The sequence below is a fragment of the Panthera onca genome, chromosome A1 (assembly GCF_046562875.1).
Source record: "Panthera onca isolate mPanOnc1 chromosome A1, mPanOnc1 haplotype 2, whole genome shotgun sequence".
In the NCBI taxonomy this organism is placed as follows: Eukaryota; Metazoa; Chordata; class Mammalia; order Carnivora; family Felidae; genus Panthera; species Panthera onca.
The window spans coordinates 49,468,637-49,540,725 of NC_138339.1; the positions used below are offsets into that span (position 1 = coordinate 49,468,637).

At 39.3% G+C, this 72,089-nt stretch overlaps 1 pseudogene; it reads right to left on the reverse strand.

The window, feature by feature from the left end:
- Positions 1 to 268: 268 nt before the first annotated feature.
- Positions 269 to 30,151, reverse strand: LOC132680359 (serine/threonine-protein kinase MARK2-like; annotated as a pseudogene).
- Between the last annotated feature and the right edge of the window lie 41,938 nt (positions 30,152 to 72,089).

Below are 72,089 nucleotides of genomic sequence, written 5' to 3' on the forward strand. Positions count from 1 at the left end.
TTTAGGTTCACAGAAAAATTGAGAGGAAGGTACAGAGATTTCCCATATATTACTCCTACTCTTGCACAGCCTCCTCCACTTATTAACATCTTCCACCAGAGTGGTACATTTGTTACAACTGGTAAACCTACATTGACATATCATTTCACCTAAGGTCCTTAGTTTACATTAGGATTCCCTCTTGGTGTTGGACATTCTGTGAGTCTGGACAAATGTGTAGTGACATGTATCCATCATTATAGTATCATATAGAGTAGTTTAAACTGCCCTAAAAATCTGGCAGCCTGTAAAGCTTAACTGCTTTGGTTATTTTGCTTTTGTGGGGCATGGAGATGCTGGGTATGCATTTAAATGAACCCTGTTGGGAGACCACCGTGGGAGTCTGCACACCTCCACCTACCACCGCAGGAAGTCTTCTTGGCCCTGGGGTGCCGCACATGCACAGCACCGTTTCTTGTTCAGTTTGTACGGGCAGCTATTTGTGTCAGGCACCTTGCTGAATTCTCGCATCATCTTGTTGGGCTCTATGGAGCTTGTGATAGTCATATTCCCCATAAAGTGCAATGAGTGTGGCTTGACCTCTCCAGGTTTGAGCATCTCCACTTGATTTTTGCTTTTAGGTTCATTCCAGCAAATCAGAAACAAAGAGGCCTCCATATACCCTTGAAGGAGCACCTGCTGAAGAAGCCTCCAGTGGCCCACTGCTGGGTGTGGCTGTTACAAGAGGGAGAGGCTGGGGGCACACTGGGGCAAAATCTGCTAGTTCCATGCCTGCTGGAGCCACCCAGTGTGTATGGAGTTTAGTTTGGATTCAACCTGGGGGAAATAGGTATTATCTGAGGTTCTAGCACTGCTGTTGATGCAGTGGGATGAAGGGGAGGCCACAGGGACACACTGGAGGGCTGTGCTGGGCTGTAGCGCTTTACAGTAACCCAACATGGGGTGAGGCCCAGAGGCCTGGTTGAGTTACACCCAGGCTGTCTTGGATGCTTGGCATTGGCAAGAAAAGGCCAGGGAGACTGTAGGGGAAACAGAAGCCCCAGAGGTGCTGGGGCCTTGGCATCATTAGGTTATCTTTACCTTTCTGCATGGAGGTCTGGCCAAGGCTGGCTGTTCCCCGAAGTGGGGAATTCCTGCTCTTGTTTGTGCTGGTAGACAGATTGCTGTTTGCTGAGGGGTGAGGGGTGGTCTCCTTCCTCTCTAGGCAGGATAGGGGGCTGGTAGGCATGATAGTTTTGCTGCTTGTGTTCTGCCTTGTCTCCTGATCCTCTCAAAATCTGCCTTGCTCCTCTGAGTATTCCTAGAGGAGCAATTGTTGTGATTTGAATTGTGTGGCCTCCCTTCCCCCACAAGGCATGTAACGAAGCTCAACCCCCAATGTTATTTAGACATAAGGCCTTTAAAGAGGTGATAAAAGTTACATTAGGTCATAAGGCTGGGGCCCTAATTTAATATGACTGGTGTCCTCATATGAAGAAGAGACCCTAGAGTTACACAGGTGCAGAGGAAAGGCCATGTGTGGACATAGAGAGGAGGCCAGGAAGATACCTCTCACTTAGCATCTTGATACCCTCACAGCATCTTGATCTTGAACTTGGAGCCTTCAGAACTGTGAGAAAATAAATTTCTGTTGTTTAAGGCACCCGGTCTGTGGCATTTTGTTATGGTCATCCTAGTTGACTAATACAGCAATTAAAGATAGGAATGACAGGTTCACTGAAACTCAGTGCTTGGGATTGGTAGAGACCTAGTGCTGTACGTCATAGGATGGGGAGGGAGTGCTGCTGTTGGTCAGATCTGCTGAAGGCTGGGACTTCAGGGTGAGGGTGTAGACCTGCAGCTTGGATCTCTGGTATCCCAGAAGCAGATAGCTGGTTATCACTTCTTTGTACCTCTGGCCTGTCAATGAGTCCTGGATATTCTCACGGAGTAATCCATGGACACAATCAGCTCAGTCTGTGAGGTCTTTGTACTCAAGAGACTGATTCTCCATAAGGCTTTAGTTCCTCACCTTTATGACCCATATTCATCCATGGATCCTTCGTCATTTACTTTAAAGTGCTTCTCTTGCTAGGACATTGAGAATGAGAAATTTCTTGAGCAGGTTTTCACATTCCATGAACAAGTCAAAAGGAAGATGGTATATTCTGCTCACTTCTTCCTGCAGCTCCTTAAAGTTCTGTCCATCAAAGGCAGGGATCCACTGACCAATGTATAGAGAATGATTGCCAGGCTCCACATAGCCATGGCAGGTCCCTCATACTTTGGACCCTGCAAGAGTTCCAGGGAAGCATAAAGAGGGACTGTTCCAAAAGTTATCTAACTTGTTGACAAGGTGAATTAGTTGCTGAAACCAAAGTCTACAATCTTGATGTTCATGTCAGCATCCAAGAGCTAGTTTTCTTTCTTTAAGTCTCTATGGACAATAAACTTGTGGTGCTAGTTCTGTATAGCAAACACTGTTTGGCAGAATTTGACTTTGATCTCTTTTTCTTGCATACTTTCATGAGCCACTAGGTACTCATCTCCACTAGTATACTCTATGACAAGGCTGCTTGTCCCTAGTCTCCATCACTTCACATAATCTCACTATGTTGGGATGATTGAAAGCCTTCATGATTTTTACTTTTCGGGATAGTCTCTGGAGGGTGGAGGAATTCTGATGATCTTATCAGTGATCTTTATGGCTACCTTTTCCTAGTCAGGATGTGTCAGGCCAAGTTCACCACGACAAAGGTACACTTGCTGATGGTCTTGAAGAGTTGGTTGTTGTCAACATGGTTCTCCTAAGCAGAGATGTTGGATTAACAGCTGGGCTTGAAAGCAAGCTTGGGAATTTAAGCTCGGGATAAGCTGGTGAGAAGCTTGGCTAGGTCACCTCAAAAAAAAAATCACTTCCAAAGACCACCTGATGAACCGATCTTTATGATGGAATCAAAACACAATGGCAGACTAAAAATGAACTAAAAACAAATACTAAAAAAATGCGAAAAAAAAGATGTGAGAAAAAAGAATAACTTTTAAAAATGAAAGAAAAAAGAAGAAAAAAGTAAAAGTAAAAAAGAAAAGTCAGAAAAATAGAAAGTGAGAAAAGATAAAGAAAATGGGAAAGTGAGGGAAAAAAAGTAACAAACAAAATATACAAAAACCCACAATGCCAAGGAGAAAACAAGCTAACTTTAGTCAAATGTCCTTCAGGTCATTGAAAACCAGCTTCCTGAACTAGAAGCACAGCAAATCTCAGCCCAACCAGGGGCTTATATAGGTGCTTGGAATTCTATAATAATGGTTGCTGTGAGGTCACAGCAAGAAACGGACCAATCTTGGCTGGTGATCATCCACAGTGTTTTTTCTCATTTTTTTTGGTCTTACAAATCTATTTGTCTTAAAAAAGAATTGCTGAGAACTCCCAATAGCTTTTTGTTCATGTACATTATATTTATTGATATTATTAGAATTGGAAAACTGTATGATGCTTCAGTGGCTTTTTCATTTCTAGTTTGAAAAACTGTAATAATTTTTTTAGGCTAAGAGTATTTTTAAATGCCCAAATGGGTGGGGATTTTTAATTTCTCTTTTTGTTAACTTTCTTCATTCTATTCATATTTCAGTTTGTAAAATATAGCTAAAATACCATTATAAGAATGATGATTCCTCAATATCATCTATTCAGTGTTAACATTTTTCCCATATATTTTGAAATCTTTTGTTTTTCAGATTGTACACTTGAATCGGGATCCAAAACAGGTCCACATATTGTGATTGGTTGGTATGTCTCTTAAGCGTCTTTTAATCAGTTTTTGCTACATCTCCTTCTTTCTCTCATAATTTATTTTGGAGGAATTCAGTTTTCTAGTGTCCTTCTGTTTGGATTTGCTGATTGTATTCCTGTGGTGTAGATTAACATGTTCCTCTGTATTTCCTGTATATTGATAGCTCAGTCTTGAGGTTTAATCAGATTTTACGTGATCTTTTTGGTGAGACTCCTTCATGGGTGCTGTGTTCTTTTACCAGGAGGTACATGGCATCTGATGGTCTCTTTGTCATGTTAACTGGCTTCTATTCTTATTGCCTAGATCCATTATATCATGACAGGTAGCAAAATACTCTATTATCTGTTCAATTATTAGCTGGAATACTTCTACAAAGAGAAATGTCTCATCTATTGTAAATTTCTAACCCAATTACCTGTGGTCCGAGATGACAGTCTTTGATTCCTGTTCTTGAAATTTGTTGGAGGTGTTTTTAATGGTGTAATACACATACTTTCCCCCCACCCCCTCCCAGGTTTTTCTATAGGACTTCTAGGTAAAATTTCACTTCAACAAATGTTTCTGTAACAAAAAAGTATTTTGAAAGGTTCTGAACAAAACCAAAGGAATAAATGGCTAAGTGAGGAATTTGGGCATCAAAAACATCTTAGATATTTGAGGTCCTAAGAATATTTGATATCTTGTCAGGGCTGAAAAAATACAAAGGCAGTTATCTACAGTGCTACCCACAGCCCTTAGCATTGTTCCCAACACGCAGTACATGTTCAATGTATTTTACCATTGTTAGTATTATATAATCTATCCATCTCATTTTATGTGTGGGAAACTGGGACTCATTCACTTGTTTGTTCATTATATTTCCGAGCCCATGTGGTCTGAGGAGGCACTATTCTAGGTGCTGTGGTAAACTGCAAAATAAAGTCCCTGAGTCTGTTGTGCTTTTTTTTGTGGGGTGGGAGAAACAAAAGAACAAATTAACAGGTAAGTTGAGAGATGATAATGATATGAAAGGAATAAACAGGGTGATGTGTTAGTGCTATTAGGTGGGGCACTATTTTAGGTGCGGTACTAACATTTCCTAAGAGACTACTGGACCAAGAAGGAGTTCAATAAGGAAGATCTAGGAAAAGGATTTTCCAAAGGCTCTGTGGTGGGAATCAGCTTGGCATGATTAAGTTGCAGAAAGGCCATCAGTGTGGCTGACTGTGAACAGGCAGGCAGAAGGGTGATTGAAGGTGAGTCTAGAGAGGCAGGTAGGGGCAGAGAAGAGAATCCAGTTTTTGTGGCCAATTCCATGTCGGTACATTTGGTATCTCACTCTGCATGATTCTGAGGCCCTGACATTTCTGTTTCTTCAGCAGAACATGCGCAGTTCCAAAATACAGTGTTTTAAAAATTACTTCCCTGATTCTGTCTGCCCTGCTTTGAAGTCTAGACCTGTATCTTAGGAAGGCAGTTCTTAAGGAAACGTGGCCGCTTTGCTCCAGCCTGAGTTTTCTTTCTGGCTGCTGCAGTCTGCTCGTGCCCCGGGATCTCTGGCGTGAGTTGCTGATTTGAGCAGCGTTGAAGAGCCAGCCTCAGGATGATTCCTGCTTTGCGCTCTGCCCTGACCTCTGGTGGACTCGGCCTGTTAAGACACAGATCAGGCTAGAAACTGGAAGCCTTTGCTTCCTATCCCCACCTGCTGGTATTGGGCTTGGAGTGTGCACTGCACAGTATTTTGAAGACCTCCAGGACCTGCGGAGAGGCACAATGTCAGACACTGCCATGGGGTGGCTGGGTGACTTTGACCATCCAATACCTCTTATTTTGGTACAAGAACCTTTCTTTAGAGTATGGATGGCATCAATCCTGCATGTAGCCCAAGTACAAGGAGTGGGTGCAGGACATGGCCTGACCAATGGGAGCTCACCATTCCTTTGGCCTCAGGGATTGGTCCGGAAAGAGCACATGACCGAAACTGGGCAAATCAGGTCTTCTCTAGGAGTTGGTACAGGGACCCTGGGAGAGAAGGCTCACACTCCTGGATCTAGAATTTTATAGGTCCTGTATATCCGGATTGCCAGTAGCCATTCCTTTGGCCACATGGAAGAGAGGCTGCCTGAGGATTAAATCAACACTGAGGAAGAAGGTGGGGGTCTGGAAATTCAAAGGGAGTTATCATTTCATCTCCTGCTTCTGGGTGTGCTTACAGTGAGCCAATAAATTTCCTTTTTACCCTTAAGCTAGTTTCAGTAGGGTTTTTGTCACTTGCAGCTGGAAATCTCCTAATTATTGCAATCAGTACTGGCCATTGTTATCATCAAAACAGTAGTAGGTAATCAAGGGTGAGTTTGAAGTAAATACACTGGGGCACTTTATGACCCTCACCACATTTGTTATTATATACTGTATAGTGATCAGTGTGATTTTTTAAAATGTCAGTCTCTCTATGAGCAGGATCGTATTTATTTGCTCATCACTCTAGCTCACTGGATGATAGTAAGTTCTCAATAAATATTTGTGGAATGAATAAATAGCTACATGGCAATCTTTACTGACATGAGAACCTAATTGCCATTAGCCAAAACTATTGTGGTTATCTAGGGGAATGCCCTATTCATCAGCAAGTTATACTCAAGTGAAGTGTTTAGGGGCAGAGTGGGATGATGTCAGCACTTAAGTGGTTCAGCAATAAATAAATACACACACAAATAAGTAAATAAATAAAAGAAAAAGAAAAGTATATCTGTGTGTGTTAGAGAAAGAAAAGAAAGCAAACACAGCAAAATGCTAATCAGTACTGAAATTAAGTGGTGGCTACAGAGGTGTTCATACTATTCTTTCAACTTTTGAATGCTTGAAAATGATCAAAATTTAGGTTCAGAAAAGAAGAAAGATTACCATTATCTGGATGGGCACTCATGTTTGCCCTGCCTTTAAGAAACTTCCAATCTCCAAATTGTAGGACAGATATACCAGAGAAAGACCATTTGCACTACAAAAGAATTTTTCACTTTTCAGGGGGAAAAATCCTCAAGTCTTCAAATAATACCAGTTATAATGGTCCAGGGAAGGCACTGAGTTCAGCTGTAGGGGAAACTGGAATTAGCCCTATAGAGCAAATCTTCACCTCCTTCTCTTCCTTCCTTCCTCCTTCCCTCCTCCACCTTCTCTTTCCTTTCTTCCTTTTTTATTTTGCTAAAATAGAAAATATTTTGTTTTTATTAGATTCTAAAGTCACTGTAAAAGAAAACTGCAGACACTAAAGAAAGATATAAAGGAGACAATAACCCACCACTGGATTAAGGTATTATGATTTCTCTATTGCATGCCCTAATGTAAAAACTTAGCCACACATATTAATTTATTTATGAAGCAGGAAAAAATAGACCTACAACATTATTTGTCATGGTGATGGCATCATCACCACCATCATCACCATCATTGTCATCATCATCATCACTGGAGGCTTGCGTCAGGCACTGTGCTAAATGCTTTACTTACTTTAATTCTCACAACTACTGTATGAATCAGAGGAAAGCATGGGGCGGGGGCGGGGGGTGGGGGAGGAGGTTAACTTGCCAAAGGCTGAGTGGAGCTTTAAACCTGCCTGGCTGACTCCAGAGCCTGTGCTCTTAATCATGCACCATTGTTTGTATCCAGTTCTCTAACTTTGTGTGCTTTAGTTATTTCTCAGTCTTAACATTTTATAAACAATGCTTCCAGGAATATCTCAGGGTAAACATTTTTATGAGTCCTCAAAAATCTCAGCCCTTAGGACCCCTGGACTGTATTTCTTTCTGAAATATTAACGAGGCAGATATTCTTATTGAGTAAACAGGAAAATACACTCAACAATGAGTCTTCCTATAAAGTGTGCTACCAAGAGTTGGAAGGGAGTCTTCTGGTTGATCTACTCTGGGCTAGAATCTTCTCTAATAATGACTTGGTGACAGAGGTAATTACAATAGTAATAACCCTTCCCCCTCCCCCCCCCCCCCCCCCCACCAACACCTCGCTGTGTCACACTGGGCCATGCCTTTTTCCTTTGTGATTTTCTTATTCTTTAAAATAATCCTGTGAGGTAGGTGTTAACTGCCTATGTTCAGATGATAGCAAATATCCTGTGGCATCCCTGACAGATGAACACAGCTTTTACTTAACACATGCCTATGAAATGGGAACTCTGTTTTGCAAAGCACTTTGGACCACTTGTGGACTGCTCTAATTGCTGACGTATTATTTTATGTAAGAATTCACTTAAAATCCCTTACAGAATTCACCACAGGATTCACTAGATCTCTTTTCACACAATATAGCTTGCACTTGAAAAAGAAAAAAATAACAGTGAACGTAGCTGCCATTATTGAACATGTGCAAGGGGCCAGCATGTGTTCTTAGTGCAGTTCTCACCCGCATTACCTCATTTTTGCATTACAACCTCAGGAGTGGTTGTGGGGGGGAGGGAAGGAGGGGGGGCCTGTTATTTTCTCCATTTTATATATGAGGTGGTTGAGGCCTGTAGGTATTAAGTACCAAGGCCAAGACAGTCCCTTCCCACCTGCATGCATTTGTCTGTGGCTTTAGAACCTGACCTCCCTAGAAAGTTTCCTGAGGGTGGGAGAGTGAAGCTGGTCAGTGGGGTCACCATAGAAAATGTCAATTTAGAAAGACAGAAAGCAGCTGACCAAGCTCCTTCCCCAAACTCTTCAGTTTTCAGAGTCTTATACAGTATGTATGTGGGTTGTAACAAGGAAAATTTAGATGAAAGTCTAGCAAACATTAATTATATCAATAAACATCTATTAATGATGTCATAGTGATTTTATATTTTGTTGAGGGGCTAAAAATAACTTATTGGTAAGATAATAAAACTTACTAATAATTATTGGGTTTCTTTTTTTGTACTATGCCTGCTCGTTTAAGAAAAATATTTTATTGAGGTGAAAGTCACATATCAGAAAATTAACCATTTTAAAATGAACAGTTCAAAACTGAGGGTTGCTGGAGGGGAGGTGGGTGGGGGGATGGGATAAATGGGGAAGGGGCATTAAGGAAGACACTTATTGGGATGAGCACTGGGTGTTATACATAGGGGATGAATCACTGGAATCTACCTCTGAAGTCATTAATGCACTATATGCTAACTAACTTGGATATAAATTAAAAAATTAAAAATTAAAAAAAGATAAAACGAACAGTTCAGTGGTATTAAGTATATTCAAAATGTTGTTCAACCACCATTTGATTTCCAAAACATTTTTATCACCCCAAAGTAAAACCTTTTACCCATTAAACATATTCTCTCTCTCTCTCCCCACCTCTTAGTCCCGAGCAACCACCATTCTGTGTTCTCTTTCTATGGTTTTCTTTATTTTGGCTATTTCATAGCAAGGAAAATTTGTATGTGACTTTTGTGTCTGGCTTTTTTGGTTAGGATGGTTTGGAGGTTCATCCATGTTATAGCATGTATCAGTACTTTATTCCTTTTTTATGGATGAATAATATTCTATTGTGTTTGTCTATTCATCTGTTGATGAATTTTTCCATCTTTTGGGCAAGTAAATCCCCATGGTCATCCCCCTCCTGATATTGGTGATAGTAGCTGTCATTTAAGAGTACATTATATGATTAATACTGTTATTTCTCCATTTTACAGATGGAGAGACTAAAGTTTATAAAATTTAAGCACTTTTTCTAAGTTATATACTAGTGATAGAGCTGGGATTAAAACCCAGGTCTTGGTGACTCTAAAACTGTCAGTATGTGATGATTATGTGCCTGACTTTCCTGTCTTTCATAAAGATGATTTTAAAAAAATTGCAGTGGATACCTGCTGACCATCAGCGATAAAAACCACTCATCAGTGAGTTCTGAAATCAATTTAGTGGGTCATCAGAAACTGAAATAGAATGGAATAGAATGGAAAATGTTATGTAGTAAGAGTATTACTTTGTGAAACTCTCATTTCAGTTACATGTGTGTGGCATGTATGGGTGTGTCTGCCCTGCCATGATGTAAAATATATTTCTTTTTTTTTTAAACAATATTTTTTAACGTTTATTTATTTTCGAGAGACAGAGAGAGGCAGAGCATGGGGGCGGGTAGAGAGAGAGAGAGAGATACAGAATCTGAAGCAGGCTCTAGGCTCTGAGCTGTTTGTTAGCACAGAGCCCGATGCGGGGCTCAAACTCACGAACTGCAAGACCATGACCTGAGCCGAAGTTGGACGCTCAACCGACTGAGCCACCCAGCCGCCCCAAATATATTTCTTATTGTGGGTCTCAGTCAAAAGTTTTTGAAAAGTGTTGCACTAAGCTACTCGCAGGTTCATTTTTTCCCCCTTATGTATGAACTTCTTTGTGCCTAAATGGTCCTTGTTAGTTTCTGCATTCTTAAATATGGAGATGTTCCTCTCATCCTCCAAATTCACAAATCACAAATTCCCTGAAGTACATTTTTTGCTCCCTCACAGTCATCCCTGACTTACCTTACATGCCCTTTTAAGATTTGGTTGGTGAGTGCCAAATTTGGTGCTGCATGCCTTTGAAGTTCTGTTCACAATCCGCAAATACATTGTTTGCTTGGTTATTAAATGACAAGAAATGTGCACATTTAATAAACACTTTAATAGATGATAGCCCACATCGATCCCATTCAACACAAGCAATAATTGTGCTCATTTGTCACTTATTGGCACCCCCATCAGATGGGTGAGATGTGGAAGAAGACATCTTCCCTGCTGTTTGTCACACAGTGCGAGTGCAATGTGGAGCTCTAGTCCCCAGACAGCCTCCGGGAAGGGGCCCTGTGGATATGCAGATGATAATTTCACATGGTGAATGTTGGGTTTTCTTCACGTCAGTAGCTATCCACAGCAGTTCTCTAGGGACCCTTTCAAAAGCCAGTTTGAAAACGTGTTCCTTAAAACACAGAATTTTATTAATAATGAGAACATATTAAAAATGCCAAGTTGTTGCTGGGAAAGTCCAAAAGCGGTCTTTTAATAAACTAGAGTGAATTATAGCTTAAATCTACAAAACAGAATTAGGGTTTAAATTTTTTATTTCTGTACTATAAATGCAAGAATTCAGTTTCTTATTGAAATGTTAAAAAAAAAAGTCATGTCGAAAGTTCAAGGGGTTCTTGATTGGGTGGGGATGATGCGGAGACTGGTCATTCAGTAAATGTTGTTGAAATACCCATTGTGTGTAAAATACTGTGCCTAGTGTTGAGGATACAAAGGAAAAAAGTATGTTATAGTAAGCTACTTCAGGAAGCTATCCAAGAGAAAAACTCCTGTCTGTGTTCAGACATTTAAAGAAAGTTCATCAAGATCTTGTATGTCATCAATGGTAGGAAATTAGAACCATAATGTCTGTTAAAAAGGGAATAGTTATATATGTTTTGGTAGAAGCATAGAATGTGATACAGAAAACCATTACAAAGAAAGTAGACCTTTAAGATGATCATGAGAAAAAAGCAGATTTTAATGTGAACAGAAGCATGCTCTTGTGAAGAATGTGTCTCATTCACTGTTTTATTTCAAGCATCTAGAATAGACCTTGACATATAGTAAGTGTTTGGTAAGACTATGATAACAGTTTAATGAAAATATCATTAAGTTTTATTAAATAAAATTTTATTTTTATTTTATTAAATAAAAAACATTATTTAATAAAAATATTTGTACACAGATATACATCAAACTGTGAAGAGTGGTTAACTCTGAGGCATATGCTTGGGGATGGAGAAAGGGGGGACTTTGGGAGGGCAGAGATCAAAACTTGCATGGGTCCCAGTGCTTGTTAAGTGCACTCAGTGTCTATGAAGTATAAACAACCAATGTTTTGAGTTAGGCCTATAGTTGCCTGATTCATTTTTGTATTCTATTATTTTATTTATTTTTTTAAGTAGGATCCATGCTCAATGTGGTGCTTGAACTCATGACCCTGAGATCAAGGGTCACATGCTCTACCAACTGAGCTAGCCAGGCATCCTCATTTTTGTATTCTAAACAGTGACTAGAAGGATGCCTTGAACGTAGTGGTTGCATCAGACACTATTGGCTGCTTACATAGCAGCTGTTCCTCATTTCTTCCTAAGTTTATACACCCCCCAATTTTCAGGCTACAATATGATCTGGGAATGTAGACCATTCCCCTGAGTACAGGGTCTAAACCTAGTTTAGTAATTGCATTCCCCATTTGCTCCAGAGATTTAGGGGTGGCCATGTGACCAACTTGTGGCCAGTGAGATGTAAGAAGAAGTCTTCTGGGAGGGATTTTGCTTCTGAGTAAAATGAGATAGGCGAGGAGATTAGCTTTTTTCTTGTCTTAAATGTGGTTGTGTGAAGCTATGATGTTTGGAGTTGAGGCAGTCATATTGCTAAAGCAAGAAGCCCAAATGTAAAAAGTAAAGATTGAAGAGCAGAAAGGTAGAGAGTGTCTGGGTGCTAGGTGACATTGTGAAACCTCTGTATCAGTCCTGAAACTTCCAGAAAGAGACTTGAATTGTGAAATTTTGCAAGCAACTATTAGGTATGCATTGCTACTTGTGGTGAAAGCAATTCTAAGCCTATACAGTGGTCTAAAAACAGGGTTGCATTAGTGGATTCAAGTATTAATGAATTCAAGGAGGTAACAGTCTAATTGGGGACATAAGCTGTATAAATTTAAAAAAACCCTTGACAATGCAAGATGATGTGTACTGAATGAATAATGCAGCCTGGTGGGCCTATCGGGAAGGTCTTCATGGAAGATACCAAAATGTGAACTGTTTTACAAAGAACCTAACTAAATAACCGACCTATTTAAAAAAAAAAGTGAACTGATGCTTCAAAGCTGGTAATAGTAAAGGTGTGGATTTAACAATTAGCTGTGCAAAAAAAGTCAGTTTAGTTTTTGATAGCTTAAATTGGTCTCATTTTTGAGACTTCATTCTGCTTGATGTTTGGAAACATAATACTAGTTTATTCTAGGTATAGTCAGTCAAGTCAGTATTTTCTACCCTCCTTCCTTATCTCTAGAAGATATCTAAGTACTGATGGGCTCATGTGGTGTCATGGAGTTGGAGTGGGGACATTTGATCCTATGTTGGTGACTGTTGACAATGGCAGTACTTCTCAAACATGCATATCACCTGCATGTTTATGAAAATGCAGACTCTGATTCAGAAGGTCTAAGTAGGGCCTGAGATTCTGCATTTCAAGCCCTCAGGTGATGCCATTGCTGCTATCCTGTGGACCACACTTTGAGCACTAAGGAGATGACTCTGCTTAAAATCACTGCTTTGGAGCTTTTTCTTTTCAGTTTTATAGAAGCCAGGCTTGAATGGGGCAGGTCCCCACCACTACTCATAGTCATTGCATCAAACTATGGTTTAATTCTCTGTTGTCTTTTTCCTCCTATTTTATATATGATTTATGTTTTTGGTTTTTCCTTCTCTCCTGTAGCTCTGCTGGCTGTCATGAGCTGGGAATGTGCCACTGGAAAAAGGTGGCACATGTAATTCATTGTGATAATGGAATCTTTCATTGTAATGCAATTAGCAGTGGACATGTCTGGTTTTACTCTGGGAAAGCAATATGGAAAGAGTTATTTAAATTAGTGAAAGAGTATTAACATATAATTAATACAGGATTGCTCTGTTGGATAAAATTCCATTGTGTGTGGCACATGTATGTTATGTCAGACAATCACAACTATAACAATTGTTTTTAGTGTTGATTTCCTGGCTGTCACCCATGCTGATTTCTGTCTGCTAGTGAGATGGGTGTTAGAGGAGGAGTAATCAGAATCATTATACTTCTCAAAGATCCATTTTTCTATAATTCAGAAACAGGTCTTGCAAGTTCAAGCAGGAATAGTAGCTAAACATAGTAGCTAGGGACCTTGAGTTGATCATCAAAGCTCCCATTAGTGCAAGAGGTGGAACTTTTCTTAATAGAAATTACTGTAAATGGATATAGGAGTCATGGGGGTAATTGACTAACCAAGGCTTAAGCATGTTTGCGGAAAGCAAAAGCCACAAAACAGTATGCCTTCCCCCATTAGCCCCTAAACAGAAGTGAGTGGCAATTGCTGGTAATCCATCTCGAACCAAGAGTAGAGCTCTTTAGGATGTCAAATTACATGGGAATTGTAATGAGATTGCTAATGCTCATTGAATCTGTAGATCGTGTCTTTTATATGAGTTGGGTTATTTTCTAAGACATTATATTTTACTTACCTTGAACCTTCTGTAGTTGAACTGTCTTGGTAATACACCTTGGTGGGATGATGTGTTCTAGGCTCTTTGGAGAATGTTCTGCTATTCTTTCTGTTGCTGGGTTTGAAACGTGACTTGCCTTGACTGTCTGGAATTTTAAAATGTAAGCAATGGTGCCATCCAATGGTGTCTAAGCAGCCTTCTGATAGAGAAGAAAATAGAATTTACTTTGAGGAGATAAGCTTCATGAAGCTCTATGCTCAAATGTGGCTCCCAGGCTCCATGGATTATGTCTGTCTCTCAGTGGAGAGCCAGGTTCTTTGATTCTTGTCATTGTTGGGAAAAGTGACCTTGGTGGAATTCTCTAGTCTTGTCCAGTGAAAGTCACATCTCTCCTGAAAATGGGAAATTTTCTATGTTCTCCTGGCTTTGAGAATTAGGATCTTCATTTTTAAAAAGTAGGGAACTGGTTTTGAATGCAAAACAATGTCTGGTGTAGTACCAGTAAAAGCACTGTATTTTGAAAACCCAGACCTTTTCACCGCTATTTAAAAATCCTATCCTCAAATCTATAACCCTGTTTAAGCAGAAGGCTCCATGCATTGGATCCTGTGCAACTCGAGGTGTTTAAATAATTGTAGCTGAAGGAACACCTGGGTGGCTCAGTCAGTTTGGCGTCTAACTTCAGCTCAGGTCAGGACTTGCCATCAGGATTGACCCCGCGTTGGGCTCAGTGCTGACAGCTCAGAACTTGGAATTTGCTTTGGATTCTCTCTCTCTCTCTCTCTCTCTCTCTCTCTCCCTCCCTCCCCTGCTTGTGCTCTGTCTCTGTCTCTCAAAAATAAATAAACTTAAAATTTTTTTTCTAGATAATTTAATTGGAATCCGGATGTGGCAGACTTCCTGAGGAAAGCTGGTGTTCCTGCTATTCTCTATTCTCTAGGGTCTTTGGTGAACCCCCAGTTCTAGGACACATAAACAAAAATGCATTTTTTACTGAGGATTTCAGGAAGAAACAGGGAAGATGATTTCTACCATAGACCATGCAATAGATAGCTAATGAAGAAGATCTCATCCCTGTTCTGTCCTCTGCCAGCAGACTTGTCATTCCCCATCTCTTACTCCAGATAGTATTTGAAGACTCCTTTATTATGCAAGTTACTCAGTGTGTGTCCTCAATTTATAGACCCCCCTTCAGCAAAACAAAACCCTGGAATTAGCTTCAGAGTGGTCTTCTAGTGCCTCCTGAAGGCTTCCTCCCTCATCAAAGCTTTCAATTTAGTTATTCATCCAACTAAAATTATTTGGGTGGATGGGTTCTCCTGCTCAGTAAAGAAGATTTTTCTCCATAATGTTATTAAGGTATATCCTGCCTACTTCCAAAAATGACTGTGAACCATTAAGAGATTCAGATGTATGTAAATACTGAGTAATCAATTACATAGTCCAATACCAGGCATCATTCACTTTGTTACTATTTATCCTGTTGCCACTGGTTGCTCCTTCAAAAGAGTCCTTCAACCATTCCAAGTGGATTTTTTTGTCCTTACTTACCATTTTTTTTCAATCTCTTGGTAACTCCCTTCTTATCCCCCTGCTGAGGCTGGCCAGCTAGCCTTGTTCTTCCTGGAAGCACTCTCTTAGATTCTCTCCCTCTCCAGGATTTCTTAGACCTGGTTGCTGTTATACTTGAAAGGTGTTAATGAATGACAATGATGTAATGTATCATGGCTGCAGGACTATTTGCATTTAAATGGGGACTTTTACATTTGCACAGTCTGAACCCAGAGAAATGACTCCTTGAGGAGAATTACAGTCTTAGGGGCAGGCCAATGAGGCAAGCATTTGGCTGTATATAACCATCATTATACATGGATGCCCCTACCCCTGGGTGAGGGCTAGATGTACTGCGTGAGATGGGTGGGGGAATGCAAGTGTCAACTGAAAAGAACACATTTGACATTACAAAATAATTCTGTATTTGATGGCTTGTATGAACTGCCCCACACTACAGGGTACAAATGTAATGATGTCTCTTTGACTGTCCTGTTCACTGTTGTATTGCTAGTTTTTTTTTTTTTTTTAAATCTCCTTTTTCTGTTTATTTTGTTTTGAGAGAGAGAGAGAGAGAGAGAGAGAGAGAGAGAGAGAGAAGAGAGAGTGTGAGCAAGCAAGGGAGAGGCAGAGGGAGACAGAGACAGAGAATCCCAAACATGCTCTGTGCTGTCAGCTCAGTGCAGAGACCAGTGTGGGGCTCGAACTTATCAACTTTGAGATCATGACCTGAACCGAAATCAAGAGTTGGATGCTTAACCAACTGAGCCACCTGGGTGCCCCTGAAAACCTTTTTATTGAGGAATCATCAAAATACAAAAAGCTGCACATATTTAGTATACAACTTTGTGAGTTTGGAAATGGGTATACACCCATGAAACTATCACCATAAATCAATGCCATAAATGTATCTGCCACCTCTAAGAGTTTCTTCCCATCCTACTTATTTAGTGATAAGAACACTGAACTTTAGATCTACTCATTTTGCAAAATTTTAAGTATACAGTATTGTTAACTATAGGCACCGTGGTGTGCAGCAGATCTCTGGGACTTATTAATCTTGCATAACAAACTTTGTACTCTTGACAAACACCTCCCTGTTTAACACTCTCTCCCACCCCTGCCCAGTGTTTTGTGTCCTGGCACCATAGTAAGTGTTCAATAATCATTTGTATAGTGCAAGGATGGATACATAGATGGTTGATTTTTCAGTAGATTGTTTAAACTCTTCCTCATACACAAGAACTCCAAATATCTCTCCTGAGACTTCCATGACCTGAACATTTCTATGAACTGCAGGATTTTTTTCTTAGTCTCCAACGATGAGTGGGGCAGCTAGTCCTTTTTTCTTTCTTTGTGCCAGACTGTGCTGCTGGTGAAGCTGAATTCTTCACAGTCCCAAGAGTCTGGTTCACCTGAAAGAGCCATAGGAGCTCTCCAAGAAGAACCTTCCACTCCTTCAGGGCCGGGGTGAATGGGCGCACAGAGCTCTGGCTCAAGACTGCAAATCTGAGCCTTTCCCTGTGTTCATGGGCACAGCTACATCCCAGGGCACAGCCTAGTGGACATCCAATCCTAGCTGCAGATATTTGCAATGGGGGAAGAAATGGAATTTGGTAACATATAATGCATGTCAACTGCTTAGTATAGTCTCTGGCATATAGTAAGCATTTAGTAAATGAAACTAATTTATAAAGTGTGAATGTATTAAAGTAGATTGGGTGGCTGCAATAGAGAACAAAATTTAATGGCTCAAAGAAAAAAATTATTTCTCTTGTTACAAAGTCAGGTGACTATTCCAAGTGTTAAAGAAAACTTTTTAGACAATTTAGTTATAAGCATGTATCAGAGTTTTATTATGGTCATGCACATAAGAGAAATCACCCTAGAAGGCTGCTTCCCAAATTCACTTTTGGCAGAGAACCTTGGTAGGAAAAGGGTTTAGTTAGATAATCACTGTTAGAGTAGACACAGAAAGAAAAGTAAGTCTGGTTAAAGGTCACTAGATCTTTGATTGACAGTTGGCAACTGAGTGTGTGGGTAATTGGGCATGTGGGTAATTGGTTTCCCAGAGCAAACCTTAATCCCATTCAAGTTCACAGGAAATTGTTTAAGCATTTTATCAGGAATGCTAACTTCTCAGAAAGAGATTGTGAAGCAAAAAACTTCTGTCCTCAGACCAGGTTTGGAACAATTTTTCTTATGTGGGACTATGGACCCCTCTGTCCCATCCAGTCATTAAGGAACCCTGGATGATGACAGCTCTGCCATTGTTAGTATATGGCTTTAATGTCCTTTTGGTCACTGTCAGAACAGAGATTTTGTCTTAAGCAAATGAACCAGAGGTTGGAAATAGAACTTATGCTTACACATCACTGAGAACTTAGTTACCCAGTCACCAAGCAGCAAAGGGGGCTAAGAAATGAAATCCCTGATTGGCCATCCAGGTCCTAGCTGCAGATCTTTTACTATGGGGGAGAAATGGAGCTTGGGGACAGCAATGGTCTCTGCCACAGTGAGACTGTGCCTAGCCCTTCATATTCTACTGTGTTCTGAAGCAGGAGTTGGCAAACTGTGGCCCACAGGCCAAATCACACCCACAGCTATTTTGTAAATAAAGTTTTATTGGAACACAGCCATGCTCATTCATTCATTTATTGTCTATGGCTGATTTCATACTACAACAACAGAGTTGAATAGTTGAGACAGGGACTGCATGGTCCAAAGCCTAATATATTTATTATTTGGCCCATTATAGAAAAAGTTTGCTGACTCTGTGTGGGGCGTCCTGATTGTGTGGGGGCTGGCAAGGCAGGTCGTGGAAGAATTCACTGAAGGCAGAAAAATCAGACAAAAGTTTGTGGAAGGGCATCTGGGTGGCTCAGTTGGTTAAGCGTCCAACACTTGATTGCGGCTCAGGTCATGATCTCACAGTTTGTGGAATTGAGCCCTGCATCGGGGCTCTGCAATGACAGCATAGAGCCTGCTTGGGATTCTCTCTCTCAGCTTCTCTCTCTCTCTCTCTCTCTGCTCCTCCCCTGCTCATGTACACACTCACGCATGTGCTCTCTCTCTCTCAAAAAAAAAAAAACCATAAAAAAAAGGTTTATTGAATATACTGCAAGGAAGCAGCAGAGAGGGCAGCAAAGGAGAAACTGTCTGCCATGAAGTGGTAGTGACGGGCCACAGTTACAGGGTGCAGTAAAGAGTGTGGGGACATATGGAATTTTCCCTTTTATGGTAGAAATGGCACCTGATTGAAATTGGTCAGTTAGGGCCTCTGGCTGTTTTGAGGTGTGTTGCTTAATGAACCTGTTTGTGTCAGCTCAGTGGTCACTGTGGGCCCTTTGCCTGGCTCAAGTTTCCATTGCTCAAACCTGTTGCCTACAAGTGGCTTCCAGATTGTTTTAGAGAGGGTCCTGAATTGCCCACAGAAATTAAACTGCTGAATCAAAGCATATGTGTGTTTAAATTTCGGTAGAGGTGCCTGGGTGGCTCAGTTTGTTAAGCCTCCAACATCAGCTCAGGTCATAATATCACCGTTTGTGAGTTCGAGCCCTGCATAGAGGGCTCTGTGCCTCTGCGTAGAGGGCTCGGAGCCTGGAGTCTGCTTCAGATTCTGTCTCTGTCTCTCTGCCCCTCCTCTGCTCGCTTTCTGTCTCTGTCTCTGTGTATCTCTCTCAAATATAAAATAAAACATAAAAAAAATAAATTTCAGTAGATTTTGCCCTTTATACTTGCCCTTTGCCTTTTATACTTGCACTAGCAATGTATGAGATTGCCTGTTCCCCAGTATCCTCACCAGCACCGAGTGACATCAAACTTCCCTGTGGCCAATTTGATATGTGAGAAATGGTATTTCACTATCAATTAATTGCACTTATGTTATTGGTAGTAAGATTTAGTTCTAGGTATCAGTTATAATAAGAAATGTATTTGGTTTTTGTCCCTGATTCCTGATACAAATCTCCTAAAATCCATGGAATTTGCTAAATGATAGGAATTCACTAAATGATAGAAATATTTTTTGATATTAACAACAAACCCCTTTCAGCCACACCTGAGTTTATATTAATGAGGTGGCTTTTGGAAAGCCCCAGTGGATGGGGCTAGTTATTAGGGGAACCAACCAGGATTATTAGATTGGAATTTATAGTCCCCAAGATGGAGGGGAGAGGAGGTGGAGGTTGGATCAATCAATCAATCATGCCTACATAATGAAGTAATGAAGCCTCAACAAATCCCCAAAAGAATATGGTTTGGAGAGCTTCTTGGGTGGGGGACATGTGGAGGTGCCAAGAGAGTGCCACACAAGCTTTGTGCCCCTTTCCCCATACCTTGCCCTATGCATCTCTTCCATCAGGTTGTTCCTGAATTATATCCTTTTATAATAAACTGGTTATCTAGCAAGTGACACTTTTCTGAGTTCTGTAAGCTTCTCTAGCAAATTAAATGATCTGAAGGAGGGGATCTTGGGAACCTCTCATTTATAGGCAGTGAATCAGAAGTACAGATAACGATCTGGACTTGTGATTCACCTCTGAAGTGACAGTCTTGTAGGACTGAACCCTTAACCTGTGGGATCTGATGGGATCTTCAGATAGTGGCAGAATTGAGTTAAATCATAGGGCACCCAGCTGGGGTTGCAGAATTGCTTGATGTGTGGAAGATCCACACCTTTGGTTTTAGAAGTAAAGTAGTATTAGAGTAAAGGAGAGACATAGAGGAATGTATTTTTCTTTTATACTGATTACAGCTGAAACTAATCATGTTTTTAGAGTATTTGTACTTCCTATTTTATGGACTGTCTGCTGGCAATCTTGGCACATCAGTTGGCAAATATTGAGTTGTTGATTTTGCATAATAAGTTTTAGGAGCTTTTTATATGCTAGGGAACTGAGCTTTTTATGATAGGAATTGCACAGATTTATCTCATTTTTAAAAGATATTCACTTGACTGTATATATGGAGGTTTTTGCTATACAAATTTTTAAAATTTTTGTGTAGTCAAATTTATCAGTCTTCTCTTCCAAGACTTCTGATTTACATGTCATGCTTAGAAAGCTTTCTGCCCTTTTTTTCTAATAATTTTGTGGTTTTCGGTTTTTACATTTAAATGCTCCATCTGTAATTTATTTTGTTTGAGGTTAGGGGAATGGATTCGATTTTCTGTTTTCTAAATGGCTACCCATTGTGTGAATACCATTTCTTTAATAATATATTTTTATCATATGTTAGTTTCCTATGTTTTGGGGTCTATTACTGGAATATTCTACTGATATGTCTATTTATGGGTCACTATTATGTTGCTTTAATTAATACAGCTTTATATCATATTTTAATATCTGGCAGGGCTAGTTTGACCTCATTACTTTTTTTAATAGGATTTTTCTGGCTAGTTTTACTTGTTTATTTTTCCATGTGAAAATAGTTCAAAAATACTGCTGATAATTTTTATTTGTATTGCATTAAATTTATATATTAACTTGGCAGGATTGACATCTTTATCAAGTTGATGTTGAGTTCTTAAGCATGGACATAATATACCTTTCCATTTGAAGAACTTGTGTTGTTTTTAAATTACTTTTTGCTTATTGACTGAATTTTTCCAACTGTGAAAATCTTTCTGAGCCTGGACCACTTGTTTCATTTCTTAAGCTCATGTAAATTATTGTTTTTAATTGCTGAGACACAACCTGTTCCACAAATTGAGAAGATCTGTGTTATAATGAACAAACACACAGAGCAAACATACCTTACTGTAGGAAATGATACATTTGTGGATTTTATCATTGCCTTGCTGTCCCTCAGTGTTTTTTGGTGATTGCTTCATAGAATAGGAGCAAGGAGATCATGACACAGAGGGAGGAGAAGAAGATCTGGAAGACCGATCTAGAGAAAGTGTTGGTTCAACTCTTAATCTGGAAACTTCCATGTTATTGAGCAACTTATCGTTGTGGGCTCACTTATAGTCCGGACCTCTGGTAAAAAGTGGAGAATATGCCTCAGAGTTGTCCCACGCAAGGGCCAAAGTGTCTGGGGTATTTATGAAGTTCCGTTTGTCATTGAGTAAACGCTGCTTCTGGTGCCATCAACTCAGGCACCTCTAGTTCTCTTTGAGTGTGCACCTATGGCTAAGAAAAGCCCCACGCAGAGAGTCAAAGATGCTTATAGTTGGAAGTGGTTAGCTTACAGAGGAACAGTGGAGGAGAGGCACTGATACAACTGTCTTAAAACGTTTTAAGTTTCTGCATCCTTAGCCATCAGATACCCGCCCATGTTGAAAGAAGATTAGGGTAGTTAATATTTTGGATCGTTGGTACCATCTATGCTCCTTTCTTAGGAAATTCTACCTTCACCTTGAGTGGGCATGTCTTCATTCTTTGCTTTGGAACTCTCTCTTCCCACTCTCCTTCCTACCGTACTGATTGGACCAGGGCCTAAACTAATCTCAAAGTTAGCAGTGCTATGGGCTTGTCAATAACCCGTGACTTACTATTGGAGTTTGTTCCAATTCAAAATAGCAGGGCAGGTCATGTTCCTCATTTGGGGATATGGAATTGAGAAACAAAGAGCCGGTTGCTGGTTAGTAGTAGGAGCTAGAATTAAAATATTAATGTATGAAAAGTGGAACATGATAGCTACTTTCAAGCAGAAATCATGAAAGTTGGTTGTCAGAGGAAGATGGAGAATGAAAGGGTAGGGGGAAGAGAAAGAAAGGAGAGAGCTAAGAGGCCAACCCCCAAAGATGCCTTGTTTCTTGTCTTTCCTGAGTCTTACAATAACTACCTCCACCCTTTACTTGAGTTACTATAAGTGAGTTACTGTTATTTGTCTTGACCAAAAACACATTAGCAGAAAATTGAAGGATGATCCATCAAGAGTAATTTATGCATTTTCCCCTCCATTCTCTGGGGGCAGCTATTTTGCCAATTCACAGTTGTCCACTGTTGTGAAAGTCTCCAAGAATATAGAATCCGGAGAAAATGCTAGTCATTAATTGGTGTAGGCTTGTCTTTCTCAGAACAGGTAGTGATAACATCATACAGTTTACTCTATAAGGAAGCTAAACTTTCATCCTTTCAAGAAGAGAGGAAATCTGATTAAATCCATTATATTAGTAACCCCGTGCTTTATAAATGGGTCCTGACAATAAAGAGGTTAGAGGGAGGAAGTTTTAGCAAGTTTCCTTTAATGAAACTTAATGAGACCCTCTCACCTGAGTTTTTATTGACCTAAGCGTCTTTGAGGAAATAGCTTCACCTACCATCCACCAAAGAAGCTCAGTTGACCAAGTACAAAGAGGCAAAAACAAGCCAGGAGGCTTAATTCAATCCATCCATGCTAAGCAAATATGACCCACGACAAAGCTGCATTAAATAGAACCTGCAAATGACACACATAACATGTTTATTCAACCCCTTCTGTGTTCAGGCTTTGTGTTAGATCCTGGCAGCATAGAAGTAAGTGAGAAAGACTTGTTCCTGCACTCAGAACATAGAATCTATGGGAAAGATGGATACTGAATACATATTTATAAGCAAGAGTATAAATACCAAGGGGAAGGACATGAGAGCAAAGCAGGGAAAGCCTCCCCGATAAACTTTATTTCTTTATTATTTTGAAGCTGACACCTGAAGAATAAGCAAGAGGAAAAGCCTTCTAGAAATAAGGATATTATTTGCAGAAGAGGTCAGCCTCCTACTGGGTTTCACATAATTTCTTTGTGCTGCTAAAACTCCACCTGTAATCCTGCACAGGGCATTCTCAAGAGTAGGTCAGTTTTTTGGAGGAATAGTGGTAGTTTTTGATCACCTGTTTGTTCTCTGCAGCAGATGCTGTTGGTGCCTGCACAGGGGACATCTGCAGACAGCTGCCTTGCAGGCTGAGGTCCTGTCCCCACCTACATGGGCTGTCTGGCTGCAGACACTATGGGGGTCTTGTGGGGGAAGCCAGAAGCACCAGAGATTTAATGCTTCTCACTGGTTTTCTACTAATATGGGACAGGGAGTTAGAGTTTCCTCACCCTTTAGTGGACTACTCTGAGGTGTGTTTACACAGCCTTTAAGAGGATTCTCGATAGGACCGAAGCCCCAGTAGCCTTCATTGGCTGTGTGTGATCTGTGCCTCAAGAAGTCCTTAATAGGGGCACCTGGGTGGCTCAGTCAGTTAAGTGGCTGACTTCAGCTCAGGTCGGGATCTCACAGCTTGTGGGTTTGAACCCTGAGTTAGGCTCTGTGCTGACAGCTTGGAGCCTGGAGCCTGCTTCAGATTCTGTGTCTCCCTGTCTCTCTCCCCATCTCCCACTCATGCTGTCTCTCGCTCTCTCTCAAAACTAAATAAATATTTAAACATTTTTTAAAAAAAGAGTCCTTAATTGGCTTTCCTTCCTTCTCTGCCTACCTCCTCCCTCATTTCCTCACAATGCTTCCTAAGATTTCTATCTTGGGGTCTGCTTTTGAGGGGAAGCCACACTACAATGATCTCCAGGCTCTTCATTTTTGCTTTCAAGTTGATGTCATGATTGTATTTATGGTTTGTGGGGACTCCTGTGGGTGGAAAGGAAGGAGAGGACATTCTGGACCAGAAGCTTCTGCTCCTTTCATAATCAGAAGGCTTGTGTGTGTTTGTGTGTGTGTTTGTGTGTGTGTGTGTGTGTGTGAGAGAGAGAGAGAGATTAAAAGTAAATCCTCTTTAGGAAACTGTTGAAAACATCTGTCTCATGTTATTCTTCTCCAGAAGGCTTATATTAAAAAAATAAAGAAAGTGGAAGCAAACCATGTTGGGGGATGAGCCCTGACCTGGGAGTGAAGGGATCTGAATCAGATTCTGTTACAGTCACTCACTGTGTGACCTTGGGAGGGAAACTTCCCCTCTTTGGGCATGGGTTTCCTCATCTATGAAGCAGCAAGGCAGGACTTAGTGGTCTTCAGGGTCACCCAGGGTGCCCTTTGAATATATTTTAACTCCATGGTGTGTAAGCTCTGCTCCAAGCCCAGGGTACGCCAGGGGTGGGGGAAGGAAGGAAAGATTGGATGGGGCCTCATTCATTCATCAAGTGGTTCTTGAAGCTTACCCAGTGCCAGGTACTCTTTCAGGCCTTGGAGGCAGAGGTAAACAAGAGTCAACTGCCTGCTCTGATTCAACCAAAGAAGGCCTTGAATGAAGAGAGTTTGGAGGTTAAAAAAAAAATAAAACAAGTCTTATCCTCTTTTCATCATCTATTTGGCACCTATACATGAATGCAGTTTTTTTTTTTTTTTAATTAGATTAACCATTTACTCTCTAGCAGGAAACAAAGCCCTATGGGAAAATGACATGTGGGGCAGGGATATTTTAATGGGAAAAACTTGGGACTATGGGTGCTGTCCTGGAGAGTGAGATGAGGTGGGTAATTATAGGGGGCTTGGGAGAGCTCAGTGATGTGGGTGCCTGGCTGTGGGCAGGAAAAGTGGTCAGTTCAGAGGTGGAGGACTGGCCCTTATCTTGAGCTTTTCCATCTCGGGGCCTCTCAATTTAGCCAGTAGTTTGTACTAAAATTACTGGTCAGGTCACAATGGTGTTTTTTATAAATAGGAGATTGAGATGGGGAGTGGGTGAAAATAGAATGATTTATCATCCTAAAGCAACAGATTTGGGTGTAGGCCCAGTGCTACTGAAAGCGTCCTTTTCATGATGCGTGGGCAACTCTTTCTGCTTCGTAAGTCATCAGAGAGGCAATTGGAATGGCTTTTAAACATGGACCCTGTCAAGTGATACAAAAGTCCCATGATTTACAACCCAAAAAAGTTTATCTTGCTCTGGGAAAAAAGAAGACTTTGGAACCAAAGCCTCACATTTAGAAGCCAATAAAAACATCTTAAAATAACGCCCCCTCCTCCCTTCTTTTCTATAATGAGAAATGGAGGATTTAGCAAGAGGTAGGGGGGCTGTGGGCAGGACTATTGCAATCACCAGTGATTGAGCTTCAAGGTCCAAGGACTTTGTTGTGGGCACTGGAGCCCTAATGATTTATAATTAACTCCAACAAGAAAAACCAAATGCCATGCACTTTCCTAACAGAGCTACAAAAATAACCACATTCATAGTGTTTGCAAAATTGGAAACAAATGTCCTAAGGAACATAAGAGCTCCATGCTGTCCTACCCGAGCTTTGGGGGAAGAAAAATACTGGCACTCAGTCACGACCACAAATGATGAGCCAATATCGTTTGTCATGGGAAATTCATCTGGGCAAAATCGGATTGCACCATTAGCCCTCAATGACTCTGAGAAATAACCATACTGAAATGCCTCAAATTAAATTCAGCCAAGGGCTGGGTCTAACATCCTCTTTTCTAGGAGTTGCTGAGTTTTGTTTCTTTATCCCCTCTTTTTAACATGGAAGAACTGAAAGGGGGAAAACAATCAATGCCTAATTGTACCCTTGTTCCTGAAATGGTTCAGACATGGCTGTTTTTAAAAAGTGGATACAAACAAGGGTAATGACCATGAAAAGTATTAGGGGTCTTTGAAGTGGTACACAAGGGCAAGGTGACCTTAGTTCACTGTTAAAGAATTATGAGGGGTGGAGCTGGTTATGTGGCAACTGGATTAATGACCTATAATCTTAGTTTACTAAAAAAAATTTTTTTTAGGATATATGAATCCTATTCCATGAATAATCTTAGTTCTTGTGCTAATGTAGAATATAAAAGGTTTAGTTACAGAAGTTTACTCAAGAGAAATTCTCTATCTGTAGGGACCTTTTGATGCTTTTAAACATCAAAGTTATGCAACAAAGGACAGAGTTAATGGTTCTAAAGACAATAATGAACTAAGTCTAGGCATTATGGCAAATACTTTACAGGCATCTTTGTAAATTTGCAAAACTCTATGAAACAGTCTAATTCCCATTTTATAGATGAGAAAATAAAGCCTCTGAAAGGTTTAATAACTTGCCAAATCGCAGTTAGTGAAAAGTAGAGCTGGGACAAAGACCCACTATTATTTGACTCCAAAGGCCATATTATGTGCTCACTCTTAGGTGGATTTCTGTGTTTTCCCCCTTTTACTCAATGCTTTCCAAACTGTGTCATCAAATTTTCCAAAAGTTCAACTTTGAAGGCCACAGGAAAATTTCAGATGACCTTACCTTATTTCCCTAATTCTGTATGTCAGAGAGGTGGGGAACAAAACCCTTTCAATGCTCAAATCTCATAATCCTACCTCCAATTTTATGAAATAAGTAATGTACCTCCCCTCATGAGACCCAAGACAGTAATATTAGCTGAGTGAGAAGGAATACAGATGAGTGAACTTTCCAACTGACTTAGACATAGCAGCAATAAAATGTGAACTTGAAAAGTGTCTGAGAATATATTGTTTGAACTTTTGTCAGTTCATGTAAACTTTGTGCAATGAATATGCAAATCTCCTCCATATTTTCATACTTATATACTTCTAACAGACCTGGATATAGCCTCTTGGGAAAATGCTGGTTTAAGCCTTTCTGCAAAAGTCACCTATGAGACTGATAATTTCCACTGGCTCTGTCTAAAACATGACATTAATTGAAAAAATTCCCATTCCTTGTTTTTTGCTTGAGAGAAATTAATTCTTCCTATGGGAAGTTATTTTTTTTAATGTCCTAAAACTATCTGAACTTTAGGAATTTGAACCTTACCTTGTAGCTACCTTCTTTCCTAAGAAACATAATCTATCCAAGCTGTTAAAGTGTTGTGAATGCCAATAATAGGACAATTTTATAGTGTTCAGGACATGAAACTAAAGCATATTAGACTGCTGGGTGTATGTGTATTTGCTCACATTTAAAAACTAGTTAAACATTTCAGACCTCTTTAGAATTATACAGGGTTATTTTATTACAGGGCTCTTGAACTTTCTAGAGGCAGCAATCTTCCGGTGATCTTTATCAAGCTGTTCTCTTCTAGCCTCCTACATGGCTGCTTGTTTGGTTCTTTCTTTTTCTTTTCTTCCTCCTCCCTTTATCGCCCCTTGAATTTAGCCTTAACAGGGAAATAAAATGTCAAATATATGTGAAAAAATCCAATGGTAATTTGCAAATGGGAATATAATTTGAAGCCCATGCCAAAGTTAAGCAGCTAGGTTTTAAACTTTTTTTCTTTCTCTGCTAATTAGGCTGCACATTTTAAATCTTAAACATGTGCAGAGTTGTGAGGGATCTTGTGTGTAGAGAGAAGTTAATTCCAGCACCTCTTGAGAAAGAGGTTGAGTAGACTCTTGAACTAGGTCTTCTGTTTCTGGGCATTCTGCTCTTTTGTTCTACCTGCTAAATTTATTATATTTTCTTTTACTTCACGCTGTCATGTCTATTTTAACACATAAGTCTATACATGTTTCCTGTTAGTTTCTTTGGAAACCACACGTATCAGTTTAATTATATTTCCTTCCTATTATAAGGAAGGACTACAAAGTACTGTTGGTATGCTTGCCTGCCTGTCTGTTTGTCTTTTCCATTTTTATTGAGATATAGTTGACACATAAGTGCCCTTTCTTTTCCTACTATAATGCACTGTTTCCTGGAATGCAAATTATCCATGTGTACTAGTGAGAAATCCAATAAGATATGTGTATAAAAATAAAGTTAGTGTACATGTAAGGGTAAGGTTGAATACTTAAAGGCTTATTAATTTGGTCATTAAAGATATGTATATAACTGTGGAATTAGGAGTGTGAAAAATAATTGCAAAAGATTGGTATAACAATGTTGTAAAAACCATGGATGATTCTGTATCCATTTGATTTCTTAAAAAAAATTTTTTTTTAATGTTTATTTTTGAGAGAGGGAGAGAGAGAGAGAGAGAGAGAGAGAGCATGAGTGAGGGAGGGGCAGAGAGAGAAGTAGACACAGAATCCGAAGCATGCTCCAGGCTCTGAGCTGTCAGCATAGCCCGACATGGGGCTTGAACTCACAAACTGCGAGATAATGATCTGAGCTTAACTGGCTGAGCCACCCAGGTGCCCCCCATTTGATTTCTTCATAAGTGTCTTTAAGATTTCACCACTCTTTAAGGAAACCTAAGCTGGAAATGGTAGACATTGCATTATGAGTTTAGTGTATGCAAAAAATAAAATGACCAATTTCAATCACCATACCTATTCTCAATGAGCAAGAATGTGTGAATCAGGGAACAATGCACATTTATATATCCAAAGTTAAAACAAAATCGGGGTGCCTGGGTGGTTCAGTCGGTTGAGCGTCTGACTTCAGCTCAGGTCATGATCTTGCTAGTGGGTTGCCGCCCCGCATCAGGCTCTGTGCTGACGCTTAGAGCCTGGAGCCTGCTTCAGATTCTGTGTCTCCCTCTCTTTCTGCCCCTCCCCTGCTCGTGCTCTGTCTCTCTCTCTCTCAAAATAAATAGACATTAAAAAAAAAGTTTTTTAAAGCTATAAAACAAACTATAAAAACTTTAAAAAAACAAATAGTAAGTGCTATTATATGTAATTATTTATTACCAATTGACCTAAAAAAATTGTTTGGCCAACTACCAGTCTTAATCATATGACTATGAGGACTTGTTTACCATAGCCCTGCTGTGTGCCTATATTTACTGATACCAATTTTCTAGCCATTTGAATTATGATTTTCTCAAAGCAAATAACATATTACTGGAAATCCAGAATATATAACTTCCTACTGAGTTCCAGTATATAATATGCTGTATTTATAAACAAAATAATTTTATCTTTTGCAATTACAATTTAGAGTTACTTTTAATTCATATATAATAATGTGATTAATTTTTATTCCCTTAGAAAATCTCTATGCAAAGTATATATGCAACCTCTATTCCAGCAGGTCTGGTAATTTCTGCCGTTATGGAACTCACTATTGAAAATCTTGCCTTATATTATCACTAGGTAGATGGAGTTTTGCATTGCCTTTGAAGTCATGAAGAAACTTCATCATATGGATATATGGATGGTTTGGGAGTTTTCCTGGGTTTCCCACCAAGCAAATACCTGAGGTTTTAGCAGGCTCAAATTCAGTAGGGGATGGAATAGGCAGGGAGTATAGGTAGTCCAGAATTCAAGAAATCCAAGTTGTTGGCAAGAGCAGCACAACAGAGATTTATACTCTGCCCTGCCTAATCCCTTTCACTAAGGTGGTAGGGGAGGTCCCAAGTCTTATTTCTTCAGGCAGAAAGGAATCAAGGGGTGCTAGGCTGGGAAAATCTTTCCCATGATTAAGCCAGTGGCAGAGATCCAACTCAAGTCGTCCTTGCAAGGGGCTGACCAATACTCCAGAGCCAAAGCTTTCATTTATGGGCAGGATTTCGTTCCTTCTGCTCTCTCTTAAGTAGTCCTTTTTAATTTTGAAAAATTTTAATATGTTAAATTTTTATTTATTTATTTTTGTGGACAATGAGAAACCAGGCCCTACAGTTCTTCAGAGCTTGGGTGGTCCAATTACTAATTCTTTGTTGAAAGCTCTGCAGTGCACTGGCACTGGCCATGAAATCGCAGCAAGTATGCATACCTCTCCAGGCCTCTGAGAACATGTAGATTTCAGTGTGCATGCCCAAAGCCACACCCCTTTCCACTTCCTCTATTACCCTTGCAAAATGAAGATGAAGGCTGATCCCAGACAAAATGAATGAGTAGGGCATGGCCTTTGAGCATTTGATAGGTTCTGGAAAGCTGTCCATTCAATCCAGCAATAAATAAATACCACTGTTTTTTCTGTAGTCTCAGTTCTATATTTCTTTTCTTTTCTTTTTCACTTTTATGTATATAAAGAGAGAGCACGAGCAGGGAAGTGGGGCAGAGGGAGAGAGAGAGAGAATCTTAAGTAGGTTCCATGCTCAGTGCAGAGCCCAACTTGGGGCTCAATTCCATGTCCCTGGGATCGTGACCTGAGCTGAAATCAAGAGTTGGATGTTCAGTGAACTAAACCACCCAGGTTCCCCCTCAGGTTTATATTTCTATCATTAAAAATGCATCACCACTCTGATTCTAAAAAAGCATCTTGTTTTTCTTCAGATATTGAGAAATCATACCTTAACTAGATTACCACTTTTGTGGGAATTACTTCATTTCTTTGATTCTAAGGTGCATTTTCTCCCACATTTGAACACTTCTGAAATGCTCAGTTAGTGTACGGTGTATGTACTTCATGTGATATTCCATTTTTATTTCTCGGAAAGTTTTTACTAACTTGATGATTCATCTTAAAAGGATAACATCTTAGAATCAGGAGAATACCATCGCTTCTTTAGTTAATTTCTAATTTTGACCCTGAATGAAACTATGTAACCACAAGATTATGATGGTGATGATGGAAGAGGAGGAAATGTGAGGAAAGTAGGGACAGATTGTTGAAATGGGAGAGGGACTATGCTAGAGAAAATTTTACTGTCTTATTTCTACTTGGATTATGGTTTTGACCTCCATTCAGCTGCATTTAACTGGGCATTTCCCCACCAATTGGAGTGGAGAAGTTCAGATCTGTTTTATCATCTCTATCAAGAACCACTGATTTATTGCCTGCCATATAAATTTATGAAGAGATATAAAGCACAGCCTTTGAACCTCAGGATATATTGATTATTAAAAATTTGTGACTTCATTGGTAAAGCAGGGAAAGCCTTCCATTAAATATTATTTTTTGTTAACAACTTTATCTTTATATAATTCACATACACTACAACTTACCTATTTAAAGTGTATATTTCAATGGATTTAAGTATATTCACAGAGTTGGGCAAATATTACCACACTAATTTTAGAACATTTTCATCACCCCCAAAAGAAGTTTAATGTTCCTTGCAGTCACCACTCATTCCTCCCATCTCCCTTAACTCTAGATATCACTATTTCATTTAAATTTGAAGACCAAAAATACAGGGTGGTGGAGGGGCTAGACTAGGGCAATGAACTAGGAATTAGAAGTTTTCAGAACATTCCAAAATTTGGCATTGCTTCTTAGAAATTATGTAATTTCTTTGAGCTACATATTCTTAATCTGTATAATTGGTATAATGAAAGCCATATCACAAGTAGTTATTATTATTGTTATTATTATTTTTTTATTTTGCAAGCCCATATTCTTTAGGCTTCATTTATTCATATTTTATTTTTTATTTTTTTAACTTTATTTTTTATTTTTTAAAATTTACATCCAAATTAGTTAGTATATAGTGAATCAATGATTTCAGTAGATTCCTTAATGCCCCTTACCCATTTAGCCCATCCCCCCTCCCACAACCCTTCCAGCAACCCTCAGTTTGTTCTCCATATTTATGAGTCTCTTTTGTTTTGTCCCCCTCCCTGTTTTTCTATTATTTTTGCTTCCCTTCCCTTATGTTCATCTGTTTTGTATCTTAAAGTCCTCATATGAGTGAAGTCATATGATTTTTGTCTTTCTCTGACTAATTTCACTCAGCATAATACCTCCAGTTCCATCCATGTAGTTGCAAATGACAAGATTTCATTCTTTTTGATTGCTGAGTAATACTCCATTGTATATATATACCACATTTTCTCTATCCATTCATCCATCAATGGACATTTGGGCTCTTTCCATACTTTGGCTATTGTTGATAGTGCTGCTATAAACATAGGGGTGCATGTGTCCCTTTGAAACAGCACACCTGTATCTCTTGGATAAATGCCTAGTAGTCCAATTGCTAGGTCGCAGGGTAGTTCTCTTTTTAGTTTTTTGAGAAACCTCCATACTGTTTTCCAGAGTGGCTGACCAGCTTGCATTCCCACCAGCAATGCAAAAGAGATCCTCTTTCTCCGCATCCTCGCCAACATCTGTTGTTGCCTGAGTTGTTAATGTTAGCCATTCTGACAGGTGTAAGGTGGTATCTCATTGTGGTTTTGATTTGTATTTCCCTGATGATGAATGATGTTGAGCATTTTTTCATGTGTCGGTTGGCCATCTAGATGTCTTCTTTGGAGAAGTGTCTCTTCATGTCTTTTGCCCATTTCTTCACTGGATTGTTTGTTTTGGGTGTTGAGTTTGATAAATTCTTTGTAGATTTTGGATACTAACCCTTTATCTGATACGTCATTTGCAAATATCTTCTCCCATTCTGTCAGTTGCCTTTTAGTTTTGCTGATTGTTTCCTTCACTGTGCAGAAGCTTTTTATTTTGATGAGGTACCAGTAGTTCATTTTTTGCTTTTGTTTCCCTTGCCTCCGGAGATGTGTTGAGTAAGAAATTGCTGCGGGCAAGATCAAAGAGGTTTTTGCCTGCTTTCTCCTCAAGGATTTTGATGGCTTCCTGTCTTACATTGCGGTCTTTCATCCATTTTGAGTTTATTTTTGTGTATGGTGTAAGAAAGTGGTCCAGGTTCATTCTTCTGCATGTCGCTGTCCAGTTTTCCCAGCACCACTTGCTGAAAAGACTGTCTTTATTCCATTGGATTTTCTTTCCTGCTTTGTCAAAGATTAGTTGACTATACATTTGTGGGTCCATTTCTGGGTTCTCTATTCTATTCCATTGATCTGAGTGTCTGTTCTTGTGCCAGTACCATACTGTCTTGATGATTACAGCTTTGTAGTATAGCTTGAAGTCTGGGATTGTGATGCCTCTGGCTTTGGTTTTCTTTTTCAAGATTGCTTTGGCTATTCGGGGTCTTTTCTGGTTCCATACAAATTTTAGGATTATTTGTTCTAGCTCTGTGAAGAATGCTGCTGTTACTTTGATAGGGATCACGTTGAATACGTAGATTGCTTTGGGTAGTATCGACATTTTAACAATATTTGTTCTTCCTATCCAGGAGCATGGAATCTTTTTCCATTTCTTTGTGTCTTCTTCAATTTCTTTCATAAGCTTTCTATAGTTTTCAGTGTATAGATTTTTCACCTCTTTGGTTATATTTATTCCTAGGTATTTTATGGTTTTTGGTGCAACTGTAAATGGGATCGATTCCTTGATTTCTCTTTTTGTCACTTCATTGCTGGTGTATAGGAATGCAATCGTTTTCTGTGCATTGATTTTATATCCTGCAACTTTGCCGAATTCATGAATCAGTTCTAGCAGTTTTTTGGTGGAATCTTTTGGGTTTTCCATATAGAGCATCATGTTATCTGCGAAGAGTAAGATAACATGCCCTCTCTGCGAAGAGGTCAAACTGCGAAAGTTTGACCTCCTCCTGGCCGATTTGGATGCCTTTTATTTCTTTGTGTTGTCTGATTACAGAGGCTAAGACTTCCAATTCTATGTTGAATAATAGAGGCGAGAGTGGACATCCCTGTCTTGTTCCCGACCTTAGGCGGAAAACTCTCAGTTTTTCCCCATTGAGGATGATATTAGCGTTGGGTCACTCGTGTATGGCTTTTATGATCTTGAGGTATGCTCCTTCTGTCCCTACTTTCTTGAGGGTTTTTATTAAGAAAGGATGCTAGGGGCGCCTGGGTGGCGCAGTCGGTTAAGCGTCCGACTTCAGCCAGGTCACGATCTCGCGGTCCGTGAGTTCGAGCCCCGCGTCAGGCTCTGGGCTGATGGCTCGGAGCCTGGAGCCTGTTTCCGATTCTGTGTCTCCCTCTCTCTCTGCCCCTCCCCCGTTCATGCTCTGTCTCTCTCTGTCCCAAAAATAAATAAAAAACGTTGAAAAAAAAAAAAAAAAAAAAAAAAAAAAAAAAAGAAAGGATGCTGTATTTTGTCAAGTGCTTTCTCTGCATCTGTTGAGAGGATCATATGGTTCTTGTCCTTTCTTTTATTGATGTGATGAATCATGTTAATTGTTCTGTGGATATTGAACTAGCCCTGCATCCCACTTGGTCATGGTGAATAATTTTTTTTAATGTATTTTTGGATCTGGTTGGCTAATATCTTGTTGAGGATTTTTGCATCCATGTTCATCAGGGAAATTGGTCTATAGTTCTCCTTTTTATTGGGGTCTCTGGTTTTGGAATCAGGGTAATGCTGGCTTCATAGAAGGAGTTTGGAAGTTTTCCTTCCATTTCTATTTTTTGGAACAGTTTCAAGAGAACAGGTGTTAACTCTTCCTTAAATGTTTGGTAGAATTCCCCTGGAAAGCCATGTGGTCCTGGACTCTTGTTTTTTGGCAGATTTTTGATTACTCATTCGATTTCCTTACTGATTATGGGTCTGTTCAAATTTCCTATTTCTTCCTGTTTCAGTTTTGGTAGTGTATATGTTTCTAGAAATTTGTCCATTTCTTCCAGATTGCCCATTTTATTGGCATATAATTGCTCATAATATTCTCTTATTATTATTTTTATTCCTGTTGTGTTGGTTGTGATTTGTCCTCTTTCATTCTTGATTTTACTTATTTGGGTCCTTTCCTTTTTCTTCTTCTTGATCAAACTGGCTAGTGGTTTATCAATTTTGTTAATTCTTTCAAAGAACCAGCTTCTGGTTTCATTGATCTGTTCTACTGTTTTTTTTTTGGTTTCGATAGCATTAATTTCTACTCTAATCTTTATTATTTCCTGTCTTCTGCTGGTTTTGGGTTTTATTTGCTGTTCTTTTTCCAGCTCCTTAAGGCATAAGGTTAGGTTGTGTATCTGAGATCTTTCTTCCTTCTTTTGGAAGGCCTGGATTGCTATATACTGTCGTCTTATGACCGCCTTTGCTGCGTCCCAGAGGTTTGGGGTTGCGGTGCTATCATTTTCATTGACTTCCATATACTTTTTAATTTCCTCTTTAACTGCTTGGTTAGCCCATTCATTCTTTAGTAGGATGTTCTTCAGTCTCCAAGTATTTGTTACCTTTCCAAATTTTTTCTTGTGATTGATTTCAAGTTTCATAGCATTGTGGTCTGAGAATATGCATGGTATGATCCCAATCTTTTTGTACTTACTTAAGGCTGATTTGTGTCCCAGTATATGGGCTATTCTGGAGAATGTTCCATGTGCACTGGAGAAGAATGTATATTCTGCTGCTTTAGGATGAAAAGTTCTGAATATATCTGTTAAGTCCATCTGGTCCAATGTGTCATTCAAAGCCATTGTTTCCTTGTTGATTTTTTGATTAGATGATCTTTCCATTGCTGTAAGTGGGGTGTTGAAATCTCCTACTATTATGGTATTACTATCAATGAGTTTCTTTATGTTTGTGATTAATTGATTTATATATTTGGGTGCTTGCACATTTGTCACATAAATGTTTACAATTGTTAGGTGTTCTTGGTCTATAGACCCCTTGATTATGATATAATTCCCTTCTGCATCTCTTGATGCAGTCTTCATTTTAGAGTCTATATTGTCTGATATAAGTATGGCTACTCTGGCTTTCTTTTGTTGACCATTAGCAAGATAGATGGTTCTCCATCCCCTTATTTTCAATCTGTAGGTGTCTTTAGGTCTGAAGTGGGTCTCTTGTAAACAGCATATAGATGGGTCTTGTTTTCTTATCCATTCTGTTACCCTATGTCTTTTGATTGGAACATTGAATCCATTGACATTTAGAGTAAGAACTGAAAGATATGATTTTATTACCATTATGATGATTGTAGAGTTGGAGTTTCTGGTGGTGTTCTCTGGGCCTTTCTAGTCTTTTGTTGCTTTTGGTATTTATTTATTTATTTATTTATTTATTTATTTATATGTATATATTTTCATCTTTTCTCCCCTAGAGAGTCCCCCTTAAAATTTCTTGCAGGGCTGGTTTGGTGGTCACAAACTCCTTTAATTTTTGTTTGTTTGGGAAACTTTTTACCTCTCCTTCTATTTTGAATGACAACCTTGCTGGATAAAGAATTCTTGGCTGCATATTTTTCTGATTCAGCACACTGAATATATACCACCACTCCTTTCTGGCCTGCCAAGTTTCTGTGGATAGGTTTGCTGCAAACCTGATCTATCTTCCCTTGTAGGTTAGGGACTTTTTTTCCCTTGCTGCTTTCATGATTCTCTCCTTGCCTGAGTATTTTGTGAATTTGACTGTGCTATGCCTTGTTGATGGTCGGTTTTTGTTGAATCTAATGGGAGTCCTCTGTGCTTCCTGGATTTTGATGTCTGTGTCTTTCCCCAGGTTAGGAAAGTTTTCCGCTATGATTTGCTCACATAACCCTTCTACCCCTATTTCTCTCTCTTCCTCCTCTGGGACCCCTATGATTCTGATGTTGTTCCTTTTTAATGAGTCATTGATTTCTCTAATTCTTAAATTGTGCTCTTTTGCCTTAATCTCCCTCTTTTTCTCTGCTTCATTATTCTCTATAAGTTTGTCCTCTATATCACTGATTCTCTGTTCTGCCTCGTTCATCCTTGTCACCGCTGCATCCATCCATGATTGCAGCTCAGTTATAGCATTTTCAATTTCATTCTGGCTATTTTTTACTTCCTTTATCTCTGCAGAAAGGGATTCTAATCTATTTTCGACTCCAGCTAGTGTTCTCATTATTGTGATTCTAAATTCTGGTTCAGACATCTTGCTTGTGTCTGTGTTGGTTAAATCCCTGGCTGTTGTTTCTTTGTGCTCTTTCTTTTGGGGTGAATTCCTTCATTTTGTCATTTTGAAGGGAGAAAAGGAATTAATGAGGTAAAAAATTTGAAATTAAAAAAATATTAAAATTAAAAATTAAACACACACACACACACACACACACACAGAAATCAAATAAATGATGCTAGATCCTAGGTGTGTTTTGGTCCGGGTGTAGAAAGTGGTTTGACAGATTAGAGAAACAAACAAACAAAAAAAAAAGGGGGGGGGGGGGAAGAGAAAAAAAAAAGGAAATCATTTGAGAATTTGAAAAAATGAATACACTAAAGTAGACTAAAATACACAAAAGTAGGGAATATAGTAGAAAAAATTATAGAAAAATATTTTTAATAAAAATTAAAAAGAAATATGATTTTTTTTCATTTTCTGTATTTAAGAAAAAGAAAAGAAACAAAAAAGAGAAAAAAGATAAAAAAAGAAAAAAGAAAAGACAAAAAAAGAAATCACTTGAAAATTTGAAAAAAGTGAATACACTGTAGTAGACTGAAATAAAATGATGGGAGTAAGATAGAATTTGAAAAAAATTACACAAAAGCAAAATAATAAAAATTAAATAAAAATATTTTAAAAAGAAATTGAAAGTAAAAATGAAGATTTTCTCTTTCTGCATTCAAGAAAAAGAAATGAAAAAGAGAAAAAAGAGAAAGAAAGAAAAAAAAGGAAATTTGTTTGAAAATTTGAAAAGTTGAGTACACTGAAGTAGACTAAAATAAAATGATGGAAGTAAAGTAGAATTTGAAAAAATTTACACAGAAGTAAAAAATATAGTAATAAAAATTAAAGACATATTTTTAATAAAAATTGAAAATAAAAATGAGTTTTCTCTCTTTCTGTATTCAAGAAAAAGAATTGTAAAAGAGAAAAAGGAAAAAGAACAAAAAATTGAATAGATGAACCTAACAGAAGAAGTAGGACTGAAATTGCTTTGTTTTCCCCTAGAAGTCAGTCCATGTAGCTCTTTATAGTCCATAAATTAAACTGGTGGTGAGGTTTGTGTTCTTGAAGAGCGAAGTTGGCCCAGTTGGGCAGGGCTTGGTGTAACAGCTCCGCTCTCCCCTAGATGGCGCTGCTAGCCTACTGGGGTGGATTGTTGCGGTGCTCATCGGTGCGCATGCGCAGGAGCGGTGAAAAAATGGTGCGACCCAGCCACCCAGTCTGTTCTCCCGGATCAGCAATCGCACACCGGTCCTCCGTCTTCAGCTCTCGTCCACTCCCCGCTTTTCCACTCTCCGTGACCAGGCCCCAGGCAATACCTCTCTCCCAAGTTTTGTCTCAGATGCGGCTGTTTTCTCTGGCCCCTTACTTCTGAAGGACTGCGGCTTTGACCTGCTCTGCTCCTCTGTGGGAGGGTCTCACTGAGCAATGGCCGAGTGAGCAATGGCCAAATGTCAGGGGCACCCAGGAACGCTTGCTGGACCCTGCTGTTGCCAGTGCCCTGAGACCACGGCCAGGTGCCAGCCCGCTCCCCCCAAAAATCGCGAGACAGTGTAGCCTCAGCATTTCAGGGACCATGGAAAATTGCAACACACATCTGGCACCAGGCTTCACCCTCAACAACCTTGTCCCAGCACCAGCGAATGTGGCTGCCTTCCGGGGTCTGCTGGGACCAGGTGGCTTCAACAGTCTCTACCAAATGTCCTTCCAGCAGTGGAACCGCTTTTCCCTGTGTGGCCCGAGAACCTCCTGGACCTCATTCTGTTCCTGGGGATTCACCTTTCCCACCAGAGCACTGCCAGGTATCGAGCTGCGGAGTTGCAGCCTTTGCGCTCCCCTTGTTTACAGTCTTAATGGAATTTAAACCCTCTCCTTTCTCCTTTCTCCCTTTTTAGTTTAGTCCCTGCGGCTGTTTCCAATTTTCCACTTTCTCTCCAGCTGCTTTTGGGGAAGGGTGCTTTTCCCGTATGTTCTCCCCCTCCCCAGTTTCCACCTGCAAAAGGGGTTCCCTAACTTTCAGGGCTTCTTGCTCCCCACGTTCAACTCTTTGTGTCGTGTACCTGCTGAATTCTGTGGTTCAGGTTGTGCAGATTGTTGTGTTAATCTTCCAATCGGTTTTCTAGATGTGTAGGATGGTTTAGTGTTGGTCTGGCTATATTTCCTGGATGCGAGACACATGAAAAGCTTCCGTACTGTTCCGCCATCTTGGCTCCTCCCCCAGCAAGTAGTTATTATTAATGTGATGGTTTTGAGGATTAACTCAGATAGCATATGTGAAAGCACTGGCACAGGGCGTGTCATATAGTAGGTTCAGAATATTGTTTTCTTCATCTTTTCATTTCTCTTCAAGATGGGCCCTGAATTGAGCTGCTGAAGGATGACTGGTCTCTCTCCCTTTACATGAAGACTGAGTCCTTTGTAGATGCCAACCCAGTGTTCCCTCTCAGCAGTCCCCTTTTATATGTGGTTAAAGCCCAGTACTGCTGCTGGTGACATCTCGATTCAGCAGCTGAGCTGATAATACAAAACAGAGGGTCTGATTCCCATTTTCTTACAAAAGAAAAAAACCAAAAAAGTCATGTCATCCACTTTATTCAGACAATCGGAAGTCAGCCTAAGCTCTCAAAATATCCATTAACCGGATGGTTTTCAAAGGGATTCATAGCAGCCAGGGAACCAAGGTGGTCAGCAAGGATGATGGATGTGGAGCAAATACAATGATCCTCTCAGTGCCCCCGTAAGAATCTCCATGCGGTAAAAAAGAATGAGGGTCACTGGACTCCAGAAACCAATCCCATTGGCTTTTGGCTCTGGAAAAGCCCACGGAGCTGTGCCAAGACTTTTCTTTGAAATTTCAGAGATGTCTGGCTTATCTTTATTTGTCCATCCTTGAGGAGTGGTGGAGAGATGAAGGGCACTTCTGTGTTGATGTGATAGATGGTGAAATTGAAGTGTAGGGTAATTTCCATGGTCTGAGGCCCTGAGGTCTTTCAAAGAAAACATTAATGATCTTCTCATGATTCTAGGCCCTCTGATCCCACTTCTGGCAGAATCGGGATGCCACTGAGAACTTTTGGCTCTCTTTATGTCTCTGTCGACTTTTGCCAACACCAGCTCCAGGTTATTCTACTGAAAACAATTTAGTCAAAAATAAGCTGATCAATGTAACTATTTGGCAAAGAAAAACATAAAATAAAATGAATGTTCTCCAGACCCTATTCCTTGATAATTTTGGTCCATGATTGTGACTGCTTTGCATCCTTTATTTATCTTTAAAGATTTCTGTCCATTCTAAAATTTAACTTCCAGTATTTCCCTATATGTTTATTATTATATTTCAAATTCATTTCCAGCCCATTATTCCTATTCTTTGGTATTTGTTGAAGTGGAAATTTGGGATAATAGGATTTAGTTGAAACATCCAAAATATCCAATAATTCTTAGTCTGATAAAATAAACATACAGGTTCAACATTATATGTGATATAATCTTATATTCATAAGATAACAATAATATATAGATAAGTATTTGAACAACTATACATCAAAGTCTGAGTAATGTTTGCCTGGGTGGAATTATTCCACTTATTTGTATTCTGTTAATCCATTCAATAAAATTTTTATTAAACTCTTCTAAATGTCTTCTAAACTCTCTATGTTGGGGCTAAAGTGATAAAGAAGAAAAACAAGAAAGTTTTGCTTTCAAGAAGGTACAAAAGAGTAAGAGAGAAAGAGTAGACAGAAGAATCAAGTCAAATATATCATAGGGTTGATAGTGAAAAGTACTATGGAAAAAAAATGAAGCCAGGAAGGGGGGATGGAGTGTTGGGGAAGTTTCCAATTGTAAATAAGGTCATCAAGGGAAGTTTCACTTGTCAAAGTAGCTTTTGAGTAAAGATCTCAAGGAGATGAGGGTGTGAACCAGATATCTATCTGGGGCAAACACATGATAGCAGAAGGAACAGTAAACTCGAATAAAAGATAAAGAGAATAGTCATGAATGAATCCAATTTTTTGGCCTGGGCAACTAGAATATAACTGCATTAATGAGATGGGGAGGTCTGCAGGAAGATGAAATTTGGGAGGCAAGACCTGGAGCTCAGTTTTGGACATTTTAAGTTTGATATCCTTGTTAGTTTAATGAGAATGCATTGTTTTTGAAATTTTGAAAACCAATAAACGGTATTTTAAAAGACATTCTATTGTGGGACTAGGTAGTTCCAATGAATCTTCTATTGTTGGCCTAAATTTCTCAGTTGACTAAATTTCTGTGGCCAAATTGTTTTCAGTCAACCACATGGCACCCTTGCTCTTAAGACCACCCTGCTTAAAAGAAATTTGAAAGCAGACTCAATGGTGCTTTGCTGTCTTGACTGTCAGTGCCATTGACTCAACTGACTTCCTAGATGCTTTTTTTAAAACACCCTAATCCCTCAAACTCTGCCTGACTTCTTGGACCTTTGACTCTTCTGTCAGTTTCTCTGTTTTCAGATATTAACCTTAAGTCTTAAGGCTCCAGAACACCCAGACCCTTAGTTCTTCCTTTCCCCTGATGGTCCTTGCCTGATCACATCCATCTTGTAATTATGGTGCTCTTATAAATCAGTATACACTACATTTCTTGAGCACCTATCTTGTGCATTTTTGGGCAGGTGAAGAAGTTGAGATGTGGCACTGACAGTCTAGGAATTTCCAATGTTGTGGAGTATATAAGTATATATAATGAGGTGGTAATGACAAGCATTTAATAGAGGAGAATCTAGGGTGCTGATTTTTGTAATAATGATCTACTTGATCCCACCACCTCTACTCCAACATTTTATAGATTTTTCTCAGAGGCTTTTATGTACTTTTCACTATTTATTCTTTATCCCCCCTGCCCTACCCCCTGCCCCGCGATTATAAAGTAACAGATATTAATTGTAGAAAACATGAGAAAAACAGAAAAATATTAAGGAAAAAAACTAATAATCTTATCTAGAGACAGAATGTTATTGATTAATGTTTGAGTATATTTCTTCTCATTCTTTAGAAAAAGTTTTATTGTTGGCATTTTCCCACATCATTAATATCCTTTGGAAGAATGTTTTTTTAATAGCTGAATGAAATTGATGCTTCTCTATTCATTTTCTGGCTTCCTAATGTTGAGTCTTTTCATGTTTTCATAGCTCAGTTCCCTCTTGCTTGGGTTACATAGGCCTAGTGTTGAGGATGTCCAGGGATACCTGGGGGAGAGTAGTCTCATGAAATGGGAGTGTGCCCATATGAGTGCACTTGGTGAGAGGGGCGTAGCCACTTAGGGCATGAATAGCAGCACTGAATTAATCCATGCCTGTCTCCAAGCTCGTGCGTGCATGAGTATAGTAGACACCACAGATGAAATGTCAGAGAGGGACTGTTCTATATTTGAAAATCTGCTTATCATTGGTAGACCAAGGAACTTTGAAATCATATGATTTTAATGTGGTGCATTTTTTTTATGATAAACATCAGTAGTTATATTTGTGAAGGAAGCTTCATAAAATAGGAATGACACAGGACTCTTAAAAAGTGGAGAATGATCAAAACAAGATCAAAGAAAGCAGCGTGATGGCTCTTCTTAAAATGTAGATGAGTCTCCCCATTTCAGTGAGATTCCTCCAGGGGAGTAAGTTTAGGGGCAGAGACAAGAAATAGGAAAAAAAATTGGAAAGACAATATTATATTCTTTTAGAATTTGAAAACCAATAATGCTTTTCAAGGCTGGTATGTGAAACTTGCCCTTCTCTTTTGGCTATTCCAGCCACAGATGAGTGTTTCCTTGCCAATTAGAACATTCTTGAGGTGTTTTCGTTTTCTTCACGTGATGTTGTTTGAGATCCCATGCTTGCCATTATTTATAAATTAATTTCTGGCATTGTAGTAAATTCTAGGAAAACCAGTATAACCACAAGTGTGCAGTTAAATACTTCTGTGTTTCTTTTTTTTCTACTTGTTTTTTGTTTTGGGGTTTGAATCTTTTTTCCTATGGGAAAGACAAGAAAGGAAAAAAAAAAACTCCACTAGTGGATAGGTGATTTATAGAGTACATTTCTAACCTCCATTATTCATTTATTAGTCTTTTCATTGCTGTGAGTGTGTTCTCCCATTTGCTTAAGGCTATTTGGCCACCTTTTTTTGATAGGAGTGGTAAAGAAATTTATCATAAGGATCTAGATTGATGGAAAGGAAATGAATTTCTTTTGACAAGAAATGCCAAAGATGATTATCAATAAATACTTCTTTGAATGTATCCAAGCCATAAAGCCAAGTAGAAAACTGGTAACACCAGTAAAGTGGTCATGTATAAATGGTCACATATAAATGGTGTATTGGGCTGACATGAAATTGTCAGAGAGACTCAACTCTTTTTAAAGTGTGTTTTCAGCTGTTTCTGAGAAAGACTTTCTCAGGAATTTTGGAGAAGTAGTTCTGAATGCTGTAGAACAGCATCTCCCAAAGTGAGTTCTGTAGAGTGTTAAAGAGTGGAGTGGTTATCTGTTCACATTTCTTTCTGCTGGTAGTAATACCCTGATTCGCCTTCGAGGAACTACTTCTCCCTGCTGTTGGTACAAGTGGTTTGGGTGTGGCTGAGTCCAGAGGTGGATTGATGGCCCAGGACTGTTCAGTCAGCATAGTCTATCACAGCTGTCTTGGCAATTGGTGCAGGCATGACCATGTGACTAAAGACAATCTAGTGAGATTCATCCTGGGCCCTTTTTAGGACTACTGGGAAGGAGAAGCCCTTTTTTCATTGAGGTTGCTGAAAAGAGAGAATGTAAGCTCAGTGCTAATGGTCACCTTTCCACCTTGTGGAGAGAGCGTGTTGGAACGAAGCCAACACAAAGGACTGTAGAGCCCAGAAATGGAGACAGAGCAAGTCAACATGACATTGTCCAAGAGCCTGAGTCCTCTAGGCCTAAAGCCAGCCTATTCTTGGATTTAAATAAATTTTTCTGTTTTAGCCAGTTTGTACTGGGCTTCTCTCACTTGCCACCAAGAGGTTTGTTTAATTGAAAAAGTGTTCTGTGAAGATTGATCTGTCATCAAACATATGTGGGAAACCATGGGAATATTAGTTTGAGTTATCTCAGAAGTAGACCCTGCAGTTAAATTTGTGTGCAAGTAGTTTATTTGGGAAGTGGGGAGTGGGGAAGTAAGATAGTGAAGAAGAGAAGGCATCTAATAACTGGCACCTCATCAAGCCAGCAACCACTGTGGGCAACAAGAAGTTAATCCTATGGGGGAAGCTAAGGGAGGTAGTATAAAGCACATACTTCAGAGTTATCCCAACCAAACAGCAGAGGGCTGGGATAATTATACGCAGTTATTGGTTAAGGGGCTGCTCTTGGGGTATGAGTTCCTGGTACTTCAGGCCAGCTCTGCAAGCAGGCAGAACAGTCTTTTGAGGCTTGGGGTGGGAATTGGGAGTGGAGAGAGAGAGAGAGAGAGGAGGGGAGGGAGAGAGAGACCTTAGACAAAGAGGTGCAAATAGGGACAGTGGAAGGCAGTAGGAATCAAGGGATATGAGCTAAACAAAGTAAAATTTCCTTTAAGGCTTCTAAGTGCCACAAAAAAAAAAAAAAAAAAAAAAAAAAAAGACTTCTAAGTGCCTTTAACATACTAATATAGATACTGAATATCCCTGGGGTTATGGTATTCTGTGTTTTCCAAATTTATTTTATCATAGAATTTTTTCTTTATGGATTGTTTTTGGAACTTGCAGTCTATAGCACATGCTTTGGGAAATGCTGTCTCAGAACACCTAGATTAAAGGCTTAATGTAGCTATAAAAACTTGCAGGACTCAATAGCATCCACCTCAAAAATTTGAAGGAATCTATGGGTAAAATTGTGAAACCTTTGGTTATGTGATGGACTGAATGTTTATATTACCTCAAAATTTATATGTTGAAATCCTAACCCTCAATGTGATTGCCTTAGAAGGTGGGGCCTTTGGAAGGTGACCAGGTCACGAAAGTGGAATCTTCATGAATGTAATTGGTGCCCCTATAAGAAGAGGCATGAGAGAACTTGCTTCTTCCTTTCTTAGCTCTCTACATTGAGAAGACATAATGAAAAGATAGCCATTGAGCTGAGAAGCAGCCTCTCACATATTCCGGATCTGCTGGCGCTTTGATCTTGGACTTCTCAGCTTCCAAAACTATGAGAAATAAATCTCTGCTGTTTATAGGACACCCAATGTATGGTATTTTTGCTATAGCAGCCCAAACCAAGATAGCCGATAAGTGTAATTGTTCAATTTTTTTAATTTAGTAAATTACTGCTGTAGATGATTCTATAGTCTCATCACCATTTGAATGGTGAGGCAACACATGTCCAGAAAGTTTCAGTCATCTTATTTAACGCTGCTAACTGTCTGTGCAGTTAGAACGAGAGTCTATACTCAGGGATATTTTTTTCTTCCTTCTTTCCATGGATCAAGCATTTCAAGGCTATGTTGGAAATGCATTTTGTCCTATAATTGTCCAAACATGCTGCCAATCTTCTCCAACCCTTGTCTTTGTCTAAGTATTTGCTTTAGCAGGTAGCAGATTCCGGAGTTGTTTTTCAGGTCAATTTTGCAAATATAGGTCTTGGATACTGTGTACTATTCCCTAGGGCTGACTGGCAGGCAGCCTTCATTGTCTTTAGACTTAGGATTTGTTCTGGCTTTGTGAAGAAGTCTATGTTTCCACCCACTTGCTTTTCTAGATCATAGTCATAAATGCACCCAAGCTCATGGATACCAATGAATCAGAGAGACTAGCTAGGTCAAGAACTGCACTCATGGACCAGCTTATGGATAATTCTTCATGCTACTGAGCATAATTGGAAACAGTAGTTTTAATGTGTGGCCACATCTATTAGGTGGTTATAGGCATTCTTATGGTCTTGGCAAATGTGCATGTAGCAGGCATATATCTACACAAAAGCTTAGCAGGCTGACTTCTTATTGCCCAGGATGTTTTGCCTAAGTAAGTGGGGTTTTGTGTCCAGGAACATAGCCTTGGTTCTCAGACTGAGGGAGATAATATGGAAGTGTTTCTGTAGAGATAAAAAAAAGTGAGTTATTATTTATTCTTATCCTCCATTCCTAGCATGATAAATGACAATGAACAAGGTTTTCTGCTGGCTGTTCCTGACCATCAACCTTTTTATGCTGTCAACTACTTTATATGTTCCTATATATTGATGCTCACAAATTTGGTGTGTAAATCACTGGAGGTCTGTATAGTAAAGGCAGTAGTAAAAGATCTTCCAATAACCGGTAATATCATTGCCAAGCATAGCCTCTCTTACCCATCTCTGCTCATACTTTAAGACAAAGGAAAAGATATGTACAGTTCATTAGGTATCTGAGTTGTGAAAATACTTCAATTTTTCTCTAAACAGTAATAGAGATTTAAAGGCTTGTTTTCATTAAAATTGCTGAATGGGAATGCTACAATGTGTCTTTACAATGATTGGTTTACATACACTGTATATAAATACCAAATATTTAACCAGCCATCTCTATCTGTGCAACTGTGGGGAAACTGTCTTAAATATGCCTCTTACTGTGTAGCTCTCGATACATAATATTTGACATGGTTCAAATGATGTACACTGAAATATAGCATCACAGAATGAAATCTCAATACAATGTGATATACTCATGAATAGTTTTATCAAACAATATTAGTGTTTTAGTGGAAAGGCTATTATCATTAAAAATATTTTGCAAGTTTTAGTAATCATTCATCTGGACCCAGAATGGTGCTAATCTTTTGGTGGATGCAAAATTCAAAGGGAGATGTGGTGTCTACTTTCTAGAAGTCAAATGGCTAGACATGTATTTGTAATACATAGAAGATAGTAAATACCAGATATCATCAGACACTACATTGTGATATAGACTGTGAGGGAAAGACACATTCACAATAAGGAAGAATCATTGTGAGTTGAGGAGGTTGGGAGGGACTTCCCAGAGGAGGGGGACTTTGTTCAGTATTTCATACCTCTGGGCCTTGAAATGTATTCCTGCGTTTACTCTTGACTCAATGCTTATGGATCTTCAGTCCAGTTGATATGTCCTTGTAGGTGGACATGATGGAGCTGATTCTCCTACAAACATTGTCTTCTCTCTACTAAAGGAAAGGTGTTTCAACACCACTGTTCAGGCAATATTTTGCATCTGTCTTTTCTTTTCATATTACTTTTGGGTTGGCTCTACTAAAGAGTATGGAGATATACTCCAAAGTTAATTTTTTGGTTCTCTTAACATGAAATGGCAGTCTGTGGGTGCTTTTAAAATTGAGTTTTGTGATGTAGAACAATGAGATTGGGAGTCAGATGATCCAGATTTGCATCCTGGCCCCAACATTTCCTGAGAGATGTTACTCAAGTAAACTAACTTCTCTTAGCATCAATTTTCTTATCTCTAAAGGGGAAATATATGACATACTCTGCCCACCTCCTGTGTTGTTATAAGCATCACATGAGATAAGTCAAGTAAGAGTATTTTTATAACCTGCAGTATCTGATACAAGTATGAGGTATTAATGTGATGTTAGATAAATGCATCATTTTCCTCACCTGTTAAGTAAAGACAGGGATTGTATGCACCTCATTGGATTATTCTGAGGAGTAAATGGAATAAAACATGCAAAGCCTTCTAGAACAGTTTGTGGCAAATAGTAAGTACTCAATAAATCTAGAGATTACAAGGGTAAAGAATTTATGGGATAAAAAGACTCCTGTTAAAGCACACGCACACACACACACACACACACACACACACAAGTTTTTGCCTGTAACATTTTCACTAGTCAACATTTGCTTTTACCTTCAATGTTAAAAATGTCAGCTTCAAGTGAGGTTGATCATTCGCCAAATAAAAGTTTCCCTTTTCAACCAGTGTTGCTCAGATTGAGAGAGCAAACTGGTCGTGCGGTTCTGCCCAGATGGGATCAGTTTGGAATGGCAATCAATTATATTAGAGATTCTCAAAGTGTGGTCCAAGGTCTGTTCTCTTCTATTATTCATGCTGTAATGTGACAGCATCCATTCTTTAGTTTCTGGCATAAATTAATAATTTGATACTGAATTAATAATTATCCTATTGAATACAAACCAGACATCACCTCATTGGTGTCTAATTGAAAGCAGTGAATTTCCTGCCAGGTACTTTGGGAAGGTTTTCTGAGGATGACGTGGATGAACTTGGACTATGAATGGGTGAATGCCTTGATGAAGTGATCCCTAGATCAAAGAGTGTTTACGATCCTTGGATTAGGACTTCTCTGACTGTAGTTTTCTGTGGAGTGGACAACCAGAAGGAAATGCTGTGGGTCCACATTAAAGAAAGCTATTTAAACTCAGTATGGAGTTTATCCCTTATATATTCATGGGTGTATTTTTTGGAAAATGGAACAGAAAATTCCTAAAAGGGAAAAATCGCTTTTTCTGGAAAGGTGAAAGATCCTGGAAGATGTATAATTTTTCTTAAACTGAAGATAATTTTCCAGAAGAATCCGTCATGTTTGAGAGTATCCAACTCTTCAGTCTTTATCTCCCCAAGGGTCATGCTTTTAGTCTGTTAAAGGAAAATATTCAGGCAGACTTTATTCAGGACCACTGCAATAGGTATAGGAATGACTGCAATGGGATTTTACAGTGGAGGAGAGAGACTGGGTTCAGCCCTGAATATAGCATGGACCAGTGGAAATTTAATGCCAAGGAGCAGGGTGGAGATCAGTGAATGGAAAATTACTAGAGAAAACATCAGGTGTAATGAGGGGTCCTGGCTAAAACAACCTAACAGGATTGTTACTGAAGATAGGCCAAAGTGATCAGACATCACCTGGGTGATGGTGAAGGCTGAGGAACCTAATCAGATATCCAGGGTGGAGAATTCTGGTTAAACTGATTTGGCAGGGTTTCTGCTCAAACTAGATTTTACAAGAAAGTGCACAGCTGGGCCTAGGAGAATGTTCAGGAGACTGACTAAAGTTTTGTCAAGCAAAGGATCTTCATCAAGTGTGACAGACTGAAATCACCAAGGAAGCTCTTAGAAAAGTCTTGAGTCTGGTCAGATATAGTCTGCGGTAGCCAGGGGTCAGTCATGGGCCTATATGAGTGAGTGTACAGCGTTCAGCCTTCTGGGTTTCGGATGTGGAAGATACTGCTCACTATATTCTTTTACTTTGTCACCATGCACGTAGCTAAATTACATTTCCTAGCCTCCTCTGCAGTTAGGTGGGCATACGACAGTTCTGGCCACCAGCAGGTGGGTTGGAGTGTTGTATGCCACTTCTAGGCCTGACTCCAGGACCTGGCTTAACACCATGGTCCTTCTTCCCAGTACCCCTGGCTTAGAGGTAAAGCCCTCTAACTGTGTCAGCTGTGGATGGATTTTCACTGGGTATGCCAATTGATTTCCAGCAGCTGCACTCTGATTTTTTTTTTTTTTTTGAGAGCTTTGGTGCAGATAACTGTTATTTTTTCTAGCTCATGTACATATTCGTTTTGTGTTTGTCACGGAAAAGACCCCACCTAATTTTTAGGATGCAAGGAGTCATTCAGTTGTATGCAACTCTCCTAAAAAGTTCTCCGGATTTCTAAACCCTGCATCCTCAGCATGTGTCATCATGCTGACTTCACTTTCTTCTCTCTGGGTCTTATATTTCTTGGGGGCAGGCTACAGGAGTGTATCAGATTGTGTGTTGCCATCTGTAAATAGAAAGAACCCAATGAAAAATGGTGTAAATACTCTGGACATTTTTATCATGTCAAATAATAAGTTTGAAGATAGGGCAGTTGCATGGTTGGTTCATTTGGAGGATCAACCAAGTGAAATTCCTAGGTTATTTCCATCTTTCTCGCTCAGCCATCCTTACCCTATTTGGTTTAGTCCTTGAACTAACATATTTTCTTGATGGCAATAAAGCTGCAGCAGCTCCAGGCATCACCTCCTCACCCCCTAAACTGAGAGTGGAAAAATGGGTTTCTATCTTTTTGCACATTTGATTTTAGGCACAAGAGAACCTTTCTCAGAAATCCCTCTCCCAATCTCTCCTTATCGTACTGGTTTGAACTGGATCACAGGCCTACTCTTAAACCAATCACTGGGAGAGAATGGGAATTACTGTGGTTAGCTTAGATAAATTAAGATTTACTCTTGGGAATTGGGAGGGGTCCTGCCTTCTTTGAAGCATACAATTATGCCCCCCAAGGAAGAAGGGGAAAAGGATTTTCATAATAAGTAAAAGAGATAAGATTCCAGGCTCCTTATGAAAGCTTTGACTTCAAGATTTTTTTTGAGCTAACTTTATTAAACATTCAAAAAGGAAACAAATTCTAAAATAAAAAATTAATGAGTCTCGCTCTTCTCCCATGCCAATCCCACTCGTCAAATGAGCCAGTCATAAAATCTTACTCTTTTTCCTTCTAGACTCTATGGTGGCAGGTTTAATGAAAATACACGATCAGGACAAATTTAGGGGAAGAAGTGGCATTTTTGTAATTAAAGCTATAGTCTGGGCCCTTCTGAGTGATGTTGCTCTGGATTCCCTAATCCCACATTGTGCAAAACACCCAGGGTGAGCCTAGACCTTGATGATGCCCAGAACTGGACCAGAGGGTGTCTCTCTTGGACATGGCGTGGTGGTTATTCAACTTCAGAGTACCAGACAATGATGAATTTTTCCAGGACATTGCACCCACTTTTTATAAAACATATTAGCGTTGTTATAAATCAATGAACATGGTTCATAATAGCAATAATGCCCTTGAAATCTGTTAATCCTGTCATCAAAGAATGGTATGCCAGAGCATTTGCTGCCCTTGGCTTCACCTTGGGCTATTAACTAACAAATCAGTTATTAGCTGGTGGTAATGACCAATTTTCAAGAGATGATTGCTTAAATATTGCCCACCTTGAAAAGAGAATTATTACTCAACCGAGAACTGAACCCTTATTTTCGACTCAGTAGAGCTAATGATCTTATCTTACTCCACAGTGCTTCCCTCCCCTGATGCACCCCCATTTGACCCCCTTGCTTTATCTGCTCTCCTTCTATCTATGAGGTGTGCAGAGATCACATGGTTACATAACTGCTTTCCTCTCGGCCTCAGTGACTTGAGTCCAGGAAAAGTTCCATATTTAATATTTATTCACTAAGCAGTGGTGGATGAAGACAGATGGTAATGAAATCAGTCTTGCTGAAAGTGACCACAATGATAATAGATTCTTTATGATGTCCAGGAATTCTGGACTCTTAGTCTCTGCTTAAATGCATGTTGGCGCCAACTCTGTCGTCTTAAGCTTTAGTATTCTTGTCATCCTCCTGACCTCTCCTTAGACCAGAGAGGGCAGACTGTGCTAAAGGCATCAATCTGTCTTTCTCCTTGTATAAATGCTTTAAACACCTATGGCCACAAATGACTCACCAGCAAAGATTTTTTTTCTGAACAGGAAAAGTGAGAAGATAAAATAAAAGAGCCCCTTCAGAGCTGGCAGAACAGCTGGTACCTGTGTCCAGGCTGGCTTTGCTTTTGCTGCCCATTGCCTGCAACTGGTTCATCTGAACACCCAGCAGATGACCCAAGCTGAGCTTGTTGGGGATTTCAGAATTCCTCCAAACTGGGAGAGAGGGTGGGGCCAGGGGGAGGAAGGAAGAAAAACAGATATGGAAAACTGAAGCAGAAGCAGACTTGGCAAAGAATCCATGCTCCTGTCAAATGAGTAAACTCAGACTGCTGATTGCAGTGGAGATAGCAATATCCTGTGCTAGCCAAGCTTTTTAAAGCAATCTGGCAGCTCTTTTTAGTAATAAGAGGTAAATCATTCTGATGATCCCTTGCTATTCAAAGCATTAATCATGTTGAATTCCTTTGTTATTCTGGGGTCTGGATCAAGTGTAATTCTATAGGAATTCCATTGTAATCTAGTGTTAATTAATCTCTGTTTTATAGTGCCAGAAACCTTTCTCTGCATTTGTTTGCTTGTACATCAGTTATTAGCTTTGTCATAGTACCTAACTGGCTGGGGAACTCCTCTCTCTCTCTCTCTCTCTCTCTCTCTCATTTTCTTTTTCATCTCCATCTTGGAAATTGTCTTTTTCCTTAGGTAGGAATTCTGGGCAGCTTGTATATTTTGTTACACGAAAGGGTTTTGAGAGGTGGGAGGTGAGGATGATGAGAGGGCTGGTTGCAGTCTCTTTGAGGAGCCAGAGAAACTGGGGTTCAAACTCCAGCTCTGGCGCTTACTTACTGTGTCATTTTTGAGCAGGTTAGGTTACTTCAGTGTCCTTTGCTTTAAAACAGACATTAAAATGGTTCTTATTTTCTCAGATTGTTGTGAAAATTAAATAACAATTTTTCTGTTTCCAGTGATGACTAAACCTGTCCAGGGAGCGGATAAATTTCCTGCCCCATGACGGTATCATCCTCAGTCAGCGATGCTGTGAGTCTTTCTTCTAAGATGTAGGATGCAGGGTAGATCATTGCTAGTGTCACTTCCAACTTGAAGATTTGGAGTGTTTGCATAGATACCCTGTGTTACTGGCTCCAGGAAACACCTGCCTGCCCCTCGGCTCTTTCCAGAATATGCCTAAACAACAATGGAGGGTCAGAGGCTGAGATTCTTGGCTTTTCAGTGGTAAATAATGAATGTTGCACCAGCTGCTGGCAGACTCTGAAACCTTCTGTTTTGAGATGCAGGAGAGGGAAAAAAAATACCCAATATGCATTTATCTGGTCCATCATCTTTAAATAGCTCTCTTCAGATTTCAAAAAAGTTAACACTATCCTCTTTTCTGGCTGGCTCTCTGCATCCTACCACAAAACAGGACTACTGGCCCTAGATTTTGACCTGGTATAAAAAGCAGTATATTTTTATGACCTGGTAACAGTCACATTTCTACACCATAAAATATTAAAGCAGGCATGACAGTGCCTTTAAGATCTTTGAGGCAGGTGCTATCAAAATGTGCCCCTTTATTATTTATTTATTTGAGTCTTTCTGTATAGTGAAGCTTAAATGCTTTTCAGGCCAAATAATTAAATTCCATTATGGAAAGTGAGGATTGTTGGCAAAATGTGCTCACTCTGGCTATTAGACCCTTGAGTCCCCAGGGGAAGTCCATGGAGGGGAATAAAAAAAAATCTGGCTTATGTTTATATGTAAGATATGAGTATGACATATATTGAGCCCATAGGAGTGATGCCACATAAGAAACTAAATGGGGAGGGGCTATTAGAGATCCTGTTCTAGCCAGCATCCTCTTAGAGCAGGGAATTGCAAACTCTGGCCCTTGGGCCAAATACTGCATGTTTTCATATATCTTATGAGCTGAGAATGGTTTTTACATTTTTAGATGGTTGAAAACAAATCAAAAGAAGAATATTTTGTGGCATGGGAAAATAATACAAAATCAAAATTTCATCGTTTGTTAAAATTTTTATTGGGACATAGGCACACCCATTTGTTTAGTTATGATCTGTGACTGCTTTTGCACTGTACAAATTGAGTGGTTCTGACAGAGACCATGAGGTTGCAAAGCTGAAAATACTTACTTTCTGGCTGTTTATAGGAAAAATTGGCTGACCCCTGTCCTAGAGGAATTTGGACTTGGAGTCTGGAAAGGATAGCATTGGGACTAGAAGAGTTTAAGGTCTTTTATGCTATTGATGCATTTGGATATTGACTCTTGATGTTGATGATCTTCATTATTTCCTGAAATGGACAGACAGGCAGGTTAAGGGAAGAAGACAGAGATTAAAAAGGTAGTTTTGGGATCCCATAACTCTCCCCCAAAGGCACCTCCCAGGGCTGCACAGTAAGTGACATCCATTTCTTCTCTCTCATCGTCTCCACTTCTGCCACCCAAGAATAAACCATAACCATCTCCCTTAGTATTTGAGAAAAGCCTTTTAACTTGTCTATTTCTGTTCTTGTCCAATAACAGTTCTTCCTCCACTGATTTTTTTTTTAAACAAAAGAGATCATATAACTTCCCTCATATTTTTTCATGGGTATATGTTCTCTACTTCATTCAAGTCTCTGCATCAGTGATACTCCCTAGCAAAGGCTTTCCTTTATTTTATTACCCCATTTTATTACTATCCTAGCATTTGTCACTGTCTTACATTATCTTGGTTGGTTTACTGGATTATGCTTCATTTCTCCTAGTAGAATGGAAGCTTCATGAGTGTAGGCACCTTGACTCTCTTACTCATTGGGGTATTTCTGATACTCAGGTATTTCCCACATGAATATTCATAAAATTTTGTTGAGTGAATTCCGGCAGAAGCTCCAAACAGCATTGGCATCACATTCTGCCTGTCTGCTTCTCTGTTTGTATGGTGACTTTCTTAATTTCCTTCATTGTCTCTTGTCTATCAATGTCTCATAAGGCAGCATAGTGACCAGTCAACTGCATTGAGGGCCAGCTTATGAGAGTTTAGTCCTGTATTTTGTGCCTTTGATCACTTGAAAAACCTGAAATTCTTTCTGGATGCTTTTCATCTTCAGGGCCATTATAAAGGTGGTCAGAATGTCCAAATATTAATATTAGCTTCATTATTAAGAGCTTGGGTCATGGAGTTAGACTGACAGGGTTTGCATCCTTGATTGCTGTGTGACCTTGGGCCAGTCATTCAACCTGTCCGTGCATCAGTTTCCCCATCTCTAAAGTGGGCTTAATTACAGAACCAGCATCACAGTTTGTTGTGAGTCTCAGATGAGACTGTAAATATTACCCAGATGATAATATAGATTATATAAATATAACCCTGCCATATGGCAAACACTTGATGAATGTTGTCATTGTTTCTATGATTATTATTAGTTGAATATCTCCCACTTAATTAATCATTTATTTATTCAACAATTCTTCTTAAAGAATTAATTGTATGCTAGAGACTATGTTAGATTCTGAGGGTAAACTGGCAAAGCACACATATCCCTGCCCTCAAGGAGACAAAGAGAAAAATCACTTAAATTTTGGTTTTATATTTTGGGGCACCTGGGTGGCTCAGTTGGTTAAGTAAATATTGTAAATATTATCACTGAATTTCTTGGCTGCCTTTTGAGAGCCATGAGTCTTCCTCACATATTTTTATTTCATCTAAGTTTTGAGTGCAAGAATTGTTCAGCTGTGAAATGAACTCAATACTAGAGCAAGAAGGACCCTCAGTTTCCCAAAAATTAGTGCCCTGAGAGAAGATTCTAGATATCTGGACCCCAAAGACTCCTGTGGTCAAGTAAATAAAGAGCTCAACAGTTAAGCCAACTTCTTCAAGGCAGTACTTTTATTATGCTAATGTGGATTTCTAATAGTGTTTCCTAAACTATATTTCCAGAACTCTTTTCCATGAACACCTATTAATAGCTCATGAAATTCCACTGTTCCTTGTAATAGGCATTGGAAAGTCCTAATCTGGTTAACCCTCATTTTACCAAGGAGCAAGCTGAGATGAAGGAGGGAAAATAGCTTGTCCAAAGTCACAGTGAGTTCATGGGGCCTACGAGTAGAACCCCCATCTTGATCTGGTACACTTTGTCTGCTTTTTATTTTCTCCCTCCCTTCCACTCCTCAGTAGCTGTTTCCATGGATGTTTGTGTTGTATTTAGAGACATCTCCATGTCTTTCCACATCCTTTCCTTCAGCTCTCAAGTGTTTTTGACTGCACACCCCTTCACAGAGCCCCACCTCCTTTTACTCAGGAGCACCTCCTCACTTCTTGTCCCTTAACTTTTCTGACATCTGCATCCTTCCTCCTGGATCCTTTTCTTTTCTAAGGCTAGCCTGGCCATTTTACACTAAACCTTTGATGGCTGAGAAAATCTTTATGTGTGTAGCAGACACTGTCATGCTCCACCCAGATCTTCTTGGATCTCTTTCACGTATCTTCCCCTGGGTGTTTTTTCTTCTCTGACCTGCCCTTGTGAGTGTTTTTGAAGGACACTCTAGGGCAATTGGAATGGCTTCACCCTGGTTCTCAGAGGGGTAGAAATACCTGGCATTTATTTGCCCTTGCCCAGGGCTGCTCTTAGTCAACAACCAATTTGTGTAGGGGTACAAAAACCCACCTTCTTTGCCTCAAATTGAGACAAACTCTGAGGTATGTGATTCACACTCCAGGGTTCCCTGTGGGAACTTATTCTTCCTGAGATTTGCCAGAAATCAAGCCTTGGCTTAGCTTGTCTCTCTCCCCAGTTCTGCTTCTCCCTTACTGATTTCTCCTGGGAACATTTCTTTAACAAATCACTTGCCCCTGAATCATCCTCCCAGAGTCAGTTTCTGAGGAGCTCCACCTAACACACTAAGTTTCCATAATCTTAGAGAGATACATAAGCATTTAATATGGAGGAAGTATACAAAGGGAATATCAGCCACTAGATAAAACTAGTGTTCAATACACTTTATTTTTTCTTTTGTGGGTAGGTAGTGTAGGAGAGAAGACAGGGGTACTTTACTGGGCGCTGAAAATTGAGCCATGTAGGTGACTTATGTTTTAATGTGTTAGGTTTGTTCTTAGTAAAGGAAGGAAAAAAACAAGCTAAGAATGCTCTTATTTGGGTAATGGATGTGACAAAAATCTAATCAAATATTTGGTTTTATGGATCAGAGCACGGGTCAAGGAAGAAAAATGGGTAGTTTTGCATCTAGGAAGTTCCGTCGGGGTCCATTTTGACAGATGTGCTAAGTTCCTCTGTAAGGATCACCTACATGCCACCAATCCTTTTTATCCTGCACATGCTGGCAGCTTATTTAAAATCATCATGCCCCAAATGACATGGTTTTTGCCCTCCACCAGATGGTTCAATTAGTCAAGATTCTGAAAGAGCCAACTGGAACATTCTTCTAGCCCATCTATTCAAGTCAGCCAACGCTTCAAAGCTGGGTGGGGACTCTGAGAGCAACAGATTTACCCAGCCCCGAGGCATCAGGGTTATTACTTTTTGATGGGCTCCTGGAAGGCTGGAGGAGGCTGCCAGTGTGACTTATATATTGGGCACTTCGAACACTAGAAGAAAACGGAGAGAAGACCTTTTTTTCTGTTGGACTGTTTGGAATGAACATGTTAAGGAGGTGTGATGGAAGAACCCAATTCCTGTTCTCCTGCCACAACACACTCCAAGTCAATGCAATCATGCTGATTTTGATTCTCTAGTATCTTGGTGCTACCTGGATGCCTTTACTTGAATGAAACATGGAATTAGTTCCACATTTCTTCCCTTGCAATTAGCATATCAATGTGGCAGATTGATAATTCTGGAAGGATGGATGGTTGAGCACATAGGCTGCCTTCTTCTGAGTACTCCAACTAGCAGTTTCTTTTTTCAGAGTCAACCTCAGCACATTGGCACCAAGTCATAGGATTTAAAATGTGAAAGGCATCATTTAGTTAACCTTCTCATTTTACCTGGAGGAAAACTAAGGCTTAAATAGATGACATGATCTGATTCAAGGGAATCTTGTTGGGCCCATAAACTAGAAACTGATTGACTGGAACAATTTTCTGTTACAATTTCTTATGGGAGGCAACTTGATGAAAAAATTGAAAAGAATCTGTGCTTTCTAGTCAATAGACCTGGGTTCAAATCTTGACTTTGTATTAGGTATAATTTGGATTAAAAAAAAAACAAACTTCCTGAGTTTTAGTTACTTTACTCTTAAAACTGGGATAGAAGTACCTTCTAAGGGGAATTAAACTGAAAAAAATCTGTAGAGAGGTTTTTTAGCACAGAGTTGGCTCACAGCAAGGACTATACAAATGTTCTCTTGTTGCCTTTTCTTTCTTCCCAAAGACACAGAGCTGATTAATGGCAAACCTGAATTCCAGTTCTTTTGACTTCTGGTTTGGTATTCCTTCTACCCTACCTTTATTCCTTGATTCTTATGTAGTCTGAGCAATTTTATTCTTGTGACTGGGTTTTTCTGACTGTAAATTTTGGAACATGAGCAACTGTAAGATGGGGGTGATGAATTGTTGTAAAGCAATACTCAGAATGGAGTTGTTTATTCCAGATACAGAGTAGCAAGAATGGGTGATAATGGGAAATGATATTGACCAAATAATTAATTCAATAAACACGTATTGGGAACCTGAACTGATTGGGGCACAAGAGGTAACTCAGAGGTAAATAAAGCAGATATGGTCCCTGTGCTCACCAAGTCAATTGGGGTGGGATCAGGGAGGATTTGGTTTTCAAGCGGACCTTGACTGACCTTTACTCCCTTTGAGCTTGTGAAATATATGGCTAAATGTAGGTTGAATAAAAGGAAGCCCTGGTCGACATAACTTGTGATCAGAATGTGGGACATGGAAGACATAGTAAAAGCTGAAAATGTAGCTTTTAATAATATTTAGGAAAATACTTTAATGTTAAATGGATAACTGGGTATGAGGGGAAAGAAAGACATTTTGAGGATATTCCCAACCTTTGAGATTAATACAAAGAAGGCAGAACTCTTTCTGTATGTCATTCTTTTCGGAACAGGATGGAGTCATGAGAGTTTCCATTAGTAAGCACTTATTAAGCACCAAGCATTGTTTTAGGTGACTTAAATGCATTATCTCACTTAATCTTTACAGAATGGGGTGGTACATTTCAATATCATTCCTATTTTTAAAGATACAGAAGTTGGAATTTGGACAGTCTGACTCCAGAGCCCAGGTCATTAAACCACTTATTGGCCCAAGTTTGGAGTTGAGGCACATGTCGCAGGCTCAGCTGTGCAGTTTACAACCCTGCACACGTTAGTAATTACTGGATATCTCTGTGATTTAGTTTCCTCATGTGAAAAATAGGTTCAGCCACAGTGTTGTGCTGAGGATCAAATGAGATAATAATAGTCAAAGTGTATGGTTAATTTGCCCAACAGGTAGGGTGACCAATTGTCTCAGTTTTCTTGGGAGTTTTTTATTTTTAGTACTGAAAAGTCCTGCATCCTTAGAAATATCTCAGGTCCAGACATATCAGGACAGTTGGTCACCTCTGCGCAAGTCCCATTCCAACCTGTAGAATATTTGGGCCAAGTGTTTATAGATTTTGGAGAACAGGAAGCATCCCAAGGAGGCAAGTGAATATCAGCTGCTGATCTAAGTCACTGTCAACTTCTGTGGGTTGAAAGACTTAAGGGAAGTCTGCCTGATAAAGCCTGTGAGAAAAGTGGGGGAGTTAGAGCAGCATTCAGGAAACAGGATGCTTGCCAAGCCATGGTGCTAATGCTTTGAATCTGTAGCCTCTGATGCACAGCCTGGGTTCAGAGCCTGGAGATAAATGACTGATTACAAGGAGTGGGAGTGGGAAGGGGAGTGGTAGGGGGCAGGAGTCCTGGTGGCAAAGTCAGGCACCTTTGACATCTCCAGGTATAGCTTTTTCCCTTTCTCCTTTTATAGAACATGAATTTTGATGAATTTGAATCTGGCTAGTAAATAATGCTGCTATAAACATAAGGGTGCGTGTATCTCTTTGAATTGGTGTTCTTGTGTTCTTTGGGTACATACCCAGTAATGTGACTGCTGGATCATAAGGTAGTTCTACTCTCAACTTTTAGAAGAACTTCCATACTGTTTTGCACAGTGGCTGCACCAGTTTGCATTCCCATCAACAGGGCATGAGTGTTCTTTTTTCTCCACATCCTTGCCAACACCTGTTGTTTCTTGTGTTTTTGATTTTAGTCATTCTGACATGTGTGAGGTGATGTCTCATTGTAGTTTTGATTTGCATTTCCCTGATGATAAGTGATGATGAGCATCTTTTCATGTGTTTGTTGGTAATCTGGATGTCTTCTTTGGAGAAATGTCTGTTCACATCTTCTGCCCATTTTTAAATTGGATTATTTGTTTTTTGGGTGCTGAGTTGTGCAAGTTCTTTGTGTACTTTGGATACTAGCCCTTTATCAGATATGTCATTTGTAAATATCTTCCTCCATTCCATAGGTTGTTTTTTAGTTTTGTTGACTATTTCCTTTGCTGTGCAGAAACTTTTTATTTTGATGTAGCCCCAATAGTTTAATTTTGCTTTTATTTCCCTTGCTGCAGGAGACATATCTTCAAAGAAATTGTTACGGCCAATGTCAAAGAGGTTACTCCCTGTGTTCTCTTTTAGGAATTTTATGGTTTCAAATCTTACATTTAGGTCTTTAATTTATTTTGAATTTATTTTTGTGTATGGTATAAGAAAGTGGCCCAGTTTCATTCTTTTGCATGTTGCTGTCCAGTTTTCCCAACACCATTTGTTGAAGGGAGTCTTTTTTCCCCATTGGATATTCTTTTCTGCTTTGTCAGAGATTAATTGACCATGTAATTGTGGGTTTTTTTATGGATTTTCTATTCTGTTCTATTGATCTATTTTTGTGTCACTACCATATTATTTTGATTATTACAGCTTTGAAATATAACTTAAAGTCCAGAACTGTGATGCTTCCAGCTTCACTTTTCTTTTTCAAGACCACTTAAGGCTATTTGGAGTCTTTTGTGGTTCTATGCAAATTTTATCCCCATCACCTCTTTCACCCATCCCCCCCATCCACCTCCCCTCTGGTAACCATCAGTTTGTTCTCTGTAGTTGAGTCTGTTTTTTAAAGTTTTTATTTATTTATTTTGAGAGAGAGAGAGAGAGCATGCACACAGGCATAAGTAGAATTAGCGCAGAGAGAGAGGGAGAGAGAGAATCCCAAGCAGGCTCTGCACTAACAGTGCAGATGTGGGCTTGATCTCAAGTACCCTGAGATTGGGGCATCTGGGTGGCTCAGTTGATTGAGCGTCTGACTTTGGTTTAGGTCATGATCTCATGGTTTGTGAGTTTAAGCCCCACATGAGACTTGCTGCTGTCAGCTCAGAGCCTGCTTTGGATCCTCTGTCCCCCTCTCTTTGCCCCTCTTCCACTCACTGTCTCTCTCTCTCTCTCTCTCTCTCTCTCTCAAAAATGAATAAACATTAAAAAAAAAAAAAAGAACTATGGGATCATGACCTGAGCTAAAGTCAAGAATCGGACACTTAACCGACTAAGCCATTCAGGAGCCCCAAAGAGTCTGTTTCTTGATTTGTCTCTCTCTCTCTCTCTTTCTCTTTCTTTCCTTTGTTCATTTGTTTTGTTTCTTAAATTCCACACATGAGTAAAATCATATGGTATTTGTCTTTCTCTGACTGCCTTATTTTGCTTAGCATAATACTCTGTAGCTCCACCCATGTTGCAAATGGCAAGACTTCATTCTTTTTTTATGGCTGAACTATTTAACCTCTTTAATCCTTAATTACTGCATCCATAAAAGGGAATGATCATAATCATTCCCAACTTCCTGTGATGTGGTTAGGATTAAAGAGGAAACTGACTGACATGAAGGAGGCACTCAATAATTGTTGGTTACTGCTATTGCTACTACTATTCTTATTCCTACTATTATTATTAAATATTCTATTAGGGTAGAGTTTCCAGATTTTATAAACAAAAATACAGCAGCATTTTATTTTACAAATAAAAATACAAATTGAGTTAGATCTGAATTTCAGATAAACAAAAATATTTCTCAGGACATTCCTAAACTAAAAAATTATTCATTGTTAATCTGAAATTCAAATTTAACTGGGCATTCTGCATATTGTCTGGCAATCCTATATTAGAGTGATGAAGCAGCAGAATCTGCAGGATTTCCTGGGACACAAGACTTTCAGTCTAAAATCAGGACAGTCACATGGGCATAACTGGTGATTCTGTTAAGGTAGCAGTCTGGTTGCTTTTTAGAAGATCACATTTGAAACTCAAATGGTTACAATGCACTGTTTCCCTAAAAACACACATATATATGAATGCAGTGTTTTGCATATGTTTTCAGGAATTTCTTGGACCCTTTGAAGCCCATCCCCTGAATTCCTGGTTAAGAATGTAGGCTCTGAAAAATCATCTGAGTTTGAAGGTAATTTTCTTATTCTTCTTTGGCAAAAACTGTGAATATATTTTGAGGAGACTCAGGAAATAGGTGGTGAGGGAGCTGAGGACCCTCCAAATGAGTTTTCAGTAGATTAGTACATTGATTGATAGAGGAAAGATTAGTGCCTATGTCCATGTAGCATAAGATGAGGTTGTCTCTGTGTTGAAATTCATCCACTTAGTTAATTCAAGCCGCCTTCTAAATCCACTTTGAGGTCACAGTGATCCGTTTTGATGGTCTCTATTGATTGAGTTGATTGAACTTTCATATTTATTATTTCACCATATGAAGAATTAAGGCAGGTCATGGAACCATCCGAATCTGGGAGATATCATACAGAAGCTATGAAAAAGGAATATACTTACCTAGCTTTCGCTCCTTTTTCCTTGTAGAAGTTATTAGTTTTTGTTTTCTTTTGGAAACTATCATGTAATATACACACAGTTGGCTGAAAATAACAAACAAGGACAGTGTAAAGAGTGATAATAAATAAACAACCACGTACCCACCAGCCAGCCTAAGAACTAGAACATCATCAATCATTTGAAGACATCTGTGTGCCCTTTGTTTTCACTGTTGTACGGTGTTCCATTGAGTAAATATATTTTAACCTACTTATCCATGATGAAGGACATTTGGGTTGTTTCAAGTTTTCTTTTATTCTCCTGTTACAAACAATGCTATCAACATTCTTACACATGTCTTCCTGGTACACAAGGACAAGTGTTTCTCTAGTGTGTACATTTAGAAGTGGAATTTTTGGGTTGGAGAATAGATATAGCTTCCATTCTATGCTGATTATTTCCCCAGGTGTTTAGAGAAGTCACAGTCTCACCAGCAGTATATGGAAACCTCATTACTCCACATCTCTCCCAACACTTGGTATGGTTAGACTCATTACTTTTTGTCTACAGGTAGATGCAAAATAGTGTCTCATTGAGGTGAAAACTTTTTTTTTCTTATTACAAATAAAGCTGAATGTCTTTTCATATGTTTATTGCTATTCATTGTTTCTTTTTGTGTAAGATGCCTATTCACGTCTTTTGCTAATTTTCTATTTTTATTGCTTAGATTGGTTGCTTGTATATGTTGCAAATATTACTTCCTAGTTTTTGGCTTTTCTTGCTACTCTCTATGAAGAGTGGTTTGTTACCTGCTTGTGCTTGTCATATTTAAACTACTTGTTCAGTGTCTGCCCCTCTGACTGGACTGTAAGCTCCAGGAAGCCAGGCATGGAGTCTGTCTCTGTCTTTAATGCTAGCACAGCACCTGATGTACATAGTAGGTGTTCAATAAATATTAATATATAAGTATACTTACACATAAATATTTTGTATAATATGGAGTTATTGTGGTTGCTGTTTTTTAAACTGCCTTTTACATTGAAGGGCAGAACAGGTTAGGTTAGAAAAACCTCTGCTGCTTACTAGCTTGGTGACTATTGGCCAATTAACCTTTTGTGCATCAAATCCTTCACCTGGAAAATGCTATCTCATAGGATTGTTGAGTGAATAGGTATAAGGAACTTTGAGCAGTGACTCGTATGCAGTGAGCACTACACAAGTATGGGCTGTTATTCTTATTTTTCTGCTGAGTGAAAACCCATGTTAAAGGTTTCTAATGATAAGTTTGGGACTCATAGAGTGCTGGCTTATTTTGCATTGCTGAGGGGAGAATATTTAAAATGACAGGGGCTGCTGGGTGTTGGGTAGAGACAGGGCTAGGTAGGGGACACTCCAGGGATGTCAACAGCACTGTCAACTGTGTGTTCTTAAGACTAGCAGAAGTCCTTTAATCTGATATGACATAAGCAGTTGTGCAGTTAATGAAAAAAAAAAGGTTAAATCAAGATATCACTTAAAAACACGTTTAAACATTTTATTTTAATATAAGACACATAAAGCAAATGTTCATCTCCTCATCATTTGATATCTGGTGAAGGCCTTTGTTTCCTGGCCAAGTTTCCTGCTATTGAAGTTCCTTGCTTTTCTTGCACCAAGTGCTCCATAATGCATCATCTGTGAATTCTAGTTTTTATTTTTAAAAACTAGATTATCAACTTAAAAAAAAAAACAACTTTGCAAGTAATATCAATACAGAGTCTTTCCAGAGGTTTACTCTACCCCCATCTTTTGTAGTGACCTTTTTTCTCAAAGATTGAACCTGACAGTAACTTCTCTAAAAGTGCAGCTTTATCAATTCTGTATAAAGCATTTACCTCAGTTTTGATAGAGATGAGAGCTGTATTTTTATACTTATATTTTATCTGTTTGTATTTAATTAAATTACATAACTGCAATAGCAGTATAACTGTCCCAAACAAGATTGGGGATAACAACCTTTGGGCATCAGTTACGAGTTGTATATAGGTCATGGGAAGCTTGGGTCAACTCAGTGGGTGGTCAGATAGAGGTCAGTCAGTAGCTCTAATGTACCTCAATGGAGACCATGTGCTGTCTTTTAATGAAATTATCAGTAAAATCCTCATTGTTTGCTCATTGTTGTTTCTAACTCTCTGCAATTGGATTCTTTGGGGGCAACCTGAGGAGGAGTTGAAGTTCACATCTGGGTGTCTTCAGTAGAAAACTGAGAAGACTCCCTCAACACAGTAGTCAGGGAAGAGGGGGCAACTGAGTAAGTCTGAGGAAACTACAGGTATCCTAGGAAGATGTGGCTTCTCCCACACTACAGGGTTGAAATTTTGAGGTAATTCTATTGAGAATTCAAGAGTCAGAGAAGTCCCAGATGACATGACAGAGAAATAAATGTGTTTGAGGGGCTGAGATATTAATTCAAAAGGAAATTCTCCTGTGTTTTTTCCTAGATGTTTGTATGTTATAAAGACCAGAGAGAGGTGATTTTTACAAGTGGTGTTTTCTGTGGGCCATAAGTTCTCTCCCTATGCTGTTAGGCCTGATCTACCTGTTCAGCCACTTTTGTCTTCTTCTCAGTCTCTATGTGTGGGGCTCAGCCTGGCTGAGGAGATTGGGGTGTGAGAAAAGAGGTAGGAGGCTTTATCTGCCCAGATCTGAAAGGTATCACCATCTTGCCTTGGTATGTGCAACAGCCTCTCTCAGTAAAGCTCAAACCTTGCCATATTTATGGAGTACCTCACAGTTTATAACCAAACCATAATTCCGATCCTATTTACTCGTTTACTCGCCATGTTTTAGTCACTCATGAGGTAGGCCTAATGCTTGCCTCTTAGGATATTAAAAGCCTGGTAAAATGCAGATTTGATAAAAGTGATAATGGAAGAAACTTCCATCCACCCATAATAGTTTAGAATGAATTAATTTTTCAAATTAGTGAAAAGAGAGTAGAGTCTCAAGGGAAGGGAACACTTGGTGGGTTTTGATTAGGGGGTGTGTTATCTGAAGGTTGAGAGTACATAAGTGTACTTGAGAAAGAACCTTAGCTAACTTTGAGACTCTGGGCACTAAAAAGGCAACATCACACACTGGGTTCCTCCTTGGGAGGATACCAAAAAACGGGAATAACAAAGAGCTGAATAACACCTTGATCTTTTTCACAGTCTTGTCTAGTGGCTCTGGCCTTCACCGTTTGACTCTACTGGCTGACCTTGGCTGCTTTCTGTTCAGTGGAATGGTCGACAACCGGCCTTGTGAAATTTCTTTCTCATATGTCTTATGTGTATTGGTTTCCATTTTCCTTGAGCACAGGGAAGCCCTGGTTCTTCCCTAAGGACACTGAGGGGCAAATAAGTCTTTATACTGGATTTGGCAGAGGCTGGAATAACCACATGCGGATGCTGTATCCTATGCTTTCTTTAATATATGTTGCATGGATGAAATCACTCATTTAGCTGGTTTCATTATCTGGGTTCTGAATTCCCAAGGGGCCTGGACTGTTTTCCATTAACAATAATTATTATTATTTTAGTAGCTAATCCTTATTTGAGTTCTTATTATGAGTGTGTACTGAATTAGACACTTTCTATGCATTATCTCATTGAATCTTCCCAGCAGAACTGTGAGATGGGCACTATTATTTTGAGGAGACTGAGGCTGCTTAGAATTTTTTTTAAAAAAAGCTGATAAGTGGCAGAGCCAGGATTTGAACTTGATTTGTCTGGCTTTAAAGCTGGTACTCTTAATGACCATGTGGAAATATTGCCTTCTGAGCAATCAAGGAAGGCTACACATTTTCTTTCAGTTCTAGAGAGACCACAGGAAGTATCTTTTCACCCCATTTTCAGACTTGCCTGAGCTGAAGTCTGTTGCAGCTAAGAGGCTATCTATCCACTGGGCTTATGCCGGTATGTGAGGAACGTGCAGATTGCTGTGGCATCTCAGGATCATCGTGTCCAGGTCAGAGCAGCAGAGAAAAACTCCCAAACATTCTGGGACTAATGACACTGTAAAACCCAGGCCTCTGTAGGCCAAGGCTGCAGCAGTCATAGGAACAGTACAAACAGGAGTGGCCAGCTGAGAAAACCTTCCCAGATATATGCAAACAACAACAACAACAACAACAACAACAACAACAACAACAACAATGAACAAAACCAAGGGAGAAGTAATTTTTGGAGGGGGAGGGGTTGTATATGCTTGTGACTTCTTGGAGCACTTGGAAATTACAGAAGTTCTCAATTTCAAGAAATATTGCACTTTTTTTTTCCTCTCTAAAACAACCTAAGTGCCCATCTCACTTGCAGGCTAGAGATTCAACTTTGCTGAGTTGTGGGGACCATCTCTTGGAGATGGCCCCAGGTCATCAGCCATCAATGTGCCTTGTTTGCTGAGATTCCCATGTACTCAGCTCACATGGTGTGATTCCTGCCCTGTTGCTTTTGTGCCACAACAGGACCAAGAACATTGTTGTCAAAGCAGAGTGCTACACAGCCATTCCTTGCTAAAGTCTTGTTATTTTTCCAGAACACTACCAGACAGCCTCCTCAAGTCTTTGCCACTCATTGGGAAAATGTGGCTGTCTTTTGCTTTTAGGAATCTCCTTCTTAATCTTGAGATAATTTGTTTTTCTTGTTTCTATCAAATGAATTACCTCTAGTTTCCAATCTTACTTTCCTATTCATTGAGGACTCCTGGCATAGTCTCGTCAGTACATTCAGGTGAAGAATCGCAAACTCAAATGCCTACAGAGGTTGGATAGGAATAGAAGTGAGTAAAGCAGCTTGGTAAGGACTTGGCACATAGTCTGTCTAAAGGGGAAGCTGCTACTTAGTTCTGGCTTGCTATTGTCACTCATGGTGCCCTGTGTTACTGGATCTTCTGATTTTTCAAGAAAAGCTAAAATCCAGATTTTTATGGGCAATCTCCTTCATGTCTCCTGAAGTCTTTAAAATTACTTTGTGCAGGCCAAAGTAGATTGTCCGTGGGCCATCAGGTTGCCATTGCTAGTATAGGCTTTTGAGAACAAAAGTCAGGGAAGAAAGTGTTTCAGTCACAGACCTTCTCTCAGGGAAGCACAGGGCTTGGTACTTGATTGGATACAGGGGAAAGGTAAAAGTAAAAGACAGGAAAGAAAAACACATAAATGAATTTCTCAAACAGTTGTCCTACTACAGAATGCACCGCTTTGACTCACAAGGTCTGCTTTCCTGAAAAGAAGTCTTTTTTAAGTCTTAGGCTTTGCTGTTCTCAAATCATTTGCTTGGGGGTTAATAAGTCAACTAATTTTTGGTTCAACATAAATTTCACACACTCATGATACACTTAGTTGTGAGTGATCTTGCATTATGAACATAGAAATAGTTTATACCTACTTGGTTCTAAAGTCAACATTATGTTTTGCATTGCTGGAGTTAAGATTTATTGGAGTAAATTTGGTTCATTTCTAGTTTTTAATGCAAATTTGGTTCATTCTGTTTTGTAGAGAGCATTACCAACTTTGGAGAGATGTTTCACAGGGATATTGCCAATGACTCAAAAGATGAGAAGTGTGGAAGAATGTATACAGTTGATTCCAATTTCTACTACTATTCATGAATGAATTTTTATTTATGAAACCCTCTATCAGTCCTGATTAATTTGGCTGAATTTGATATATACTTAATTCAAACTGGCTTAAGCAGAGAAAGGATTTTTGTGGAAGAATGAAAAATTGTCTCTCTCCAGTGGTATGCTTCAGGAGTGACATGGTCCAAGGGCTCAGCTGATGTCATGAGGACTTGGTGTCTCTTCATTTCTCAGCTCTGCCTCTTGCCATGTTGGCTTCATTCCCAGGCTTCTTGTGATGGCCCTGGAAGCTCCAGACTCAAATTCTCTCTGCTGCTAGCAGACCCATGGGAAAACATGATGCCTTTCTCTCCTCAGTCCCAGGAAAGCCTCTCTGGCTCTGATTAGATTACAAGCCCATCCCCAAACCAGTCCCTTGGCTTGAAGAATGCAGCTTTTTGAGTAGCTAAACCTGCGTTAACATCACTCTTATGCCCCACGCCCTCAAACAGGGCCTGTTGGAGCCCAGAGTAGAATCAACTCCCCACAAAGCACATGGACTGAGAGTTAGAGATGAGGGTACCAGAGCAAAGTTGGGACGCTGTTATTTGAAGAAGGATATATGGATGCTAGGTGGAAAAATAATAGATGTCTATGCTGAGTAGACTAGTAAATATATAGTTTTCACCATCATATCCCAAATACATCAGATTATCTTCAGAATTTCTAATTAATATGCTGATGGTGAAAAATGTTAACTTCATGGAATGGAGATATGGTTTGGGGAAGTCAAAATGGGGGGGAAAGTTGAGTATTTTATGTGGAGGACTCTGGTTATTTCTAGGAAGATAAAGAAATGGGAGCAATAACTCATCAGGTGCCTGTGTCTCATTTAAACAACAAAACTAAAAGCTCTATGAAGGTAAGAATTATGCCTTATCCTGCTTTTTTTTTTTCTCACAGACCCTGGCTTCACAAAAGTAAGCATGTAAAAAATACTTAATGGCTTGAATCATTGAGGAATCAGTGATACAAAAGGAAGTAACAGCTACCATTTACAGAACATTATGTCCTACACTCTATCAGACTTGACTTAAAATCTCAACTATGCCAGCAAGTGACTCAGTTATCTCAAGCATTGTCTGTACAATGGGACCAAGAACAATACTTAGGCTGGATTATGGTGAGACACAAATACGACATAGTAGGTCCTTGGCATAGTTAGCGCTAAATGAATACTGGATATTATTATTTTTATATTATCTTTTTAATGATCAACACTTTTAATATTATCATGTTTTATTCTTCCAACAAATAATAATGAAAATACTATTTTTATTTCCATTTTATCCATAGATCCAAAAAGTGTAGGCTACTCAATCAGGGTCATATGTAAGTGAGGGATGGAGCTAGAATTTGAACCCAGTTTTGCCTGACTCCAATTTCTGTGTCCTTAATTATAATTTTATTCTGCTTTATTATCCTCTAATATACCAACTGAGAAGATGTACGTTACTCAATCCCTGAATTCCTGTTTCTTTGTGGGGAGTGAGGCAAACCACTGGTAATGCAGAAAGAAACCAAAGAACCTCTTGCTTTGTTTAATTAATTTGTTTTTCTCCACATAGGGCAGTTCTGCAGAATCCCAACACTGAGGCTTCCCTAACAAATGCAAATGAATGTACATCATAAGACTGTTCTTCAGTTAGACCAGAGCCTTTGGTAAATGCTGTGGCCTCAAACATCTGGCAACTCACACATGGTTCATTCATCTCAAAGCTGTGATTGTTGATGCAGGGATGACGTTGGCTGCGGGAGCCCCCTTCCTCTCAGTCATGGGCAGCCAGCAGGGGATTTCACTGAACAGTTAAGAAGTACTTACTTGGTTCTGGGCACTGTTCTAAGCATTTTACAAATATTATCTTGTTTAAGCTTTTCATGAACCCCTTTGAACTCAAGAAACCATCACCTGTGCTTTCATTCTGAATCCAAAATAGAGTGCTTTGTGCTGAACACTATTTTAAGTTCTTCAGATACACTGGGTTATCTGTTTAATCCTTACAAACAACCCCATGATGTAAGATACTTTTATTATCATCCCTGTCTTACAAGTAAGGAGATTGAAGTATGGGAAGAGGAAGAAATTTGTCTAAAGTCACACAGTTTGTAATTAGTAGTTCTGGGATTTGAATCCGAGCAGTCTGGCCTCAGAAAACACACTTATCTACTAACTACCCTGGGAAGTCATCTCCCATTCCCCTGTTGTTTAAAAATAGGTAACTCTTTTTGCTCCTGAAGCTTTAAGAAAATAAATACAGTAGCTCTGCCTAATGTGAACATTGTTGATCCTCAACTTAAACTCATTGGCTAAATTTTCTAGAATATTTAGCTGAGATAATTAGAAAAGGAGGAAGGTGTGAAGGGTGTAGACTGCTATGAGCCATTTATTGGCTGTATGACCTTGGACAAGTTACTTTACTTCTTTGAATCTCAGTTTATTAATCAGTAAAATGGGGCAATAATATGCTTACCTCATGGAGTATAGTGAAGAGTGAATGAAAAAACCTTGTAAAGACCTCATATAGTGCCTGAAATGAGGAAAAACTCCAGTAAGTAGTAGATATTTTTATTATTACAGACAAACATTTTGTCACCATAGGGATGGTCTTGTTAGGTAGCCTATTAAACATGCCCTATGAACACTATTCAAAAAAAATCTTCATTTTGTAATTAATCACTTGATTGTGTTATCTGATGAATGGCAGTCCCTTTCACCAAACTATAAACTCCTCTAGGCTGTAAACTGTATTAGTCTGTGAACTCCATGTATGTGTTTATGTTGTCTGGTTTTGATGCATAGCCTTATTGGATACCTTGGCATGCAGAAGGAATATCTGTGTCTAGTGACTTGAACAAGAGTCGGACATTTTAGAATATGAAACACTTAAGGACAACTCTAGGTATAGGAATATTAGTTTACAAAACACAGTCGAGGTTTAATTCTTTGTTGGTTGGGACCAACATCATCTGATGGGCAGTTTTCTGTTTGAAGTTTGGTTCAAGACTGACTCTTTGCAGGTTTGGGTTTAGGTGACTGTCCTCTGGAACATATCTATTTGCACATGAACTTTCTCTGTCTGGAGACCCTCTGCTATAGCACCCAACCTAAAAAATCCTCCCCAGAAGTGACCCATCCTCTATTTTACCAAAAAATTAATTGTACTTGGAGGGGAAAACATTTAAATGTTAACAGTGGTTCTCTGAGGGTATAAAGTGCTTACATGGAGCGTGACACAGTTTTTATTAAAGAGGAAGAACCAAAAAAGAGAGAAGAAACCTGAAGAAAGAGTTAGAATTTTACATGAAACTGAACAGATATCCTTTCCCACTTTTGCCCTCATAAAAATGAAACTTTCTTATGGTGACATTTTTAGCCCACTCTGAAATGTATTGATTTGTTTCCTGTGACTCATTGTCTGTTTCTTCTTTCTATGTTAAAAAAAAAACATATTAAATATCATTGTGATAATATAAATATATATGTGTGGGTGGATGGAAGGGTGAAGGGAATTTTCTTTTAAATTCTAAGAAGGGAAATAGCTTTCTCATGTGTTCCCACATCATCAATCAACTCATCACATCCTTAGTCTACTTCATTTTCTCCCCCAAAATAATCACTTCTGATCTCAAAGCTTGAGAAAAAAAAAGTTTCAGAAAGTTCTGGAGATGGCCCATTAGTTGGGGCGACTATAGACTTTTTTGTACCTTTAATTCCGGGTTGAAGGGACATCCAGCCGCTATTTCCATTTTGGGCAGTAGAGGGCAGACGTCTCTACTCCTGCCTACCCAAGATTACCCGGCAACATTATGTTTATGCAAACAGCCTTTGACATAATAGCTTTGAAACAGCTGAAAATTGAATTGTGCCTTGAGGCCAAACATCTAGACCACCACCTTTGTTATATTCATCTGCCACAGTAAATTGGGTTCACCATTGGCTCCGGGAGCTGCTTTTTCCTAGATTCTGGCTCCACAATAACTTTGCGTAGGAGAAAGACAAATGTGACTTCCTCACACAAAATGTTGGCAGGGTTTCATTTCACAAACTCTTATCCGAGGGGCTGGAGATTGCAGTGTGGATTTCTCCAGCCATCTGCAGACAAGAAAATAAAAGGAAAACTGGAAACCTAAACCAAATCCATCTAATTCTGGAATCTCTCTGTGTGTTTCCATAGCTTTTTAGTTTCTCCACTTAATCTAATTAGGACTTCGCCTCCCGAAATAAATACCTAATAAAGAATGAACCTATTAAAAGACTAAATTTACTAC